At 50.1% G+C, this 67,841-nt stretch overlaps 1 protein-coding gene across 5 annotated transcripts; it reads right to left on the bottom strand.

The window, feature by feature from the left end:
* Positions 1-11,344: 11,344 nt before the first annotated feature.
* Positions 11,345-51,029, bottom strand: CMKLR1 (chemerin chemokine-like receptor 1). 5 transcript variants are annotated; one of them, XM_059894756.1, is made up of 3 exons: positions 50,729-51,029; positions 15,506-15,581; positions 11,345-14,889 (listed from the first exon to the last, which is right to left on the bottom strand). In XM_059894756.1, exon 3 carries the CDS (start codon positions 14,884-14,886, stop codon positions 13,789-13,791), a length of 1,098 nt encoding a protein of 365 aa, XP_059750739.1. In that variant the 5' UTR covers positions 14,887-14,889; positions 15,506-15,581; positions 50,729-51,029; the 3' UTR covers positions 11,345-13,788. The 5 variants fall into 5 exon arrangements, with proteins under 5 accessions (XP_059750739.1, XP_059750737.1, XP_059750740.1 ...); XM_059894754.1 differs by having other exon boundaries at positions 50,780-51,029; XM_059894757.1 differs by lacking the exon at positions 50,729-51,029 and adding an exon at positions 48,666-48,707.
* Positions 51,030-67,841: the final 16,812 nt, after the last annotated feature.

Below are 67,841 nucleotides of genomic sequence, written 5' to 3'. Positions count from 1 at the left end.
GATCCCTCCCCCTGCTATTAGTGGCTGCCATTTTGCTGGACCTATTCAGAAACAGGCAACTTCCCAGCATGTAATTCTCACACTAACCTTACAGTTTAGAGAACACCACTATCCCCTTTCACAGCAAACTGAGGCTTAGAGGATTAAATAAATTGCTCAAGAGAAGCATGGAATAGTCAGGACCAGGAATTGAACTTTGGTGGGTCTGAGACCAAAGGCAGAGGGTTGAACCACTTGTCACATGGCGCATAGCAGCAGGTGGGGAAGGATGGTGGGGGAAAGATGCTGCCATCTCATGTAGGAAGTAAGACATGGACACAAATACACCAGAACGCAGTTTATTAGAAAGAAACCAGAGCCTTGTGCAGAGTGCTTTGGAGGTCCGAGGAAGCAGAAAATCTGAAATCTCCAAGAGCCCTTTTTCCTCCAGCTCCTTTGTAGTTTGCAGTCCCCAAGCCAAGCTTTCCCTTAATCCAATTAAAACGCACTTGTTTATGCTTATCAGCTCTTTATTTGGTTTGTTAAAAATGTGCAAATTACCCAGAGGCCTCTTCGTCCTCTGAACAAAAAGGCATCAATAAAACTATTAAGTTAAATCCAATTAAGTGCAACTGCTGGAACTTGAGTGTGGTAGAGCAGAACAGAAGGGAAGGAGGGAGGGAAAGGATTTTGCTGGGGAGAGGAGAGATTCTTCCTATTTCTTTCAAACATTCCGTGAGTGTGGGCAGGAAAAGGGCAAAAAGATCTACATCTACCACATGCTGGATGGTGGACTTATATGTAGTGTACCGTTTAATTATGTCAGTAACTCCAACAGGTGGACACGATGGACCAATTTTGCAGATGAAGGAACTGAGACTCAGAGAGGTGAAGCTAGTAGTCCAGAATGTCCCACGACTGGGAAGTGGCAAAGGCAGGATTTGAGTCCTGATCTGTCTAAACCCTCTGCCTAGAATCTTGGAATGTCAGAGCTTAAAGGATCCTTAGAGGTTGTCTGGCCAAGAGCAAGCCTCTGGAAACACATAAACGTGAGTTTCCACATCCATGAAACGTGTATAGCCGTGCTAGCCTCTGTGGGTTTGGGGAGGATTTGATGAAGTGATGTGTGTCTTAAGTACCCGGTACATAGTAGGTACCTGTTATATGCTAACTTCTGATAACTGCATTCCTGTCAAAACCCATCTCCTTCCCCTTCCCTATTTTTTCAGAAAGAAAGGCTGAGATCCAGAAAGGGAACATGACCACCTCAAAGTTACACACAGACCCTGTGACAGAGGTAGGACTCAAACACAAGTCTCTTGCCTTCTGATTTAGCACCTCATTTCAGAACCTGCACTGCTTCTCCATTTTGCAGATGAAAAAAAGAAATTGAGGCACCAAGTGTAGAAGGCACTTGGTGGCCAGGTCATCAAGTTCAATACTGAGCCCAAGACCTTGGCAGCCGCCATGTCCTAAACTCTAGTCTTGGCACCACTATTCCTTAGCTGTGTTGCTTGGGCACATGTCTTGACCTCTCTGAGCACCTCATTAAAATTGGGGCTCATCCGCCTTGTCCCAGTGAACATTTAGGGTGCAGTGAGGTCAGGCGGGTGAAAGCCTCTTGTAAGCCAGAATGGCTGCAAACAGCACTGCACATGGAACATTTGGGGAATGGCTTGAGCATCTGTTCTTGTAGTCTCCAAAGATCCAGGATGGGTCTCTAATTCCCCGACCCAGGGGACTCAGAGAGCTCAGGAAGGGAGAGAAGATGCCTGGATTCCAGGCAACATTAATCCTATTACAGATGCATTAGGAGACTAAGGGGATCTCATAAAGCACCATCCTCTCCATGGAGCTTTTCCAACCCTGTCACTGGCTGAGTCCCAGGTCTCAGAAATCTGGGAAGCAGCTCACCTAAGTGGGCAGAAAATCACATATGGCTGTGCACAGGAGCCTGATTACAGCAACACCAAAACCTCCTGGGCTGCAATGATGCACTCTTCCTAGTGCAAGGATAAACAGCTTGAAGTCAGACAAAGGTGGGTTCAACTCCCATCGCCATACTATCTCCCCAACCCAGTCACCTTGGGCAAGAGACTTCACCTCTTCAAGCCTTCATTCCTCCTCCAAATGTGAAATGTAGAATAATTGTCAATAATTGTTGAAAGTTGTTAATAATGATCTTAATAGCGATCATTATGACTTTTTCATTCCACTTTTTAAGACTCAAACCCTGTTGGGAGCAGCAGAAAGTGAAGAAGTAATGGTAACAGGTGGCTCTTCTGGAAATGATAATAAAAGGAAGCTTTTCCTTATTAGTGTTCCAAATGGAAGATCTTTGTCCAATTGGCCCCAAGAGCCTGTGTGTGTGGGAGGAGAGTTGGACCTGTTGTATAAGAGGAAGAGTGATGGGATATTCTGCTCTGACACGCGCAATGGGATTTGCAGCAAAGCTATGGACTAAAGGTGGGCTGTTGTCTTGAGGAAGGATTTTCCAACTTCCTTTATTCTCTTTTTTTAACACACAAAAGAAAGCCTAGCTCCTGGATTCTGCCAGGGTACAGAGCAGACCCCCTTCCTGCTACAACTCCGAGGCTTACCACCAGATGATACGGGAATACAACATAGGGAGAGGAAAAGAAAAGCTGCTTCTTTTTCCAGAACCAGGAGTCATAGAAGGAGAAGGGGAGAAGGATTCAGGAGAGAGGACTGCCCAGGTATTTGCTTGGCCTTCTTTCTTGCAACTTTGACCCAGGTACAGTGAGGACAGGGGGGCTCTCTAGATCACAGCCTCATCTCACTGGCTTTCTCAGCACCCTCAGTTCTCACGTGGTATGGATGTGGGGCAGGACCAGGTGACCTTCACACAAGCTGGGATGCCTCACCTCAGTCCAAGCTGGGAGGAGGGCAGAGGAGGGGTGCTGGGGTTTATATTCAGGGGAGCCACTGGGAAGCTAACCAGCCAAGCCCAGGGCAAGATCCTCTTTCCATGGTCTTATACTCACACACGCAGGACCAGGGAGAATGGAGACATTTCTCCACACGCACTGGGTCAGGGAGCCCTCAGGAGCTCTGGACTCCTCCACACTCCCCTGGGACCATCAGACCAAGCCCCGCCCTCCACATGCCCAAAACCACCCCAGGAGAAAAGCAGGAGGACACTTAACCTCAGGAACCTGTATAACTATCATTTGGACTAAAATGTCAAAACGGGGTTAGACTTGTTTGCTAGAGCTGCTGTAACATATTACCACAGATTGGGTGGTTTAAACATCAGAAACACATTGTCTCACAACTGGAGGCTGGAAGTCCAGGATCAAGGTGTCAGCAGGGTTGGTTCCTGCTGAGAGCCTGGAGGGGAAGATCTTCTCCACGCCTCTCTCCTTGGCTTGTACATGGCTGTTTCCCCCTCTGTCTCTTTATGTCGTCTTTTCTCTGTATGTGTCTGTGTTCAAATTTCCCCTTTTCATAAGGACACCAGTCATATTGGATTAGGACCTACCCTAATGACTGATTTCAACTTTATTACCTCTGTGAAAACTCTATCTCCAAAGCAGGTCACATTTTGAGGTACTGGGGGTTAGGAGTTCAACACATGAACCTGGGGGACACACTTCAACCCACAACATGGGTAAAGCTTAACTGTTTGTTTTTTGTTTTGTTTTCTGCCAATGCAGCGGGGTGGGAGAAGTTGGGGCAGATGTCATAAGGAAGACCAGGTCAGCTGCAGACAAAGAAATTACATTTTCTTCACACACCAACATTGTAGCAAGCGTTCAAGGTACAACCCCAATAGGTAATTTAAGCAGATTTGTGCAGCCTCCTGAAACAATGGTCTGGATTAGGCACAGCCCCCAGAGATAACAAAGCAAGTGCAGTCTTGTAGCTCCAGTAAAAGGGAAAAAATGGAATAAAACATTACAACAGCGAGAGCTAGCAACTTTGGGGGGCATGTAATATTTTCCAGATGCTGTGATAAGCTCTTGACATGGATTATTTTATTGAATCCTCATGCAACCCTGCAAGACATTTCCCCCACATTCCGAATCGTATGGATGGGGAAACTGAGGCTCAGAGAGGAAAAGTTATTTGCCCAATCAACCTGGCCTGATTCCAGAGACTATGCGTGTGATCACTGCCTACTGCACCCGCCTCTCTTTCCTGAGCTGGCTGACCTCCTCTTAAGGCCTCCAAAGAGCGCGTCCCTCTCCTCCAAGGGAGAGGGTGGGGTCCAGACCCGAGGTGGGGATGGTGTGCGAAAAGCTCAGATTAGTCAGATCTGCAGATTTCCCGGGGCTTGAGGGTCAGGCTTCAGAAGCTCAGCTATACCTAGCTTCTCCGGGGAGAATCCATCAGGGAGTTACAAAAACAACAACGGCAACAATGACACTTCTAAAAAGGAAACAATCTACATGTCCCTCAATAGGGGGTTGCCTAAATAAGTTGTGGTTCTTCTACTAGGTTTGCTAGGAAATCAACTGAGCAATTAATGCTCTATCGAGGAATATGTGGTTGACACGGATTGATGTGTCTGAACCAAAATGTGAGAAAAAGGTGGAGCTGTTGAAGGGGATGGACAACCACACTGAAGATCAGGGAACGGTGGAGCTGGCTGTGGGGACATCTGGGTTCTTGCCCTGGCTCACCTCCGATGAACTCTGGAGTCCCATCAGGGATCCAGTGGAGTGGCTCCACTAGACTGACCATAAGGGTCTTGTCAGCTTTGACATGTTCAGCTTGAGCAAGCCGTTTCCATAGAACCATCTGCATCCTTGAAGATGCTGTGGCCAGGGAACCAGGATGAGGTTTATAAGCAGGTGACACACCTGGGAAATCCAGGAACCAGAAAGGGGTGACATTTAAGATTCCAACAAGCTGAAAACCCATTGTCCCTATGGTGAGCTTGCTAGGGGAGCAGGGAAGCCCCCGCTCCATTCCCAATTTCTTGTTCCTTCAACCTTCTCGGTTCCTGCAATTCCACCTTTAGCATGCCATTCGTCTGGGCTAAGCAATGCCAGCTCCCTGATGCTCTTTCAAAGGAGGGAAGGAATAATGGATCAGATCACTCTCCTATTTTGAGGAGTCAGAGATGGGGGAGCAGTCGCTGACAGATGCATCCTGGCCCCCAGAATCAATCCCAGTTCATCAACTCCCAGCCAAGATGTGAGTCTTCTCTCTCTAACTCCTGGGAGGTTCAAGGCTTTATAACAGAAAGCCTTTCTCTCCCTTCTGTACTAATTTCTTCGTACTTCATTTATTGAACACAAGAAGCAGCATATCTAGTGAAAGAGTATGAGCCACCAAGCAATACAAATGTGGGTTCAAATCTCAACTCTTCTCCATACTAATATGTTGTAAGATTCAGGAAAGTGAGGCTAGTGATTGCTGTCATATCCCCAGAGCCCAGCACGGTGTAGGTGCTCAATAAAAATCAATGAAACTTCCCAAGTTTCACCAATATAGAAAAAAAGGTGAAAACAAGTTGGAAACGGTGAATTGTAATAGCAGCCATTGTCATAAAACTCGATGATGATGATGATGATAAAAATAACATCAACTTGTGCTTATTTCTTCATTCACTCCACAAAAATACTGTGAGCGCTTTTTGTGTACTAAGCACAGCTCTGGGTGCTGGGGATACAGAGGTGGGCAAGATAAACACAATCCCTGCCTTTTTGAGCTCACCGCCCAGTAGGGGAACAGCCTTAAGGCAGTTAAACACAGAAATAAATGAAATTATTCCAGATGGCAATAAGTACCCTAATGGATATCTGTGTGGTTCTAGGAAGCTTGACCTCTTGAGTTTCAACTTCTTCATCTCCAAAGTTAAGACGCTTTTACGCTTCAGGCTTCTAATGAGGATGAAATGGGACGATGGATGTGGAATTGCCTAAAATCCCATCATGAGTCAAACCTTCCCAGTAAAGCGCTGGGCCCTGAGCATCGTAAACTGCCTGCCATGAACCAGGGGCTCATAGGCTGTTACCAGCCACAAGCCAAGGCTGAGAGCCCCCTTTCCCACCTCCCTGTGTGTGTCCCTGCTCTGTGGCACCAGCATCTGGGAGCCAACCGGAAACTCATTCTATTATCCAGATGTTTGCTCTATAGGTGTCAAACATCTGTATGATGGAAGTCAGGGAGAAGATAATCTGGAGCCACCTCTCCCAAAGCTAGGCATCTGGGCTCCAGGGACACTTGGGCATCAGGGAATAATTATCTGGCTGTGCTTCCTGCTGTAGTATCACCCAGTGCCCAACACAGACCTGCGGCCCAGTTGATTGCTCTATCCATGATTTCTAAGTGGAAGTTTGTGGTCATGGTTGTACCAGCCAAATCCTTAACAGAGTCCTTGTCCGGAAAAGAACAAAACAATAGGAGGAGGGGAAAGAGGAGGAGGGAGGCATCTGGTTCCTTTAGTTTCAGGCTGCAATTAATCAGACAAAAGGGAAGGGAAAAAACCAAGGGAGGTAGAAGCACTTAATGGAAGCCTCCTTCATTTGTGACCGCTCCTAATGGTACAAGGGAAAGGACCGTGGCTTCTCCACTTCCAAACTAGGTGAACTGGGGCCTCAGTTTCCATGTCTGTGAAATGGGGGATAGTCCTACCCTTTCCAAGTTCCATCAATATGGGAAAAAATGTGAAAATACTTTGGAAATGATGTATTGTAATAATGATTGTCATGAAATTAGATGATGATGATGATGATAAAAATAACATCAGCTTACGTTATTTTTTCATCCGTTCAACAAAATACTGTGAGCACTTTTTCTGTGCTAAGCACCACTCTGGGCGCTGGGGATACACAGGTGGGCAAGATGGGCACGGTCCTTGCCCTGATGGAGCTCGCTGCCCAGTAGGGGGACAGTCTTAAGGCAGCTAAACAAATAAATCAAATCATTCCGGATGGCAGGAGGTACCATGATGAAAATGAAACAAGAGATCTGATAGACAGTGAATGGGGACGGAGGCTACTCTAAGTGGGGGAAGGGGTCAGGAAGGACCTCTCTCAGGAGGTGACACTGAAGCTGAGACCTAAAGGAGGTGGAGGAACCAGTCATGCACACAGAGGTCCCAGGATAGCAGACACGAAGGCCAGAAGTGGGAACAGCCTTGGATGTGTTAGCTTTGTTGCCGTTGTTAACCTGCCTCTTTTGTTTTGGGGACGCAGAGAGGAATGCCTGACTGGGGAGCATCACGAGATAAAGATGGAGGAGGTGATGTCAGTCCTCTAGGGCCTTGTAAGCCACAGCGAAAGGTCTGGATTATTGTACTCTGTGACGGATGGATGCTAACTCTGGCTGCTTCGTGGTGAGTGGTTGTCGGGGGGCAAGGCTGGAAGTGGGGAGACCAGTGACGGGGTGGATGCATGTCTAGATGAAAGAGGGCAGTGAGTGTGAGCCCAACACCTGCTAAATGCTTACATGCCGCATCTCCTTTAATCCCCATGGCAACCCCGTGAGCTGCAAGTTCCTATTATACACCTTGTGCAGATGAGAAAACTGAGGCTTTGGAGATGTTGAGTAGCTTGCCCAAGGTCATAGAGCCTTAACCTTAGCCCTAACCCTAGCTGATGTAAATGGTGGAGCTGAGATTCCAACCCACTCATTCTGACTCCTGAGCCCATGTGATCCTGGATCTTAACCATCAGAAGCCCTCTGAGTCAGGGGACAGAGCTGGGCAGGGGGTGCTCAGTCTTTCCTAAGGTCCTGCCTCTTTGGATGGACCCTGCAGAGATTACCCCCCTCTGAGTTGCTCCCTTGAATCAGAGGGAAGCCCCCAAACCTGGGTCTGTCTATGCTGCCAATGCAAGTGGGAAGTCATTCCTGCAGACGCCATGAATTATTTTATTTTATTTTAAAAAATACTTTTAATTGAGGCATAACTTAATTACTTTGAAGTGCATTAGTCTTATATGTACAGAGAAATGGGTTTTTACATATGAAGGCAGCCATGGAACCACCATCTACATCAAGATAGAGATCATCTCTCACCCATACCCAGGACAATTTTGAAGGGTAGAGTTTATGCCCCAAACACAGCATGTCTCTGCCCTGTACCAGGTTTTTCCAAGATCTCCTGTTTCCCCTGGAAGGAAGACTCCACTGGAAACTCCCAGTGACTCCCAGACCTTAGGCAGGGGTCCTTCAGGGCAGACCAGCACCAAAGCCCTTGTCAACAAACTAAGAAGTGAAGAGGGTAGCTTGGTGAATGTCCAGGTCTCTAGAATAATGGTATTTAAAAATGATCCACATGAGCATTTCCACACACATCTCATTTCACAGCAGTCAGTGAGGTAGGAAGGAGGTCCCAATGTTATTACAAAAAAGCCTCAGTTTCACAATCTGCAAAATGGGGGGATGGGAAGGGATGAACTTGATGAAGCAGAGTTCCTTCCAAACTCAACAACCCTAAGATTCTCAGGCTCAGGAGGAAGTGACAAGCCCACCCAGACACCACTTCCTCCCTCCAAACAAAAAACCAATCTCTCAGATTCTCCCACTCTCACCACCTCAAAATCTGACACTGGAGAGAGAGCACATGCTTGCCATCCTTCTCCAGGGAGGAGTCTCTTCAGAGGACAGTTTATGTTTGCAAGTTGCTTTAGGGTCCAAAGAGACTGGGGTTTGAATTCTAGCTCTACCACTTACTAGCTGTGTGACACTGGGCAAGTCACTTCACCTCTCTGAACCTCAGTTTCCTCATCTGTACATGCAGATAGTAATGGTCCTTACCACAAAGATCGCTGTAAGGATTCAATGAGTTAATGACAGGAAAGTGCTTGGAGGGTGTCTGGAGGATCCCCCAGGGCAGAACCTGGTGACCTCCGAGGTTAAACCCCAAGTTCAAGCACTTGGAGTGTCGTCTGCTAAAATTCCCCTCAACCACCACCCACAATTGCTGCATTAATATGCTTCCATTCCTCTTAGGTTAATATATGTATTATTTACAGGGCTTTATTATATGCTCAGAGGGCTCCCCTGAGAAATATAAGTGTGCATTGGGAGGTACATTTGAATAATATTTACAGTTAATTTCCATCAATAAAGCAATGCACCGAGGTCTCTCTGCAGCTGAAACGAGCCCTGGGTTGGTTTCCCACTAACTGGTCCCTGGAGAAAGCTTGGGTAGCTTTTAACTATCTCTGGAATAGTCCACTTCTCTCAAGCTCCACCTTGGCTCCCAAAGTCCAGGCACCAGGGCATTCACCTGGATGCCGCAGCAGCCTCCCGCTTCCCCTCTCGCCCCTCTCTAGCTTGTGCCCCAGAGCAGCCCTGGGCATCGGGCATCCTTTTAATAGGCAGGTCTGAGCACGTTACTCCCTTAAACATGGCTTCCCCTTCACCCCCATCCCGCAGTCTGGCCCTGTCTCCTCTCCATCCTATCTGGTCCCTATTCATTCTACTGGCTCTGCTGCAGCCTCCACCCCCTTTCAGTCTCTCAGAGTCATTCTGCTCCCTCCCACATCAATGCCATTGCCCACGCTGTTTCCTCCACCTGAAACACCCTCTCCAGCACCTACCCACTGAATGAGTGCCTACCCATCCTTCACATCTCAGGTGTCTCTTCTCCCAGGAAATTTCCTTGGCCTTTGGACAGGGTCACATCCCTCTATAATATGTGGGTAGCATTTACTATGGTTGTTTTCCGTTTGGGGTATGTTTTTTTTAATAGGCTGTCACCACTGGCCAATGAATGTGCTCAGGAGGACAGAGATGGTGTATGTACTGATCATCCCCGCATTCCCAATGCCTGCAGGGCCTGGCAAAGAGGACGTATTAAATAGATGCTTGTGGAGTAGATGAATGGGTGGATTTATAAACAGATGGTTATGGAAATGGATGGGTGTGTGAAAGGATGGCTAGATGAATGTGTAAATGGGAGCATCTGTCCTTGGGTGGCCCGATGCACGGACTTAGGAGTAAGGAGTCCTGGGTTTCGGTCCCTTCTCTGCCATGGCTTGCTATTTTGTCTTGAGTAAGTCACTACTTGCCTCATATCCTTGGTTTCTAGGAAAATTACATGAGTGGAGGGAATTTTTTTCGAGATGTGGATTTCTTGAAGTTCAAAATTTGGGGAATGGGAGGTCGGGAATTTCAGGGCTTCTCCTGCTGTCTCACAACATAGCTGTGTGACTTTGGACAGGACATTTCACCTCTCTGAGCCTCAGCTGGTATTCCACGAGTTGGGCGGGGAAGGCAAGGGTCAGGACCCTCCAGCATGGAGCCCCACGCTTGCTTCAGTTTCTTTATTTAAGAGAAATGTTGTCCTCAAACAGGGGAAGCAAGCAAGCCCCCTACCTCAAGGTCTGACAAGCGGCTTCCTGATTCCCCTGGTCTTGGATACCAGCCCCAGTGGCAATTTTCCAAAGCCAGAGCATCACAGCATGTCAGGGAGGAACGGGAGAGGGAGGCCAGAGGCAGGAGTTGGGGAATCAATGACCATTCCATCCAAGCCAACACCACCTAATTTTGCAGATTTCTCGAAGGGCAGCTCTTGCGACCTCAGTTCCCTCATCTGTAAAATGGGAAAGACCTGGGTGGTTTGAGTTTGAATGGCCCTGTGGCTCTCATGATTGGATTCTCTTTTCTCCCACCCATCCTGGCCCCTAAGCTCTCCAAGCTCAAGGGCTTAAAGCAAACTCCTCCCCCAGCCAGCGCCTGGGTTGGTCTCCCCTTCTGAGCCCCTCCCTCTTGTCTTGCACCTCCTCCTTCTTCTCTCCCTTCCCCTCCCCCTCCCCCCTCCCTCTCCATCCTCCCAAGGGCTGAAGAAGCTGGGAATTCAGGCAGCAGACCCAGTTCCGTTTACTACTGTGTGACCCTGAACAAGTGAGGTCCACAATCTGAACCTCCCTTTCTGCACCCCACAAGGCGAGTCTGATGGTCCTCTTCTCACAGGACCGTTTTTGAGGGTTTGATGAGATTTTGTGCCTGACACATGGTAGATGCTTGATAAATGCCAGATCTCTTTTCTTCGTTGTCGTTCTCTGTTTCCTTTGTGCTTCCCTCCTCCCTCCCTCTCCCCGACCCTCAAACAGCATCTTCTCCTCTTGTCCCTCTGCCCACAGCCCCGTGCCCCCTCCACCCACCCACCAAACCCAGGAGGCAGCACTGAGGCTCCACTGGCGGGTCCTGGCCCTGGAGGGAGGGCTCTCGGGCACAAAGCGTGTTGGCTGCCTGTGGAGTCATTCAGGTGAACGTGCTTTGTGAACTGCAGGGCCTTTGTGTGTGTGACCTGTGGGGTCGTCAGAAGAAGCTGTAGGGACAAGGTTGAAAAGGGTGTTATGGTGGCACTTAAGCATTTGATGGGGAACTACAATCGGAACAGGAAGACTTGGTGGGGCAGCCAGAAAGAGCGAGCCCTGGCTCCGAGGAGGAAAACAGCTGGTTTTTATTTTGCTCCTGTTCATCAGCTTTTCCAATGACAAAATGATTTCTTGGCTTCCCCAGCCTGGCCTGACCTGCACACAGCCCGGAAGGAACAAGAAACTGAGCCCCAAGAAACAGCACGATCCTCCCCGAGTGGCTGGTGACTGTCTCTGGGGCCTGGAACACGTCCCACTCCATCTTGTGCCCTGGATGCTTCCCCTGTGAAGTTGGGAAGGGGGGTGACAGGGGCCGCTGGGCAATATTTAAAGCTCCCTTAGCTCAAGCTAAGTTCAGATTGCTCAAAACAATCGGAGGCCCCAGTGGGGTCAATTCAGAGCTGCCTCACAAACACAATGACCCAACAAGGGAAGGAACAGTTTGTCTCTTAATGAGGTGTGATTCCAAACAGCCCGTGGCCTCGGGAACTTGCCGTGCGGCTGTGTATACGTTACATCTGTTCACTGTATGTTGTTGAAGTGGCTTCGCAACAAAGAAACTTGGAAGAGAGCAGAATATGGACACTTGGAGGCCAAAGGGCCCTCCCGCCAGGCCTCTCTCCCCACTGCCCTCCCCCGGAGAGCTGGGGGGACACAGGAGGTGGGAGCCAGAGTGGGTGGCTGTGAATGGATGCCAAGGGAGCTGGGAGCCAAGTACATTTTCTTTGCCACGTTGGATCGTTTTTGAAAACTATTTGCAAAGCTGCCTTTAAAGCCCTTAAGATGTTTACATTAATCTGCTGAGGGATGCATATATATTTATGGTCAAAACCCCAAGCCTCTGCGGCCTTATTTGAGCCAGACAGACCTAGGTTCAAACCTAGCCAGACTCTAACAGAGACCTGCTGGGTGCCCTTGGACAAGTTACTTAAACTCTCTGAGCCCCAGATGCCTCATCCATAAAAGGGAAGTGATAATTGTACTTAACTCAGGGCTGCTGTGAGGGATAAATGAGATATACATGTAAAGTGCTTAACATAGAAATGCTAAATAAATGTAGGTTACCAGGATAGTCTAGAATATTCTCAGTAGATACATTCTCCATAAAAGAACAGAGTTTCTGGGACCAGACGGAGCTGGGTTCAGACAGGTAACTGTGCCCCTGGCTAGCTGTGTGACGTTGGGTGCGTAACTTCCCTTCTCTGAGCCTCAGCTTTGTCGTTTGTAAATGGGACAATGACACTGCAGCAGAGGGAGGTGTGGATCCCAGAAGAGACAGTGTGACTGCACATAGGAGGGGCCCTAGGCCTGTGGGCCCCCCTCGGCCCTGCATCTCAGGAGCACAGTCTAGTGAGCCAGGCTCCAGATTCTGCTTCGAGCTCGGGGACTGAGCCCTCGGACTCAGATTCAGCCCATGAGGTGCTCCCAGGTTGCTTCCTGCAGCTGATTTTGGACTAGCCTCCAGCCAGGCTTTGAGGAAGTTGAGAAGGAGCAGATGTCCCCCACCGTCCTCCCATCTGCCTCCTGCCCTGGAGTGTTTTCTTCTGAGCATCTCCAGCCAGAACCAGTGGATCAGGGAAGAGGGAGGAATCCCTGTGATGGGGTGGAGGCTGCTGGTGAAGCTGCCCACCTCGAACCAGCCCAGGGTGACAAATGCAAAGTGAGAACAGGGCTTGGGGCAAGGGGCTGGCATCACCCCCACCCCCAAAGTAGCTACGGCCCAAAGCACCATCGCCCTGGGTGGTTCGAGGGTGAGTTGATTCATGTCACGCACCCTTTGAAAGGTCTTTTCTTTCTTCATTCCTTCCCCAAAACCCCGAGTCCTCATCATAGCCCTGCTTCTCTTGCCCTCACAAAGAGCCCCATGGCTCCTCAGGACCTGTTGTCTGTCTTTTCAGCTGATCTGAAAGTCAAATGCATGGTCCCGGGAATTCCTGTGCTCATATGTCACCTTCTCTTCCCAGGGAACCTGGAGAAGGTGTGTGCATTTCCACACGCCCTAACCCAGAGGAATGGCTTGAGTGGCAGGATTTCTGGCCAGCTATTGATAGAGGGATATGAGCGAGGCGTGACCTACATCACACTGGGTTTGCTCTGACCTCCTCTGCTCACACCAGGAATGGACCTTGAAAAGTGTTTGTGTCATTCCTGGGAAGCACTCAGGTAGGTAACTGATCCCTCTGTCTCATGCCCATCCCAGTTCATGGCAGTGCTTTTGGGAATTCTCCCTTTTTTTGCTTTGCATCAGTCAAGGCTGGTCTCCCAGGACGCACGGGATGCTGGTCCAAGGCCGAGCCCCGTGGCGCGCTCTGTCTGCCGTGCCCCTGGAAGAAAGGAGTCCTGAGCCCTGGATTCCCAGTTCAAAACACAGTTCAGCCCCATGCAAAATACAGCGGGCATCTGTGGGTGCCCAAGATGTTCTTGCCGTGGTCTCGAGGAGGCGTAGCTTTGAGCCTCCAAGGTTGGGAGTATCCACGGGGGGGGGGGGGGGTGTTCCAGGCGAGGCTCAGAGCATGCTGGTCTCCCTCTCGTTCATGGATGACATCTTGGTGAAACTTCTGTGGCTGGGATAGGAGGAGTGGCCTGTGTCCTCACTCAGAGCATTGACCAGACGGGAGAAGAGGGCCACCTTGAACTTCTTGAAGTCCTGGCCCACGAAGACGTACAGAATGGGATTCATGCAGCTGTTGGCAATGGCGATGGCAGTGGCCAGGGGCACACCCAGGCTGAAGACGGAGCCAGGCATGGCGCTGTGATGGAGCTCCAGAAGGTACAGCGTGTGGTAGGGGCACCAGCAGAGGAAGAAGGTGATGATGATGGTCACGATGATCTTGAAGGGCTTCTTGGTCTTGGCCAGGCGGTTGCGCCGCAGCTTGTAGACGATGGTGAAGTAGCAGGCGGTGATGATGAGCACCGGCATCAGGAAGCCGCAGAGGAAGCGGGTGATGGTCACCGCCACGTGCCGGCCAAAGCCCACAGGGTCTGCCTGGGGATGAGTGGGCCACGAGGAAGAGCTGGTGGCGGACAGGCTGAAGTTGTTAAAGCAGGATATCTTCCCGTGCAGATGGGCTGTGTCCCGGAAGACGAGGGATGGGGAACTCAGGAAGAAAGCCAGGACCCAGATGACCATGCAGGCCATGTAAGCCAGCCGGACGCTGCGGTGGTTCTGGGACCAGACGGGGAGGAGCACAGAGATGCAGCGGTCGAAGCTGATGACAGTCAGCAGGAAGACGCTGGTGTACATGTTGTGGATGAGCAGGAAGTTGCTGATCTTGCACATGGCTGTCCCGAACACCCAGTGGTAGTCCATGGCGGCGTAGGTGATGTGGATTGGGAGGAAGACGTTGAACAGGAAATCCGCAACGGCCAGGTTGAGGAACCAGACGGTGTTCACCGTCTTCTTCATCTTGCAGGTGGCAATGATGATCACCAAGCCATTGCCCAGGATCCCGAGGAAACAGATGATGCTGTAGACCACCACCAGGAAGATCCTGACCACCCTGCCTTCCAGGGGAGATAACTCCTCCAAAACCACGATGGGGTCGAAATCATCAGAGTACACGTACTCGTAGGAGAGGGAGGTGTTGTTATCCTCGTCCTCCATGCTCTGCAAGTGGAGGCAGGGGTCATTAGGGGAACTTTGATTAGAACTGGCTTTAAGAGGTTGACCACTGCCAGCGCGACTGACAGTGCCCTCCCTGGCTGTGAGCAAGGCCAGTTGGGTGGCTTTGCTACTTTATTTACTTGACTAACACCTCTCAGGCACCTCCTATATATCGGGTACTATTCTAAAGGGTTGATGTATGTAAACTCTTTTCATCCTCGTAATAACTCAATGAGGCTGTTACAAATCCCATTTTACAGATGAGGAAACTGAGGCACAGAGGGCTTAAGTCACGAGCCCAAGTCATACAGCTGGGAAGAGGCAGAGCCAGGAGTCAGGCCCCAGCTTCAGAGTCTATGGTCCCTCTGGACCACCATGTTTTTGCTGCCTCTCTGGGACCCTCCCCTTTCCCTTACAGTCTAGTGGGAGACAGATATTCATCAAAAAACTCCTCAAATCATGGAAAAATCGCAACAAAGGAGAGGTGCGTAGTGCTGTGAACTTGGTTCCGACCACATTTCCAAAACCCAGGGACAGCTGCACTGACAGTGCACCCACCTCGTCCTCATCCCCCACTGATGCCCTTTGGAGAGATGAGTTCAGATCCCGTGTCCCTTACCGTTCACTGTTACGATGTCCAAAGCTCTCCAATGTGGGTCCTTGGCCAATCAGTCCCCAAACACAGCTGGAAACACCTGCAGGGAAGAATGAGGAACAGCAGTTGGCTCTGGATCTAAGAACCAGAGGTTTGGGAGGACCCAGAGCCAGAGGTTGAATGTATCGCTGTTACTCCCACTTTCCAGAGGAGGAAGCAGAGGCTCAGAGAAGCTAAGTGATGTGCCCGAGGTTACCCAGCTGGAAGGTGGTGGAGCCCCCTGAACCCAGATCAACAGCTGAACCCTTCATCCCAACCCCCATCTCCACCGACCCCCCACCCCAGCACATCCAGAGATGAGAGCCCGATTCAGGGGTGGGTGCAGGGGAAGGTGCAGGGGAGAGAGTATGGATGGCTCGATACAAATCCACTGCCAGGGCAGGACCCAGGAAACACCATTTCAGGCAGTGTTGGGGACACAGGAGACAAGAAGAGGAACTGCCCAGAGCACCTACTATGTGCCAAGAACTATAATTCCCTCATCACATTAAATCTTCCCAGAGGTTCTTCTAGGCAGGTGATACTACTCTTGTTTTGGAGCTGCGGAAACTGAGGCTCAGAGAGAAGCATCCTTCTCACTGGGCATCCTCTGGGCCCTTTGGTACCAAGAATTGGGCCCTGGTGTCACAACGGTACAATGAGACAGACACAAATACATTCCCTGAGCATCTACTGTATGCCAGACTGCCAGACAGCTGAACTGGTACTTCATACAATCCCCATAAAAACTTTGTTGGGTATTTTCCCAATTTATGGAAGAAAGAACAAAGATTGGAGAGTTCGCAAGCTTGGGAGGTCTTGGAGGAGGTGGTCTCATGCATCGTTCACACCCAACCTTGGCCACCTGCCAGCTCTGTGGCTTTAGACACATGATTTCTCCTCTCTGAGCCTCGGTTTCCTCATCAGTAAAATGGGAATACTCACTACTTCACAGAAAGGATGTAAGAATGACAGGCAATCAGGAATTTGGAGCATTTGGCTCAGTGCTGGCACACAGTTAACCCTCGATAAATATTAGTGATTACATTGCAACCCAAGGGTAAACAGCTGAATTCCAAGCTAGAATTCAAACCCAGGGCGCTGACAACCCAGAGCCCATGCGCTTTCCACCACCCATGTTTTCCCCATCTGACAAATGGGCTCTAAACCAGATGTCTCAGCCTGGCGAGACTGGCAATCGACACTTCATTATAAATAAGTCCAACCCTCCTCCATATAAATTCATCATTGGTGCTTGATGGGCTTGAGGTGGTATTTTATTGCATAGAAGTCATCTTTTGCTTTTTATTAAATAAAAGCCGCTTGGAAATTTCCATTGAGGACTCTGGTCTCAAAGGAGTGGGCACCATCCCACTCTGCAGCCTGGGAGAAGAATCCAGAGGTGTCCAACCAGGGGTCCCCAAGGACTTCCTGTGGGATGCGGAGAGAAGACGGGGAGGCAGCAGCTGCCCCCTCCCCCGACTCCCGCAACTGGGGGAAACGTGACAGGTGTTCACGATAATAATGTATGTGCTGAGCATGTAATTCAGATGGTCTCACTTTGACCCAGGAGGGGCCACAGCGAGGCTGAAGGAGATGAAGACCCTTGCCCAAGGCATCTGGGCAGGGGGTGGGAGAGCCTGGATTTGAACCAGGTCTGCAGAATGTGGGATCTTGCCCACCACTCCACGCTGCGAAATCGTGATCTCATGACAGCCACCGAGTGTGTCCTTGAGGAAGGAAGGAACATGTCCGCGTTCCCTATTCCGGGCTGTGCAGGATCCAGGGACAAGGACATGGCTTCCCAGGGTCCCTTCCCACAGGGGCTCACGGTCAGTCACAAGGGACAAGACAGAGGTGGTGCTGTGTCCTGAGCAAGGCCAGGCTGCCCCCAGGGAGCCCCGTGGAGGGACATCCCCTAACCTGGGCATTGGAGGCTTCCTGGAGCAGGGGGGCTATGGGCTGAGTTTTAAAGGACAGTTGTGAGTTAAGACGGGAAGGAGGGAGGAGGGAGGGCATGCCAGGCCGTCTCCCCCGCCCCCGCATCCCCCCCTCATTAGCGGGCGGGGGGCGGTGTCTGAGCCCCCAGAGGAGGGTGAAGAGTAGCAGGGTCTCAGGACCCAGCAATTGGCACTGAAGCAGCTGCAGAAATGCGACGTCACGTCTGGCTCTCCCGCTGGGCTGGAAGCAGCTCGGGGTCAGAGGTCACAGGTCTTTTCATCTTTGAGCAGGGTGGAGGCCAGGCTGGGCCTGCACGGGGTGGTGCTGACATCCCCCGGCATGTCTGTCCGACTACTCTTCACCCCTCATCCCCCCAGGAATGTCAGTGTCCCCCATAGATGTGTGCCCTTCCCCTCCACTCCCCCCTGCCTGAGCCCCTGGGATCTCCCTGCAGGGGGGCGCCAGTCACAGGTTTGCCCTCAGCCTCGGCCTCTGCTCTATCCCAACGTACATCCCTCCTGTCCTGTACTGCCCCCAGCCTGGGCAGTACAGCAGAGCAGTCAAGGACACAGACCCTGGGGCCCAGCCTAGCTACCAGCATCCAAATCCTCCTCCTTCATGAACTCCCTGTGACCTTGAACCACTCAGGTGTCTTCTCTGTGCCTCAGTTGTCTTACCTATAAAATGGGTATGATCGTAATAGTTCAAATGGTTGAGAGGATTAAATGTCACATGCAAAGTACTGAGAACAGGGCCTCGTATGGGGTAAGCACTATGTTTTTACTGTCATTATTACTGTTGTTATTATTATCATCATTTTTCCCCCTCAGTCTTCTACTCTTAACTCCCTCCTGAAATGGCCTTTGCCATTCTAAAACGGCGGGAGGGGCCAGGAAGGGCAGAGGACCTGTGCATCCTGCCCGCTTGTCTCCCCAGCTCTGGGTTCAAGGGCAGGTCAAGAGCGATACAGGCAAGAATTTGCTTCTCTAAGCTCCAGTCTCGTCATCTCTCCAGTGGGGTAAGAACCCTTCCCTCATTGCTGTTGGAAGGGTCATAAGAAATGACAATGACTCCCTTGCCAATTGTAAAGAGCTGTAAAATTCTCATTGTTCATATTCCTTAAACCCTCTATAACCAGGAAGCTTAGGAAAAAAGTGGGTATAAGTATATATACATAATATGTGTATACTAACATTGTATACATAATGTTAGTATACATTATGTGTATACTAACATTGCATACATAATATGTGTATGGCTAACATTTATTTGAGCCCTCCCTATATGCTATTGTGCTCTGCGATAGCCTTACAAGGATACATTAGCTTGCAGGTAAGAAAACTGAGGTTCAGAGAGGTGAGGCAACTTGCCCGAAGCCACACAGCTGGGAAATCTGACTCCAGAGTCTGACTTCCAAGGATCCCAAGTGAAAAGTCTCTTGTGTTCCCCCTGCTTCCCTGAGAGATTAGGAGTCCCAATCCCACCTCTCTGAGCTCTCTAAGCCTTAGCTTTGAACCCTGAGAGCCCAGACCTTCATCACATTCTTGATCCTCCCATGGAGCTGCCTTCCCCGGTTTCCCTTTGCCTTGCCTTCAAGGTCCCTACAAGCAGCTGCCACAGGGAAATCACCTCTATGATGCTGTATTAGTCCTGGACAATGATGCTACCCACTGCCTCTCTCAAGGTGCCCTTTACGAAGCTCCCTGCCCAGTGAGAAATGCCCTGGAGAATTCAAGGTAAGGAAAAACATTGTTTCCTCTGAGGAACTAGGCTGCTTCCTCAATCTTAATAAACAAAGTTCTACAAAGGATCACGTTTCCCTTTTTGATGTGGCCATAAGGAAGCTCAGAGTCACATCTGCAGGTCAAAGGCAGCAAGCCCATTCATCCTGCTGGTCTGCAGTTTCTGCGTTGGTTTGGGTTGGCTCTGATGTCTACATCTAGCTATACTTTATGTTGGTTTTAGTTCCTTGTGATAGATAAATCGGGGCACACTCTAGCCCAAACATTGTACCAAGCTTTTTAATGACATTCACTCATGCATCCCCAACAAACCCCAGCAGTAGTACTGCTATTACTCCCAATGTAAAGGTAAGGAAGTAAGGCTAAGGCACACAGTCAGCTAGCGGCCAGTTCACGCAGGTTGCTGTGACTCTGTGCCCTGCTCTTAACCATCTTGCTTTCCAGGAAGTGGAGCCCATCTTTCCATGTCTGTTCACACCCTTGCTGATGCCCCAGGATCCCCTGCTCCACCCTCCCGGGAAACCTCCTCTTTGCTCCCCTTTTTTAGCCCCTCAAGGAACCCATGTTCCCCAGTTTTCAGGACAATCTGGCTGAGGTCTGAGGCACAGATGGGAATCGTTTGCCAAAGCTGACATTGTCCGTCACAGCCCAGGCAGGCAAGCGAGCCTGTCCAGACTGTCCTTCTTTCTGCCCTGGGCTCCCCAGGGAGCCCAGGGGACAGATGAACTGTCCTGGCTCGGCTCCCAGATTCTTCCTGTGATCCCAAACTTATACCCATTTGGAACCGGGGCCTAGAGCTGGTCTGCTCTGAGGCTCCTGACACAGACTCCCCAAGCCCGTCTTGGCAGTCCTTTCTTTGGGACAGTTCCCATAGGTCCCCAGAAGGGGATGCCAGGGAGGAGGTGGTAGGGGAGGCAGGAGACCCGCTATGACAACGGAGCAAGTTGCTTCCCCATCTCTGAGCCTCAGTTGTGCCATCTGCAAAATGGGAATGATAATAACCCCTGCCCTGCTTACTTCTCAGGACCGCTGGGAGCACGTGTTAAGGCCCTTCAGCTTGTCCCAGGCTTGGTGAGGATGATGGAGAAAGACCCAGGCTGAGTCAAGGCCCTGGGAGGTCTAAGAGCTCCACTTTGTGGAGAGACAAAGCTTCCCGAAGTGAAGCAACACATTTGCTACGTGGCATCTGCCAAAACTCAAAAGCACTCTTTTTTTCAGAGCATCCCCGTATCTCAGGTCAGAGCAGAATGTGGGCACCAAGTGGGTCCTCAGGATATTGCTGTGTCCTCACGTGGTCTTCCCTGTGTGCGTGTGCGTGTCCTAATCAGCTCTTCATATATGGACATCAGGCAGGTTGGATTAGGGCCCACACTAATGACCTCACTTTTCCCTAATCACCACTTAAAAACCCTGTCTCCAAATACAGTCACATTCCCAAAGTACTGGGATTTAGGACGTCAACATATGAATTTGGGGGAGGGGATACAATTCAGCCCACAACACCTGCATAGTTGTCATTATTGTTAGAACTTAACATTGCTATTTGCTTTTCCTCCAGATCGCTCCCTCTGTACTGGGATTGCCATCTGGAATGCACAGGGAACGCCTTCCTGCAAATCCGAAAAGACAGCAACCCCAGCAGAAAAATGGGCTAAAGATATAAACAGGTAATTTACAGGAGGGAAACCTCCAAACCCAAGTATTAGACAAACTGATCATCAAAGACATGCGAATGAGAACTGTGGAAAGGTTCTAGAAAGCTGGGATGGAGACCCCCTGGGGCTGGCACAGGCTTCATGCCTTGCTGCGGGTACCCGTGAACCCCTGCGTGCCCCCCAGCCCATGTGCGGTGTTTGGAGGGGCATGCCTTAGCTTTGGTTCTCCAGAAGCAAACCTCACATAAGCCTTCCTGCAAAGGTGATTATTAAGGAAGTGTTCCAGGAAAAACCCAGTAAGGGAGTGGAGAAGTAGGATTAGGAAAGGGAGGAGGTCCGACAAGGGGGCAATGCCAGGCAAAATCCTGGGAAAGGCAGCCTTGGTTCACGCTGGGGTCAGGGAACAATGGAGGTTGAATTCCAGGAGGCTATTTATATCCTTCCATCCTGTCCTAGGAGGGGCGCATTCCCAGGCCCTCCCAGCGCCTGAGGGGCAGTCCTCTGACAAAGAGCCACAGGTGCGGGCTGTCAGTAGTGAGAGCCCACCGGGAAGCTGTGTGCCCAAAAACAGTCAAAGATCCAGGGGTCTCAGGTGGCGCAGAGGCATCTGCTGACGGCTGGAAGCTGGAAGCTGCTTATGTCCGGTGTGGGAGAGGCAAAAAGCTTCGCAGCTGTTAGAGGCAACAGATTAGCAAGTGTACACACAGCAAAAGAACACAGCAATTTAAAACCACCTACCCAAATAGCACGTAAGTACACTGAAAACAAGCATCCAAAAGCAGCAACACTGTAACACACGTTTTGCAAGAACAGGGCCAAATAATGAGATACACACTTAACAGATTAGAATGGCTCCTTGGGAGCGGGGGTGGGAGGGAGAGGGAGAAGGAAAAGGGGGAAAAGGAAATGAATGCAGAGAAGAATGAAAATAAGACAAATGCGGAGGCCTCTGAGACAGATGGGGATGGGTGGAGGGGTGTCATTATGTCAGCCTTCCCTCCCCTCCTGAGGTCCAGAAAAACCCAAAGCAAACAAATACACACCCCAAATTCCTGCCCGGGGCTCAGGCTTGGGCAGTGACCAGCCCATGCCTGGGTCACTGAATCCCTCATAAAGCCACATTGGGCAGGGGAAGGACCAAACAAGCAGCCTTGTCCCTGCCCAGGGCCTTGAGAGCCCTGCGCTGCCAGCCCCCTCCATCAGGCTGGGAATGAAGGTGGACGAGCCCACAAAAGGAACAGCATCAACCCAGTCAGAGGTGGCTGTGCGGTGGCCAAGGCCCGATTCCTCCTGCCGGAGACCAGATGGACCAGGCAGAAGATACTGCGCAGATGGTCCTGCCCTGTCCACCTGGCCAGGGCAGACAGACCTCTGCTGGGGAAGGGGCGGGAGAGCTCAAGGCCACATCTGGTTCCTCCCACCACAGAGAGCAGAAACCTCAGGCAGATGTTCTTTGCTTAGTTTTTATTAAGCAAACGTGTATAGAGCCCTCACCAAATTCCAGGCACGTTTCTAAGCACTATTACAGAAGAGGAAATTGTCCCAGAGAGGTTAAGTGCCCAAGGTCACACAGAGAGCTCAGGTACGCAAGATAGGCCAAATTCGTCATTCCAGACAGAGGAGGCAGCTCAGAGCCTGATGAGCTGCCAAACCCACTCTCCTTCCTTGTCCACTGCCTCGCCTCCTCGGGACGTTCCAGAATCCTCTAGTCATTGCCCCAGGGGAACCTCCCAAGAGTCCCCACGAGGTCAGGGTGTGCATTTTATAGGTGGGGCAAGACGAGGCTCCCCTGGGTTTCCCCCAAGCCTCCCTGCCTCTAGGTAATGGCCCTAAGGGGAGCATGTCACATCCCAGGTGCTGCAGGAAAAGCCCTTTGGAGGGCGGGCTCATTCATTCATCCATCCTTCAAGGATGTGTGGAGCCCGCTGACCCCTGGCCCTGGAGAGGAGGCTAGGGTGCCATGGGCATGGCTCTTCTCACCTGGACCTCCCCCTAACCCTGCAAGGTCACTGTCATCAGTCCTGATTTACCGAGGGGATGTCTGAGGCCAGGGATCAGTGGGAGAAGGGTCATTTGCCTGCAGTCACACACCTGGTTAGTGGCAGTGCAGGGATTTGAACACGGGTCCTTAGGAATCCAGGGCCCCACCTCCTCCAGCTGCCACCTGCTGGCCTATGTCCCCTGGGCTCAGGGGACAGCAGGGCTGAGAGCCATCTGGGCGGCAGACGTGGCCTTCAGCTTCCTCTCCGTGTCGTTGCCACGCCCCTCTGCCAGAGTCTGCAGAGGACTCGCTCCCTTTCTGTCCCTGCTTGCTTCTCCTTCAGCCTCTATCTTGGTCTCTCTCCCTTTGTCTCGTCTTGTATTCTCTGTCTGTCCCTGTCTCTGTGTCTCGCCCTGCCTCGCACCACTCTGTGCAGTCTCCTTGTCTTCTCTTTGTCTCCCTGTTCCCACCCTCCCCCCTGAGAGGCCAAGCCACCCCTCACCTTCCGGCATCACTCACCTATGTGCCTCGCGGGCCACACCGCAGGCTGCCACCCTCTCTCCCAGCCCGCTGCCTTCCGGCTGCTGCCTCTCCAGCCTATGGCTAACCGTCTCCTGGCTGCAGGCCCCAGGCCGAGGGCAGGGGCTTTATCAGGGCCCGTGGGCGTGGGAGCCCATCGGGGAAACTGGAAACTCTTCCCCCCATGTTTGGCCTGGCTCCTGTCGCCGTCTCCCACCCCCCCCCCCCCCCATGGCCCACCCTGACAGTCCGCCGGGCCGGGCGGCCCCGGAGCCCTCTCCGCCAGCTTTCTGAGCCTCCAACAGGCTCTCGGGAGCTGGGAGGCCCCTCAGAGGGCATTCTGTTTTGTAGCCGGGGAAACAGAGGTCCAGGAGAGGGACTGACCCTCCCTAAGCCTCAGAGAAGGGGGCCTCAGCCTGTCTTGCACGTGGTGTATCCCAGAGCCTAGAAGTTGGCCTGGCGCCTCACACACCTTATGCCTCACCACTCCGCGTCCCCCTCGTGGCATAGATTTGCAAACGAAGCCTCACTCAGAGAGGTGAAGGGACTCACCCCCGCTCACACAGCCTTTCAGCATCAGCCCAGGGTTTGAACCAAGGACTCTCTGACCCCCAAACCTTGGCTATTTCTACTTGCCCAAGATCACAGCCTCAGCCAGCAGGTGAAACGTAATGGGGCCTTCCAGGCATCACGGTCCCCATCACAAATGGCCCTCCTCAGCGGCGTCCCCACCTCCCCCAGGCCCTGCCAACCAGCTTTGGTCCTGATACCTTGGCCTCTGCCACAGTCCCCTGGCTGGTCCCATCCACCAGTCCCTCATCCTTCAGGGCAGAGAGAAGGGGCCTCCCAGCCCCACAGCCGGCTCCAAGAGATACTCAGGGGTTACCATCCCTGGATCCCTAGCCCTGAGAGACTCAGGAATCTCGAAACCACACAGCAGCAGCCGTTCCAGCCACAGCCCTGGCTGCCAGCGCTAGGACAGAATTAGCTCTGTGTTGGGAGAAAATTTCCTCCCTGGTCCCACGCCCACACCCGGGAGCTCTGGCTGAGTCACCGTAGTGGGGATCGAAGGCACTGGCTGCCTAAGAGCCTGGCCCATTTTCTCTGGGTTGGGATGGGGCTGCGCTTGGGCTTAGGACTCTGCAGCGGTGGGCAAAAGCAAGGAGCTTATGCCCTTCGACATGGGCAACCTGCTTGCTCAGAGGCCCCAGGAAACCTCCAGTGCCTGATGGGAGCACAGAAACAGGAGACCGCCTCCCCCCCCCCCAGATGTCCACTCCGCTGCCTGGATCCCCCCCATTAGAATGATCCATGCCTTCTCCCCAATGTGCTCTGTCCTCAAATTCACTGCTCCCTGCTCTGTGCCCTGCAGGCTGAGCTGTAGGAATAATATTATTAACTACCTGCCCTCTGACCTCCAGTTGAGTTAATCCATGAAGGCCCAGCGGGGGCTGCAGGACAGGAAGAAAGCAGGTCGGTGTTTATTGTCCCGGTGACCTCCCTGCAGGGTCTCCATGAGTCGGTCACAGCTACACAACCTGGGTCCCAGTAACCAGTCCCTCCCTGACCCCTCGGCCTAAGGGCAGGAAGGTCTCCTTGTATCTTAGACCTGGGGTCTAAGACCCTGACCCAGAATCCAGACTCTCCGTGTCTCCCCCTCCGACACCCACACGTCTGTTTCCTAAACAGCTCACAAATCTGTCCATCATTTCTGCCCGCCTGGGTGAGTGCTAGAGACCCCTAACCAGCATGTCACTTCCGCTATGATTTCATTTTCCACCTAGTAGCTGGAGAGACCGTTTCAAAATGCAAACCGCATCACAGCTCTGCCCGCTTAAAAGCCCCTGGCAGCTCCCCTTTGTTCTTAGAACAATGCTCACTCCTTACCAATGTCCCGGAGGCCCAAGCAGTCTGGCCCCTGCCTACCCTAGGACTGAGCCGAGGCTGGCCCCAGAGAGAATCCTGACTCGGAAGCAGATTCCTGGCCCAGGTAGAGTGCGGACTCTTCCTTGCAAACCCAGCCCCACTATTTTACTGCAGACCCAGCAGCTATTCCAGCCACATAAGACCCCCAAGATTATTTGGATGTACGTCTCTCTTTGGACATATGTCCAAGATTGTTTGGACATATGTTGTTTGGACGTATGTCTCTCTTTGTTTGGACGTTTGTCTCTCTTTCCAGGCCAAAAAGCTACTCTGGCCCCCACCGTGGGTCCAATGCACAAACACTACGAATTCTCCCGGCCACTCAGCTTACATCCAAAGCGGTCAGGGAAATAGCCTGGGTGTCTCCCCCATAAACAGTGCCCCAGCCCCTGGAGGTGGCCTGTAAACAGATTTTCTCCCATGCTTATAACCCACTGGACTGGGAGGACCGGCACCCCATTCGCTTAATCCCCTGAAGTCAGCCTTGAGTCCACTCACGCAAATAATCCCCGAGCTGTGTACACAGAGTATCTGGAAGGCAGCAGGCACAGGGGTTTTACGTGAGCCGCTCAGGATGTGGTCAGAGGAGGCTGCCAGTGGTGGTCGCCGTCTCCCCAATGCTGGCAATGCCCTCAGTGTTCTGCTCATGGCGTGGGCTTGGAACCCAGACTCTGAGTGGCTCCTGGGTGCCCTGCGAGTTGTCATAGTTCCAGCCCCTGTCCCCCTAAATCCAGGCCAGCACAGCCCACCTTCAGCCCTGAGGGCCAGGCTGCATCTGATACCGCCCCAGAGCATGGCTTCTCCTCCGGGTACCTTGGGACGTGTGGAAGGGAGCAGCCAAAGGAACTGTCCCCATCTTTAGTGCCCCAACCTGCTGTGGGAGAGAAGGGCAAGGAAGCTGAAGACTGGCCTCATCTGCTTCTGCAGCCCTTCTTTGCAGCCCCTCTCTCTCTCTCTGTTACTCTGAGAACCTTACCAGGCCCCTGAAAGTCACTCCTGGACATTCCGGTAAAGAGCTTTTGACCCTAGAATGCCAGGGTTAAATATTATAATAATCACCAAAATATCAATGTTTTATTGAGCACCTACTATATATGCCAGGACATTGAGAAACACCTTATGTGTATCATCTCACACAAACCCAGGGGGATTATTATGGCCATTTTAGAGTTGAGGAAGCCAAGGCCAGAAAGGTTAAGAGTCTTACCCAAAGTCACGTGGCTAGTGAGAGGCAGAGGTAGGATTTGAACCCAGATTAAGAATACAGTGCTGGGCTTCCCTGGTGGCACAGTGGTTGAGAATCTGCCTGCTAATGCAGAGGACACGGGTTCAAGCCCTGGTCTGGGAAGATCCCACATGCCGCGGAGCGACTAGGCCCGTGAGCCACAACTACTGAGCCTGCGCGTCTGGAGCCTGTGCTCCGCAACAAGAGAGGCCACGACAGTGAGAGGCCCGCGCACCGCGATGAAGAGTGGCCCCCGCTTGCCGCAACTAGAGAAAGCTCTCGCACAGAAACGAAGACCCAACACAGCCAAAATTAAATAGATAAATTAACTAAAAAAAAAAAAAAAAAAAAAAAAGAATACAGTGCTCTTTCTTTTATACCTTACAGAATCTACTTGGCAAATGTCTTTAGATAAATCCCTGACCATTTGGGGCCTTGGTTTCCCCAACTATAAAACAAGGAGGTTGGAGTTGATGGTGTCAAAGGCTCTCTTCCAGCTTTAAAATATGCCATAATTGAATGGGCCAAGTGTCTGTCTATTCCCAGCCTTGTGCCCATAAAAAGACAGCATGGCTCAGCTCCACGCTGTGTGACCCCAGACAAGTTGCTTTACTTCTCTGAGCTATAGTAGGGTTGCCTATAAAATGGCAATAATAAAACCTTCCTTTCAGAAAATCCAGGGATCTGGATGAAGCGATCTCTTGGGACCCCTTGCAGGTCTAAGATCTCTGGGATGGAAGTTCAAGGTTAATTTACAAGCCTCCCCACCACCAAGACCCCAAGTCTGGGGTCCTTACTGACTGTGACAGTGTTGTCTCAGACTCGCCCCCCCTCCCCCTTCCCAGCTGCACAGTGGCTAAAAGCCCATACTTGAAAGTCAGCCAGACCAGGTTTAAAGGCCCTTCCTCATTCAGTGACTGTGGACATATTACCTCTCTTCTCCAAGCCTCAGTGTGCTCATTGGTAAAATGGGGCTGATATTATTACCTCCCTCCTAGGGTTACAGTGAGCATATCACGAAATGATGATGTGAACGTGGTATCTGGTGCACAGCAGGTGCTCAGCAAACGTTTGTATAGAAAAATCAGATGGTGACGTGTCTGTGAGATCCAGTAGCATCCCTGTCTCATGGAGGGGAGAAAGCCAGGCCGGATATCCAGTTTGCAGATTCTGAACCAAAGCAAAGGGCTGTGTTACCAGGAAGCCCACGGAGCTCAAAGATGAGCCTGGATGGTGTCTGGAAGCAGAGGAGGGCTGGGAACCAGCCAGCGGTTGCTCTCAGCCTCCTCCTTCCAGACCAGATGCCGCCCGGGGCCGGATGAGGAAACGGTGGCTACTGCCATTCCCTCCCCCTCTCGGCCCCGTCTCCCTTCCTGGCATCCCCACATCCTCTGCCAGAGCTTCTGCAAAGCATTTTTCAACTTGACTATAGTCCCTCGGTTAAAACAAGCATTGTCCCACTTCTGTCTGCACAGGGCATTAAAGCTTAACAAGGAAGTGCCTGGGCTATGTGGCCTCGGGCCCATTCTCCACATCTCCAACCTTCCGTTTCCAACCTGGCGCATAGAGATGGCCCAACATACTGTGAAGATGAAGGAAAATGATCTACATGAAGCACCTAGCAAAACAGCCAGCCGCTCATAGGGCCTCAGATGATGCCAATTCCCCCTTATGCCCATTTAACAGGTAAGAAAACTGAGATTCAAACAAGTTTCATGATCTTTCCCAAAGTTACCCAGAAAGTGAGCAATGGGTATAATCAGGAGCTCTAGGCTAGACTTTGGGCTTCTCCTCTCCTGGTTTTCCCTGGGGTCATGTTCCATATCACTTAGAACTAGATTTCAATTCCAGCTCCAGCACTTAGAGGCTGTGTGACTTTGTACAGGTTGCTTCACCTCTCTGAGCCTCAGGCTCCTCATCCATAGCATCTTTCTCTAGGAGTTGTGAGAATACAATAAAACAAGGCTGGTAAAGTGCTTGGCATTCTGCCTGCCATGATCACAATTACCAATACTATTAATACCAGTAATTAGTAATATTACAGGAAAGGGGGGGGATTTATCTCACAGTGGTGAAACTGGAAAATATGTTTCCACCCTCTTGGTGAGGTCCTTTATTTTAGGATCCAAGGAGAACTTGGCAGGACACAGCCTTTTCTGGAATTCCCAGAATGTCAGGGAATGTTGGGTAAATTGCAGACACCAGGAGGCTGCAGCGTCAGGTCACGGACCCCTTTCCAGCCTTCTCCCGTGTCCCATCTGCTCGTCGCCTGAGCAGCCCTGAGGCCCCAGCACATCTAGACGAGAGCAGCCCTGCCCAGGCCCCTCACTGTCTGCCCAACAGCCCTGTTCACTCCAGGCCACTTTGTTTCGGAGACTTCCTGTCTCTGGCCTGGAACGTTCTCCTCCATGGCCCTGTCACAGGACGAAGTGTGCGCAGCGTGGGCCTGGGGTTCCAGGAGTGCGGTTTGGCACCTTTGCCTGGGAGAGGTCAGAAAACAGAAGCTGTCTTGGAGGGTGAGGGAGGGGAAGGGAGGGCGAGGTGGGGTCCCTTCCAGACAGGCTGACTCAAACCCTCCAGGAGGCTGAGAAACTTCCGACAAGATGGTCTTGACATTGGGCTAATGCAAAGCTTAGAAGGCCAAGGATTCTTCCCTCCAATTCTCCAATCCTCCTCTCTCCCTTCCTCCATCCTTCCAAGAAATATTTATTAAACACCTACTGTGTGCCAAGCCCAGATCCAGATCAAGATCCAGGGGCTACAGCAGGGAACAAAATGGACACATCGCTTCCCTGGAGGGGCTGGCATTCTCAAGGGTGAGGATTGGGTAACAAACAGATAAACAAATTTGTAATAAAGAAGACAAACACCTCTAGAGCCAAACTGCCTGGGTTTGAACCCCTGCCCTGCCACTCACCAGCTGTGTTACTGTGGGCAAGTCACCACACCTCTCTGTGCCTCAGTTTCCTCATCTGAAAAATGGGGGTGATAGCTCTTTCCTCACAGGGTTGTTACAAGGATTAAATGAGTTTATGTTGGTAATATTTAGAAGCATGCCTGGTTCACTGGAAGCACCATGTAAGTGCTGGAAAAATGAAACGAATATAACAGGTGGTGATATATGCTATGAACTAAAATATAAAGAGGAGTGGGGCATAGAGATGGGGGCGGGGTGCTATTTTAGGCAGAGTGTTCCGAGAAGGCCTCTCTGATACGGAGACCTTTGAGCAGACTTGAATACAGGGAGAGGGAGACATATCACTACCTGATGGAAGAGCACTCCAGGCAGTGCGAAGGGTAAGTGCAAAGGCCCTGAGGCAGGAGCAGGTTTAGCAGGTTCAAGAAACAGCATGGATCCATTCATTCAAACATCCATTCAGTAAGCAGCTAGTGAATACCTTCTAAGTGTCACACTCCTTGTTGGAGACTGTGGGAGTCTATGCCCCCAAGTAGGGGAGGTGGGTGCGGGAACATGGCATAGTCAGTGCTCTGAGATGTCACCTAAAATCCAGACTTCCAGCAAACCAGCCCTATTGGGCCTGCATCACAGACAGGATGGGGTTCTTGGCAGCCTCCCTATCAACCCCTTGACTCTGGGGCAATGAGTCTGCTGTGATTCACCATGGAGCCTGCCCTGGCTCCCTACTGTTGTCAAAACAAGAGCAAGATGAGAGAAAGATGAACAAAGTCATTCTCACTTTCAGCTTTAATGGGAGAGTGTGGATTTCTTTGTGGAAGTGGAGGATGTTCCGATGTTAGTCAATCGTGTCTCCTGCCTGACCTTGTTGCTGGCTGAGTTTGTGGCCCTGGCTCTGTACAAAGCGAAGGGAAGGTAGCCAGGGAAATCAGGGGAGGCTTCTGGGAGGAAGTGACATTTGAGCTGAGGCTTGAGGGGTACGAAGCCTTTGCTTAATGGAGCAGTGGAGGGAGAAGGCATCTCCGCAGAGGAAACTGTGTGCAAAGGTACAGAGGCTGGGTAACGTGAGGTTAGATTGTGTGTGGGTGTCTGTGCGTGTGTGTCTGTGTGTGTGTGGTGGGGATTTTGGGGGGATGGCAGGAGACGTGGCTGAGAAAAGAAGAGGGGTTCAGATTATGAGACCTCCTGCAATCTACCAAATTTATCCTGTGGGCAATAGGGAGCCATGGGTGGTTTTTAAGCAGAGGGATGTCCATTTTTCTAAACAACCCCAGCTCTAACCCAGATGGCTCATACAGAGACTGCATTGGAAGAGGGGAGACTGGAGGCAAGAGGCTAGCAAGAGACCTGATGAGCTGAGTGAGAATCCCCCACCAGCTCCAGGTCCACTCAGAAGTGGCAGTTTTTGGAGGCTTCAGAAATCAAGGGTCCCATCACAGAGCCGGGGAGTCTGGCAATCTCCCCATTTTCTTGAGGGAATTCTTCCTCAGCCGGCATGGGCACATTTGCCTCAAGAGCCGTTTCCATGGCAACTGCCAATGCTCCAAGAAAAATCTTGGATGAGCAGAGGAGTAGGGACAGGATACACCAAAATGAGTCTTCATGGAAGAAGCCAGGTCACACTGGCCAGTCCCAGGGGCTGAGACCCAACCCCAGCCCCAGAATCCCGGATGCCACAGACGAAATCTGGTCACCGTGGCAACACTGATTCCGCATCCTTGGGTATCACTGGGGATGGGGAGAGACAGGAGGGAGGAAATGCCAAGGGGCAGCCAGACCAGTAGCTTACAAGGTATGCTAATCCTAGGATGGGTGTGAGAGGCAGGTAAGTGAAGAACATGGGTGCAGATGAAAGAGCAGCCTCTGGGGTCTGATTTTTGGATTCAGAAAGGCATCCCCTACCCAAAAATGATGCCTGGTAAACCCTGTTGCTAAGCCTTGAATTCCACCATTAGAGTTCTACTTTTAACTCCCCCACAATTAACTGCAGTAAAAGTAATAATGGCCTGGGGGCCAACACCCCCCCCACCGCCATTCACTGGCTCAGGCTGGTTGGGGGCAAGGCTGGAGCAGTTGTGGGTGTGGAGAGAAGCGAGGGAGAGAATAGTTTATGCTAAATGATGGGGGTGGCGGGACATCTCAAGGATGCAACCTGATCCCCCCCTCCCCGTCTTCCACTCCAGCAAACCTGAGGAGTGCATGCATTGAGGGCTGAGCTTAGAGACCAAACTGACAGAACCTCCCATCGTGTCCCTGGTTTGCTGTGTGACTTTAGGCAAGCACTTTCCCTCTCTGATCAGGCCTCAGTTTCCACATCTCTAAAATGGACAGGTTGGACTGAGAGAGGAAGACTTTGGAGTGGAGGAAAGAGAGAGTAGGAAAGCAAAGAAAGTTGGGGTGCAGTGTGGAGGAATTATGGGGGTTGCAGAGCTATGAAAGACAAAAGGCAGAAATGTTGCTATTATGTAATCATTAGCTATTCCTTGAAATAGGATTTGGGGGGAAGGTTAGACATCCAGCCCATCAAACTCAGGCTCTCACTGAGGCCAGACGGTGGAGGGGCTGAGTGCCCAGCTGGGGAACCAGGCTGCCTGGGGTTAATCTCAGCAGTGGGACTAGGGGAGGATCATTTACCTGCCCTCTGCCTCAGTTTCCCTATTTGCAAAGTGGGGGAAATAGTAATACCTCTTGCACTGAACTATTCTGGGATTAAATAACTTGACATACGTAGAGCGCATAGCATAGGTCCTGGTTCTTGTTATCTCACTATTGATGAAACAAGGCTGAAAGGATCTACTTGTGTGCACGTGTGCCTGGTCCTGACGTTACCAAGTTCCAGGGAAGGGATGTTAAGGGGAAAAGGCAGCCCAGATCAGGAGGCTGGGTGGAGATAAGCTGTAAAAAGAGGAAGGGAGGGCCCCTGGCTGTGAGCACTGAACTCTGTTCCCCTTAGCCAGCCCGAGGGAGGTCAGCGACACGCACACACCCACCCAGGACAGGGCGGCAGGGTTCATGGGAAGCCGCCGGCTGGGTTCAGGGAGGGGCCACAGGGGGAACCTTGGACCCCAAGTCCTTCCAAGACGACCCACTCCCTTGTGCCCCCAGGAGCCCAGTGTCCCTTGAACGCGTGGCGGTCAAGGCCTCTGGGCATTTGCTCTTACAGGTTCCTCTGCTGGGGGTTAGAGGAACCTTTTCTTGTCCTCTTGCTCCTCCCAGCCTCACTACGCACTGGACAAAAAGACAGGCAGAACAGAGGGCAAATGGTAAGAAGACAGAGAATGATCCTGCTGGCATGTGCCAGACGTCCGGCTGGATGCTTTGCCTTCCTTATCCCCCCATCGCCTGACCAGCTCCCCACCCAAGGCGGGGATGGTTATTATCCCCACTTAACAGGTGTTGAAACTGAGGCTCTGAAAGGAACCTGGTCAGGATCACCAGACAGCCCTGGTGGAGCCAGGACTTGAACTTGGATCTGTGGTCTCCAGAGCCCGTGCTCCAGTGCACCCCAGCTGCAATCCACACAGCTGTTCACCATGTTCTCCTGTCCTTATCGCAGTGCTTCTAAGCATCCTGGGTGGGCTGCTAGCCTCTTTCACTGCTAGGCCGTGACAAGCCTTCAGGCCGCATCCCTTCCTCTCCCTCCTTCTTTCCCGGGTTCCCAGGTGCAGCCCTGGTGGGGGAGGAATCTAAACCACTGAGAGGCTGGGGGTGGGAGGTGGTGATAACAGTGGCCCTTACTTGTCAGGCGCCGACTGTGTACCCAGTGCCTCTACTCAGAACAAACCTTTCAGGTGGGTATTTTCATTGCCATTTTGCAGATGTGGAAACTGAGGCCCAGAAAAGCAAAGCCACTAGCCCAAGATCCCACACCTAGGAAGAGGCAGAGGTAAGATTTGAACCTGGGCTGTTCTGACACAGGGGCCCACATCTTCAATCACCGTGACTGCCCTCGATGTTCTGCGACTTGCCGGCTGGGGACTCCACTGTGTGCAAGGCCCTCTGTTTTTGCGCCCGCTGACTCCCCCGTGCACAGGGCAGGCAGAGGAGCCGTGTCGCACATAGCCACAACCCCACCTCAAAGAGCCCTCAGTGACCCGACTCACCCACCTCTGGCCAGTGCAGTCGCCACACGCCAGGCTCCAGGGCAGGCAGGGGGCTGCAGAGGCATGTCCAGCCAGGAGGACCCCGGAGAGATCCTGCAGGCCTGAGCCGCCCCAGCCGCGCCCCACCCAGGCTGCCAGCACCAGGCACAGGGCCCCTGGGGCACTCAGGCAGGCTCTGGCCCCTTGGAATTGCCTGGCTCCAGCCCAGGCAGCTGACGGAAGGGCTGGCATTGGTGGAGTATGTAGGAGATCCCCACCCTGTTCCCAGGCTTGGGGGGAGGAGGGACAGGCTGCCCTCCCCCTTGACCCTGTAACTGTGCTGTCACCTTTTCCCAAGGAGAAGCTCAGCCTTGCCCCAGAAAGGGTCTCGCTGGGAAAACTGCCCCCCACCCTCAGTGGAAAAAACAGACAGTTGAAGCCCAGAGGAAATGTCAGAATCCTTAAAAGCCACTGCTGGAGAGGCTATAGGATCGAGGGGTCTGCCACCCCCATGTTACAGAAAAAGGAAACTGGCTCAGAGCAGCGGAGGGCTTAAGCCTCACGTAGCTGCAGCAAAGCCAGGTGCCAAGGCCAGCCTGACCCCTGAGATCTTGGGCCATGACTCAGTCTCTTCATCTGCAAAGCGGGCCGGTGTAAAGCTTACATGAGATCACAAATGCAGGGTATATAGGTTGACCAGTCATCCCAGTTTGGGGGTGTCCTGAGAAATAGGACTTTTGGTGCTAAAACCAGAACGTTCCAGGCAAATCAGGACAGGTAGGTGGCCCTGCCTATATAAAAATCCCAGGTCCAAAAAACACACCCCGTGGCTGTGATGTTTAAAGGAAGCTACTTCTGGAGTCGCATAACACTGAGTTTGTATTCTAGCTCTGTCATCATTTAAAAAAAAGCAACAACTTTGTTTTATTTTTTCATTCCGTTAAATTCGACAGATCTCTGCCAGGCACTGTGCTAGGCGTGGGGATGCTGTAGAGAGCAGAATGGGAAAAACCGGTGCCTGGTAGAGCTTAGAAAGACACAAGACACCATCACACAGGCAGCAGGAAGGGGAGCCCTCCTGGTAAGCTGCTTGGTTTCTGAGGCTTGGTTTCACCTCGAAATGGGGGACCATCCACTTAGAACCTCCTGTCGGGCATCCCCTGGGCCCTCAAGTCATCACTCAGAAATAAAATCATCAGAAAAAAACCTCTCCCTGGGTTCTGCTATTTTCCAGAGAAGGTTGCCCTTCTCTCTCTTCCCCCATCCCCACAGCAGAACTTTTAGAAAAACCCATCAAGTCATTAGAAAGCTCTTCCTTTTTTTACTAAACGGAACTCCAGCAACCTGCCACATTCCCCTCAGCCTGGGTCAGCCCCCTGGAGTCACACAGGATAAGCCGGCCACCTCCTTCCCCTGGCAGCGGCCACTTCCTCACTTTAACCTTGGCCAGCACTTCCTCTGCATCATTCTTAACCCCTTACCTGCTGGTCCCTACAGCTGGGATCGCTCTTTCCCCAGGCAGGGAGAGGGGTGTTTGCAGGCTGCTTTTGCTTGCAGGTTTGTCAAATTTTTTGTTTGCTTATGTACCGGCTTGGTCCCAAGGGTGAGATAAAGCTCCAAAGAGGCTCATGTATCCAAGGGAACGTAAATTAAAAGTGAGAGTGGGGGCTTCCCTGGTGGCGCAGTGGTTGAGAATCTGCCTGCCAATGCAGGAGACACGGGTTCGAGCCCTGGTCTGGGAAGATCCCACATGCCGCGGAGCGACTAGGCCCGTGAGCCACAACTACTGAGCCTGCGCGTCTGGAGCCTGTGCTCCGCAACAAGAGAGGCCGCGATAGTGAGAGGCCCGCGCACCGCAATGAAGAGTGGCCCCCGCTTGCCACAACTAGAGAAAGCCCTCGCACAGAAACGAAGACCCAACACAGCCATAAATTAAAAAAAAAAAACAAAAGTGAGAGTGAAAGGAGGAAGGGAAACATGGGTGGAGACAGAAAACGGAGCCAGGGCTGAGGGGAAAAATGCAGACAATAAGTAATGTCCTAAATACTTAGCCTGGGTGGGCCACACAGTGGACTCACAGACTCCTGGTCTGGAAAAGAAAAACCAGTGACAGGAGTCACGTGCCCCTTGGCTCAAAACAAACCCACTTCGGGGAAGGCGAAACCTTCGGGGACCCGGAGCAGAAGGACCCTGCCCGGAGCTCCGTGTGGAGAGGACCCAGCGTGATGTGCAGGCCAGCATCCTCAGCGACGTGCTGACGGTAGATGCAGGCTTGAGGTTCCAGATGTTTCAGGAGAGGCTTCCAAACACTGGCTGCCTGAATACAATACCCCCTCCTGTAAGCTGGCAGCTCTGCCCCAAAAGACCATTCAGTAGGAGCTGCTTTCCCCAGACGTGCCAAGGAAGGAGTGACTATTTGCTTTGGTCTAGACATCAGGGTTATGCATTGCTGGCTTAATGGGAAGAAATTTCTAGAATGTCTGGGAAAGGGCCTGAAGTGTGTGGCCCTCAAGACATTCTCGCTGATGCCGTTTCTCTGAACTGATGTCTTGATACTATAAGCAGCGGAGAGCAGGACATTATTCTCTGTGACAAATGCTAGAACCCAGCCATGCTCTCCACCAGCCGGAGACGGGCCTGGGGTGTCATGACGCTCACTGCCCTGGGCTTGCTTGTCTGTTACCCTGTTCTATGGTGAAAGGATGCTGACAAGGACACTCACGACTCCTACAAGCATGGGTTTTCAGTCATTACCTTCTCCAGAGGATCTCTGTGTCCACTGAATATTAGCCCACGAGGACATATTTCTTTCCTACAAACACTTCATCGAGGGGTCAAGCATTCAAGGATTCTCTTGGAATGAGATGGCAAATCCACTGTGAGACATCAGCTGGACCGGCCGTGGCCACAGGGGCCACTGGGAGCACATGTCAGCCACCAGGATGACATGGATGCTGGAGGAAAGAGTGGGTCCTACATAAACCTCAAACAGGACCCTCTCAGGCCAGGTTCAAGGAGACCAGAAGGAACTTTCTCCTTGTGACATCGAGGAAGCTGGATTCAGGTAGAGTAGGCTTAAAATCCCAAATATGTTCTTGTGGTGGTCAAAGAGATAACGGTGATGAAAGCCACGGACATTAGCGTTTATAATATCTCTTCACAGTGGCACTTGCTTTAGCCTAATGGGCATCCATTCACAATTCTAAGTTGGCTTTTTAAATTTAAATTTTTGACTAAGCTACACAACTCCATCTACTTGGTGATGTTCAAAACTATCTAAAATTATAAAAAGGTTAGAATGCAAATCCTCATTCTATCCTGCCACCATCTACCCAGTCCCCACTGTACCCAAATCCTTTTCTTATGTCTCCTTCCAGAGTGTCTTTAAACAAATACAAATATATATCCAAGTTCTTCCCTCTTTTGCATAAAAGTTGGTCTATTACACACACTATTTTACAACTTGTCTTTCTTACCTAACAATATACCTTGGAGATAATTTCATATCAGTGTGTAAAAAGCACCCATCCTTTTTGATGGCTGCATAGTATTCCATTATTGGATTTGCCTTCATTTACTTAACCAGTCTCCCGGGCACGGGCACTTGGCTTGTTTCCAGTCTCTTACTGTTAGAGTTCATCATCGTGTATGTGTTACAGTATTACATGAAATCATTGTGTGTGTGTGTGTGTGTGTCATTCCCCACTTATTCTTAATAGTGTCTGGGGCTCTCAAACCCTGTCTTTTATGATGAGCAAACAAGTCTTAAGCCCTTCCTTTGCACTGGCTATGCTGTGATTTCATCCATCAAAAAAAAAAAAAAAAAGCTTCAGAGCCATGTAGACTGGGATCAGAAATGAATTCTGCAGTGTATGAAACTATCTGCAGAGTGTGGGAGACAGATTTAGGCCCGAGGCACCCTCAACAACCCCAAAGGGTAGATCTGGAGCCTGTAGGTTCCCAGAGAAGAAGGCACTCAGGCTAGAGGAGGCACAGAACAGGGTAGTGACAGACCAGTCAGCAGATTTCTGGGGTCGACCCCGAGCTCAGAGCCTGGAGCCTGAGCCCATGGGAAGCCCTTTTTTGGAGCTGGCTTGGCTGCCTTGAGCAGCCCCCAGCAGCTGCCGACTTGAAGCTGTTTTCTGCTTTCATTCTGTTTTAAAATAAGGCCGTGATCGCATTCCTGGAGTGTGGAGAAACCTCTCCCCTCCATGAACGGGCCCTGGCCATCCCCGCCCCTCAGGAAAGGATCCAAAATAATTTTCCACCCATTTCTCATGAAGAACAAATCTTGGCGGGCAACAGAGTGCCCACCCCACGCCCAGGCACTCCTTGTCTCTCCCTTATAGGACTCACATCTTCCCAACTTGGGACGGGCCCCAAGAGGCTGACAGAAGAGCCTTTGTCTCCCTCATCCCTCTTCCTCACCCTCCTGCCAAGAATCCTGGCAACGTCTCACTGGTGTAGGTTTCCAAGGGCCCCCGCAGTTTGTAGCCACAAGTGGGGACCCTTGAAACTGCCGTGATGCTGAGCCGTGGGAACCATCACCGTGAGCCCTCAGGATCCTTCCCATCCCTCACTTTGCTCCAGCCTCCCAAGGGCCCTGATACTACCCTCACCTCACAACTGAGGAAACTAAAAGCTCAGAGGGGGTCAAGCAACTTGCCCAAGGTCACACAGTTAAAAAATGGAGGAACCAGGACTTGAACCCAAAGCCATGCTCAACGTGTGATAGTGAAGAGGGCAGGCTCTGGAGCTGGGCCATCCAAGTTCAAATCCCAGTTCTGCCACTTACGACTTGTGAGACTTCTTTGTCGCCTAAATTCTCTGTGCCTCACTTTCCCGATCTGCAAGACTGCACAGTGATACTACATACCTCACAGAGTTGGTATTAGAATTAAATAAGAGAAGGAATACAGAGCGTCCAGAACAATGCCTGGTCCACGTTAAGTTCTCAGTAAATAATCTATCACTGTTTCTATTATTAGTGTTGTCAAGTATGATTACGATTCTTACGATTGCCTGGCATTGCCCCAGACCTGAATGTGGTACAGTCATAAGGGAGTGTGAGTATACAAAACCTCGTCTCAGAGCTTCTTTCACACTGAGGTGTAAATATCTGCTCACAGATTACATATTTCTCATTCATACATTCAGGAAACCTCACGGAGCCCATATTATCTGCCAGGTAGCAGGCAAGCAGCTAGGAATACAAAGATATAATTCCAAGTCCTAAGAAACCCAAAGCCAGGTTCCTCCTCCCTCTGCTCCTCTTTCCATGGCCAGAATCATAGATACTTACTCCACTTTGGCCTTCCTCTCCCCAGCTCCCACCTTCTAAGGAAATGAACGACCAACTTGAAATGAGCCCACCCCTCAGGTGAGGTCCACAGCCACACTAGCTCCGCCCACCATCCTGCTCCCCTCCCCCCAAGCCAGGACACCCTCCCTGCTGCGAGCATTCATTCATTCATCCATTCTATAACAGGAATAGAAGCTGCGCCCTGGAAGCTCTAGCACAGTCACATTCAAAGAAACAGTCCAGCAGCCATAAGCACTTCTAAATAATTCAACTTTTACTGCCATCTCTCAAAGAACCACAAAGAATATTGTAGTAGGTGTTGGTAGCCCAGATCCCCTTTACCAGAGGGGGGCACCCAACCCACAGCTGCAGAGAACGCTAGATATCACAGCTCACCGTTGCCCCCTTCTCCTGAGAACTGCCCTCAGCCAAGCAGGAGCTGCTTCTCCCCGACTGCCATGGGGTACAATTCAGGCTCCAGAGTCCACCCATCCCCCCGGGATCAGGCTGAGGCTAGTCTCCACCTGAGACCGTATTCTTGCTGACCTCCTCCCTGTGCCCGATCCTTGAATGCAAATTTAAGGGTGTGCCCTCCCAAAACCCACTAATCAGGATAAATAATACTTTCATGCAGTATTGAAAAATCAAAGCTAATGCATAAAAGGCACGATGAGCAAAATATCAAAATGTTCAATAAAGATGAGATCCAACCCTGAAATGGCATGACCCTGCCTCCCTTCCCTCACCAAATCCCAGCCCTGCCTGAGACACACCCTCACCACCTCCCCTTCACCAAATCCTCACCTCAGGCTCTGCGTCTGGGGGGCCCCCGCCTAAGACAGATATCCAGCTCAGAAGCCACAACAAGCCTCTTGGGACTGTCTTTTACTCATTCCTCTCCTGTGTATCCACCACCTCGACAGAGGCCCTACGACCCCCTCTCAACTCCTCCCAACTCAGCCCCCTTCCCACCAAAATCTCGCCCTCTGTCCCAGCCAGAGCAGGCTCCCTTCACCCCTTCCCAGCCCCCTCCTGTGTCCTTCTGACCCACGATCAGCATCCCCCCCTTTCATTCTCTCTCCCCCAGTCCTCTCCCTCCCCGCCCACTGCCTGGCCTCTGAGTCATGACAGAGGCCTCACATGGCAACCATTGCATCCTGTTGCCCCCGTAGGGAGCCCATGGTGTGCCAGGTACGTCCTCCTCTCTGAAGTCCAGCCCTGGCGCTGGCAGCCGGAGCCTTCATCTCCATGCCCAATTTCTCAGTTCTTTCTGGGCGCCCCACCTCAGCTGCACCCGTGCCCTCCCTCACCTCAAAGGAGCCCAAGAGACCCTCTGAGCTCAAGCGAACTCCTGAACCAGCTACGTTTCCCAAATGCTTCTGAGACTGTCCTAGACTTACCACTTTTCTAGGTTTGCCAAGTAAGGGCACGGCAGAATTAAAACTGTCTTTGACCATCTTCACCATTTCAGAAAACAAACAGTATGTTAATACTGACAAAAATCGATGGGACATGGACTCATCCTTCTCAGCTGAAAATATTTCACTTTGTGAAAAAAACAATCACCCAATTGTCTGTGTTCTCTCTTTTCGTTTCTCTGCAGGCTGGTAAAAAGTTGGCCACAGACAGGTTCCAGTGGGCCGGGGTTCTCAACCCCCCTTTCGACATCAGGGGAAACTGAGACCCACAGAGCAGCTCTGTCTTTCCCGTCCAAACCCACGTCCTTGAATCTTCCCCGGAGGGAAACCATGCTGAGGTAGGAGGCCTGGGTTCCAGGCCCAACTCTGCTCCTAATTTTCAAAGAATCTGCACAAATCTCTTCCCCTCTCTGAGCCTCGAACCTGTAGATATTTCAGATGACCCTGAAGATACCCTCTGGTCCAGCATTGAGGACATGGGACTCAGACCCTGCCCAAGCTCAGGAGCCAGCACGGCTGAAGAAATGGTCTGGACACCCAGGCTTCTTTCTCTGACATCACGTTTGGGCCTCAGTTTCCTCTTCTGGGAATGCAAGTGTTGTGGTTAATGCTGTCTGGGTTCAAACTCTGGCTCTGCCTTTACCAGCTGTGTGACCTTGGGCAAGTCACTTAACCTCTCTGTGCCTCTGTTTCCTCACCTACACAGCGGAGAAGCAAGGGAAGGGGACTCAGTTGTCTGTGAGTGTCCCCCCTCAGACCTGACGATCCATGCATTCTCTACCCCAAGTTTCTCCAAATGAACCACAGAGATAGGAATCAGGTGAGGGCCCTCTCCCTGGAGCTGAGCCAAAGATTTCCAAGGGACACAATTTTGGTCTTTAAACGGACGGGAATATTACGATGTTGAACACAAAAGTCTCATGCTTTTTTTTTTTTTTTACAAAGTGTATGTCCTCAAAAGAATTATGTGTGTTTTAAAAATAAGGCACACGACCTCAAAATAACTTTAGTCAGGGTTGGTTTTCCGTAAGGGAAAGAGGGGGCTTCAAGTGATGCCCCAGATCCTGTCCCCCAAAATATCAGGGGGTGGCCCTCTGCTGTTGGGGCTCATGTGTTCATTCCCTCACTAAGGGTTAATGAGGGCCCACGATTCAGGGTGCAGGTAAGTGCTTGGTTTTGCCCAAAGATGCTCCATCCGCTCCAGCTCTGGAAGATGTCGGTTGGCTCAGAGCACCGGCTGCCGAAGGAAGGAGGGGGGAGGGGACAGGAGTGGAGGGAGAGCCAGAAGGGCTGGAGGGGTCCCGGGGGCAGGAGGTGCACTGAGAAGGCAGGGGCCAGGCAGCCAGCCTTCTACTCCGTTCCCCACAGTGGCCCTGCTCTGCACCCCATGAGCTTCAGAGCCCCCTAAAGAACCTGAGTGTCTGGGGTGCCCCCAGCATTTCCATATGACATCCTAGGGGAGAAAGCAGCCAGCCACCGTCCCCCCACCCCGACCAGGGGAGCCAGATGACGCCCAAAGAGGCCTTTCAGATGCTTCCAGAACTGATGGCTGCCCCAGGGCCAGGGCCGTCTTTGACGTCAGCCCTGCATCCTTACAACCACCAGAGATGGAGCTGACGCAGCCCCAGTTTTCAAGAACACGGCTCTCAGCGAGGCACAGCAACTTGCCAAAGCGCCACAGCAAGAAAGCAGAGCTTCTCACTAAATCTGCCCCATCGCCAGGGACACGGACACCTAGAGACAAAGTCGTGAACGCCACATGCTTACTGAGCTCTGGGCCCCCAGCTAAGTGCGTCCCCCACATGAACGCCCAATTCCAACTTACCCAACCCCAGGTTCTTTCCTTTAAACAAATGGCACGGCAAATACCAAAATAACAAAGATAAAAAATAAAGTAAAATGTGCCCTCCCCTAGATCCATGTCCCCCCTACCAAAGGCCCTGTGAGGCAGTGTCGTTCCCATTTCACAGATGAGGAAACCAAGGCTGCAGAACTAGGAAGGCGAGGAATTTGAAGCCAAGCAGTCGGATTCCAGAAGCTCCAACCACCGTGCCATCCTGCCTCTCCAAAAACACCTTGACGAGCCGTGCTTCTCCCCCTGGTCTCCCGGCACCGGCTCCAATGCCCACACAGGGAAGGAAGGATGCCCGAGTGAGGGAACAGTTTTACCAGTTCAGCAGAAGGTGACAGGGACCCCAGTCTCTTCTTCCAGGTCACAGGACACAGCCTTAACCACCCTCAATCACCACGGCCCGTGGGCTCTGGCAGAAAGCCGCAGGCAGGCAGGCAGGCAGGCAGGCAAGCAGTGTAGACATGGGTGTGCCAAGATTGCAACACTTACCCTCATGGCCTCCCAGGCCTGCTAGGTTTCTCTGAGCTCTGATGATGTGCAGCTTTGTCACATTAAAAAAAAAAAAAAAAATGTCAACACAATTCTACAAGAAAAGGGAGGAACAGAGAGGTCCCAGTGGAGGTATGAGGAAGTGGTAACACAGACGTCTATGGAACTGACTCAGTCACTGCCTGTCATCAGGTCCTTGAAGCAGGGGAGGCTGCCGCTTACTAACCTCCAGGAAGATCCCGGGCCAAAGGCTCCCCTCACCTGTGTCCACAGAGCCTGAGGGTCCACCACTGTGGACACGCTGTGCTGGCTTAAGGCACCAGGCTCACAAACCCCTCTCCTGCAAGCTGTCATCAGCTGCAAACACCTCAGGGTGAAGGAGTGGATCCCTTTGGTTTTCAGTGGAACACCTGGATGAGAAGAGTCTTCTGAGGGATGGGGCATGAGATTCATAAGTTTTGATCGAGCTATCAAAGATAAATGAGATAACCCTGACTGGTGTAGGGAGAGTCTGTGGCATCAGTGGAAAGGCCTGGAAATCACAGAGGAGGAGGGTAGGTGAGCTCTGGAGAAGGGACCAGGAGAATAGGAACAGCCCTTGTGGTGTCCAGGTAAACGAAGGGCGAGGCATCAGGAGCCTGACTCCTTTCATTGTGAGCTGTGTGGCCTTAGGGAGTCAATTAACCTCTCTGAGCCTCAATCTCTGAGCCTTATCCTTCACAGGAAAAAAATAGCTGCCAACAGTCTGGGGTTTGGAGCAGAAAGGGGTGATTAAAGAATTCAATCTCATTTCAGGAAGTATTTACCAAGGACCTGCCACGCACCCCATTTTCAGGGCCCAGAAGTCTTTGCAGGGACCCACTAAGTGTGGGACCGAGTGCTAAGCCCTTTACATGGATTATCTCCTTTAATTCTCACCACACAACTCAGGGCAGAACCTGCCAACACTCTCATTTACAAGTGGGGAAACCGAGGCTGAGAGAGAGGAACCGACCCGAGATCACCCAGCTGGTCATCAAGCGACTCAGGATTCGAACGCAGGTCTGCCTTACTCCAAACTGAATCATTACTCTGAGGGCCCCATCAAAGCACAAAAAGCCAGGGCCACTGGAGACGGGACGTGTTCCCAAGGCAGAGAAGGAGGCTGTGAATTAGGGAATGGAGGAGGGGTGAGCACACATGTTTTCTCCAGGCCTCAGTTTCCTCGGCTGTAAAATGGGACCGTTTGCCCCATCTCCCACATTTCTGACGGGTCTGTGTGATACCAGGAGAGGAATGACTGGCCCCCGAAGAGGATCTTGGAGGCGGGAAGCAGGATTGGGCAGAAGTCCGGCGTGGTCTCGGCGAATGAAAGCTACCTGTCCCTTCAGACAGTGGAAACAATACAAAAACTCTTGGAAGGAGAAATTTGGGGGCGCTGCTGGCTTCCCAGCCCCCTGGAAAGCGTGAGCTGCCAGAGCTGGGAGAGGGCCGAGAATATGGAGCAGACAGGATGCGTGGAGCCAGGGCCAGCCCAGTGGGACGGGGAGGAGGCCCCGGGCCCCAGCCCGATGAATCCCCTCCCCCCAGGCCCGCTAGGAGTCAGTGATGGGGAGATGAGCAGCACCGCCCAGCCAGGCTCAGGGAAGCTGCCCTACCCTTCTCCAGGGCCCTGGTGCTGATTTCCCTCGCGTCTGAGGTTTTTCACAAGAGGGCAGGGAAACACAGAAAAACAAAGGCCCGTTTAAGCCAGTCAGGCCCCACTGGTCCCAGGAAAAGAGAGACCTGTGATCTGGGGTCTCTACCCAGACCCTGCCGTGTTTTCAGGCCAAGCCGGGAAGTGGAGGGGAAGCTTGGGGTGAAGCTCCGACCCTGACACCATCCACACCTGCCATTTCTAGCCTCTCACAGCTCAGGACTTCCGGCCCCCGCTGCTCCGCCCACCACCTGAGCCAGCCCCTCATGCTCAGGCCGCATTTGGTCTTCAGCCCCAACTCTGTGCCACTCTGCATCTCACGTAAGCCAGCCAACACCCCCCCACCCCATGAGGAAAACCCTTTAATCACCCCCAATTTACAGTGGAGGAAACAGGCTCAGAGAATTTAAGTGTCCTCTCCGAGGTCTCACAGCCAGCGAGGGCAGAAGTGGGTTTCAAAACAGGTCCGTGAGCTGGCAGAGTCCCGCTTCTACCCCGGGTGGCCGTTTCTTTCTTACTCAAGTGATGTCGTTTTTCTTCCTGACCCAAATCCCTGACCATTGAAGAAGGCCCCCTGTGAGTTGCATCTGTCATAGAAGAGACTGAAAATTGCCTGAACTCCCCGAAGACCTGCTCTTGACGTCAGTCAGCTCTACCCACCGGCGATGGCGGCGGCCAGCGGACCCTTCAATGCCCAGCCCGGTTCATCTGGCTCCGGCGGGCAGTGGCCAAGTCCCTCTCCCCGCAGTAAACATACCCCAGGCCGGCCACAGGTGCCACCCTAAGCCAACTCTCTTTAACCCTGAAGGAAACACCTCGTTTCTCCCAAGTTCCGTGCCTACAGCTGTCAGCAAGTCCTGGATGTGCTAGGAGAGGAGACCCAGCATTCAGCCAGGAAAGCCACCAATGCAAAGAAATATTCTCTCCTCCGAGCTGGTTTCTGGACCAGACAACCAAGGAGATGAAGCCACTAACCAACATGCCCTTCTGCCAAGTTGGAATTTCAAACTCAATTAACTTGAGATTGTCTGGAATCTTCACTCATCCAGATGTTCGAGTTTAAGCACCAAGTTTGGCGAGGGCAAGGTCTGGGGACAGCAAGATGCTGTTCCGGTGAGATGGGGCATACTGGACCACCCAGAAAGTTGCGTGGGACCTTCAAGGCCCTGCAGAACATCTGGGCTCCCTCCGGCTGTGCCCTGCTTCCATTCGCCTCATCAGATACTCCTCACTCGTCAAGCCTCCAAATCTCTGCTCACGTTGCTCTCCCAGCCAGAAATATCTTTTACTTCTGGCCAAGTTTTCCTCCAGGCACTCAAGGCCAACTCATCCTTGGAACCAGCTCAGATACATGCTCCCTTCTCCAGACACTATTTCCTGAGTTCCCCGATCAAAGCTACCCCCTCTTTGCTCCCGGGGTAGTTTGGGTGCTGAATGCACCAGGCAGGCATGGATGGGAGTGTCTTCAACAATCGAAAAGGCCTGGGTCGAAAAGGCCCAGGTGAAACTCCTTTGAGACTTCTGACCTCCAGAAAGGTATGATTATAAACGTGTATTGTTTTAAGCCACAGAGTTTGCAGCGGTTGTTATAGCAGCAGCGGGCTCATACACTGACTATCTGAGCAATTCGTTCATCCCACACCGCGGAATTCATAGATTCTGACAACTGTTCAAACAAATTCTGATGACAAGGGATGGGCGTATTTTGAATGTCCCCTGGCCCTAATTACCACCCCCAGATCACTGATTGAACACTGCGGAACTCAACAACTCTGAGACAAGCGGAAACTGAGGCTCAAAGAGGTCATGTGACTTGCTCACCTGGGTGGTTGGTTCCCAAGACCAGAACCCAGGTCTGCCTGGCTACGCCCCACCAGGCCTCCTGTGTCTCTGACCCCTGAGCTCCAGGAGGAAAAACTGAGCACGCTAGCGACTGTTTCTTGCACCAGTCGCCCCACCACCCACCCAACCCGCCTCCTTGCACAAGAGCTGCTCTCAGCGGGATCCCAGGGCCAAGATCAGAGGACCCAAGTCACGTACCCCAAGAAAGCAGAACCGATTCTGACATTCTGCCTGGATAGCAGCTGACCCTTCTGCTGAGTTAGCTGCTGATACTTCCAAGGTTGCCAGAGTGTCTATGGTGGGTGGGACACCCCCCACTGCCCACGGAGCCCAGGACTCCCCCATGGGGCAAGCCATGAAGCCAGGAGACTGACCGAAATGACCTTTTCTCTCCTGGGAACCTGAGGTCACAGGGCACAAGATGCCCACATCAGCCCCTGTGTACAAACGTGAATATCAGTGCCCACTTCCCCGGCAATAAAAATAGAAGCGCCTTCGTTGAGCTGGCCATGTGCTGTGCTCGTGTATATTTTTATGTATATTAACTCATTTAACCCCCAACAACCCTGTGAAGTAGTAGACCCTGAGAGTATCCCCCCCCCCCCGCTTAGAGATGAGGACTCGGAGGAGGAAGGAGGTTAAAGGGCAGAGACGGGGTCTGAACCCTAGAGCAGGTGGCTGTGGAGTTCATGCCATGTCACGCTGTCAGACAATGCCAGCCTGACATTAATGTTTCTTTCTTTGACAGCACCGTGTAGAATTAACATGGCCTCTGGCTTCCATCCAGCAGGGCAAGAAATTCTACTCTTCCTCTATCATGCTTGTGCCCAACGCTGCAAAAATATAGAGGTTCCAAAAGAGAAGTATTGTAAATTAACTGGTGTCCTAATTTTGCCTGAAAACAGCACGTCCTGGGAGCCAGAAGCCAACCCTGCATCCCAGGCCCAAGGCTAGGGCCTCACCCTCAGCCAGGGGCACATAAGGAGTCCTGACCTGGGAACCAGAGCCCCGGGTCTTAATCCTACCAACTGACCTTGGGAATGTCGCTCAACCAATCAGGGCCTCACTTTCCTCAGATCTAATATGGGGGCCAATGTAACTACCCTCACAGCCCCTCCACAGTCCCACGAGGGCAAGAATCCTGTCTTTTCCATCACCCTGCCTTGTGGAGTGCCAGACACAGAGCAGGTGGTAATAAATGTTTGTTGAGTGACTGAATAAAAGTCTATGTGACAAGTTTGCCTCCCCTCCCCCAAAGGCCTTAAAAGCAGGACTGGGCTGACCCATCTTAGGTTCTTGCACAGGTACAGCTTTCACTCCTCTGTGGGTTTATTCACACAGGAAATCATCCACAAGCACCTACTACGTGCCCGGCCCAGTCAAGGCCTCGGTGGCATCCAGGACCCACACACAACCTCAGCTGTGTCCTCACACGCCACCCCCTTCTCTTTTTTCTGGCCAGTGACTATGATACTTAGTCACAGTGGGCTTCCTCGGCCCAAGACAACGACCCGGCTGCCTTCTAAACAGCAAGCTTGGCCCATTCTGGGGACTTGGACAATGATTCCTTCACTTCCACTTCCTTATACCTCGCCCTGGGGAAATACAGCCCAAGGAAAACCGCTACCCTAACCCCATACATGCACTGACACACACATACACACGCATCCTTGTACACATGCACTCCAATGTGCAGTAGGACCCTAGGACAGAAGGTGGATTTTCTGAGTTCAAATCCCAGTTCTTTTGCTTATGAGCTGTGTGACTTTGGGCAAGTCCCTTTACCTCTCTGAGCCTCATTTTCTTCCTTTATAAAAAGGGAATGCTAATCATGAAGCCTTTCCATGTAGTGTTGTAGGGAGATTCAATGAGATAGTGGATACAAAAACCTTTGGTTCGTAAATGTGATTCGCTCAACAACATTATTTTTGTTTCCTTTTTCCAGGAGGGAAAGAGAATGGCAGTTGCCTAGGTTTCAAGGAAATCCATGTTTAGGGGCCTGGAATGTGGGAATTTACTCAGTCTATTTGATGGGGATTATTTTGAGGATAGGAAAGTATTTGTGGGTCCAACATCACCAAGTTATCTTTAAGATTAACTAATGAAAATTTAGAATTTAGAATCAGAGACTGGAAGAGACCCAAAGGTCACCGTATTTGTGGCAGAGACAGCTAGCTGTCCACAAAAATTCGTTCTCCCTTCCACAGTACACAGCCATAGATGGGAAAGAGCCACCCTTGCCAAGAGCTACATTTCACAGCCTCCTTTGCAACTAGATTGGTCACATGACTAGTTCTCATGTGTGGCAGAAAACAGTTAAGAAGCAAACACGCCCCCTCCATGCTTTCTTTCCTCGGTGATGATGTCCGAGGGATAGTCGGAATGTGAGATGGCTCACTGAATCACTGTGTGGAAGAGGACAACCCTCCACTCACAAGTACCTGCCTTACAACAAACGTCTGTTTTGTTTGAGCCATTATACACGCTTAGGTCTATTTGTTACTGCAGATACTACCCTAATACAACATTCAACCTCCTTATTTACAAATGAGACGATTAGGGCCAGAGAATGAGAGTACCTTGCCTAAGGTCACACAGCAAATTCAGCGGTGGTTAAGAACTTTGGTGTCTTAACAATTTGGAGTAGATTTTGCAGTTTTCAACTTGCCCCCGAGAGCCGTGAGGATTCCGAGAGGCCCTTCGGCAGTGAGAGTGAGGTTCAGTGAGCTGCCATCTGGCGTCCTCCACTTCCGTTTCTACTAGAAAAACATCACTTTTATCTGTCTTCAAATTGCACTTCTCCATATATTTTCATCGGAAGAAAGGGCTCTGTGGCTTAAACTAACGTCAAAGCCCGAATGCTGGATGATGTGGTCTGACTTTCTGTGGTACAAGACCAAGTTTTGCTTCTTCTCCACCATTGTCTCCTGGCCTCAGCTGCTGACACAGGGCGTGTAGACTCGCAGAAGGGCATAGATATTTGCTTAGAAAGGAAAAAAAGAAGCCTCAGTGTGCAACAAAGAACCCAGAAACTTGCACAAAGGGCAAAAAGAAAAGACACTTAGCTCAGTGGTTCTCACATTTTAGGGTGTGTCAAAATCACTGGGGGTGCTGGTTCAAAATGCAGACTCCTATACCCCATCCTCAGAGCTTCTGACTCAAAAAACTGATGCTCGTGGTCCCAGGATTGCCCTTTGAGAAGTCCTGAGTCTAATTCGACTCGGTGTAATTCGACAGCAAGAACTACAGGGAAGATTGGTCTTGAAAAGGAGGTCAGGGATGACAAAAAGGAAACTGGGGGCTGGGCCCTTGCACGGAGAGAGAAGGTAGACCCAAGGCTCAGCCACTTGCTCGCTGGCCTCTCTGAACCACATAGGTCTGAATGATCAGACTGACATCAAGTAACAGTTACTTGAGTATAATGATGTGCTATTTGCTCATAACTTTGCCAAACGCTGGTCCAAATGGCTCACCCATTTAAATTGTGCTAATTTGAAAGCAGAGAGGGGAGTGGAATATTTTCAACAGATACCACTGGCAAAGGGTTCATATCCTTCATATACAAAGAACTCTTAAATATCAATAAGAAAGGAGACAAACATGCCAGCAAGGAACAAATGGGAATAGACTTGAACAGGATAGTCATAAAATGAACAATAAGATTATAAAGGTTATTCAGCATGAATGAAGGAATGCAAAGTCAAGCAGCCAGATGTTATTCTCACCTTTCCCATCAGGGAAGTTTTAGGAGATGGGTAGTAACCAGTGTGTGTGAGGCTGTGAGAATATCACACCCCAATACTGTGCCAGGGGAGTGCAAGCCAGCACAACCTTCCAGGGCAATAGCCTCAAAAGACTTAAAAACACGCGAACATTTGAGCCAGCAATTTCACCTTAGGAAAGGTATCCATAGGCCCAAACACGCAAAGATGACGTACTAGGAGCAGCCTTTGCAGTGCTGTTTATAATAATAAAAAAAAAAAAGAGGAAGAAGAAGGAAGCAACCACATGGAGGAATGATTAATAAGTCCCAAGTCACCCTCTCTGTGCAGCCATTAAAATGTATATTGGAGGAACATAGAAAATACAGATGCAGGTTCATGATCCGTGGTTAAGGACAAGGTAAGGTACCAAACGAGATGTTGGAAAAGCATGTGTGTGTCCACATTTAGATACTCCTATGTGTCTGGTACATTGTAGGCACTCAACAAACATCATAGGTCAAGTAGTGAGAGGGTGAGTGAGAGTGCTACAGAGAGGCACCTGAAGGTTCACCTCTGGGTTAGGAACCCCTTCTTTCCTCTCCATAGCTGAGCGGTAGGACAGTCCAGCAGCTAAGAAGGTGGGCTATGCAGACTCTCATGTCATTTGGATCTCAGCACCCAGCCCCGCACCCCCCAATCTGACTCTCAGTTTCTTCACCTATAAGATGTGGACAATGAAAGCATCTCCCTCGTAGGGTTGTTGCGAGCATTAACCGAAGGGAAGCACTGAGCTTACTGCTTTTATAACTATGGTGACCTCGCTGTTTTTTTACAATGAGCATGCATTACTTTGGAAATCTGAAAATCATAATAAAGCTATTTCCATTTTGACAAAAATTACATTTTACCAAGAACCAAAGAACTTCTCTCTCTATTACCATTTCCCCTTTCCTGGCGCCTCTGGGTGATGTCAGAGCCGAGCGTGATACCTTGTGGCTGGTCTCCGCCCAGGTCTTCCCAAGGGTTCCGTGACTTCAGGCCACTCGAGGTTGTGCAGGAGACCCGTGTTTCCCGACTTCTCTCTTGAAATCGCACTGTCCTTTGGCTGTGGCCGTTTGCCCAGAAAGCGGTTCATCCATTCATTCAAGGGCCCCTCAAATAGCCCAGAGTTCAGCCCCCCCTAGAACATTCTCATTCCCCTGGAGGCTCCCAGGGAGACCCCGGTCTGTCCTGCGCTCTTTGCTCACCAGGGCTGCTGTCCTGAATGGGACAGACCTCTGCCAGAGAAACAGCTGGAGGGAGGAGAGAGGGAGGGGCAGGAAACCGGGCTGACCCGAGGGCGGGGGCGGCCAGCTGCGTGGAGCGGGGCTGTCAGGGGAGCCTGCCTGTCGTGGGTGGTGGCTGGCGGCGAGGTCTGCTGGGGACGACCCGCCCCTCTGGGAGCTGGGAGCTGTGCCCACCGTCTGAGCACAAACCAGGAGCACATGTGGGCCCCGGGCAGCTGTGGGAAGCACGTCTGCTCCCAGCAAGGGCCTCCGGAGCTCCAGACAGACTACGTACAAGCGAGACTAGCTGCCGGATATCCCACCACCTTGGGTCACCTCCTCACCCCAGGCGTTTGTGCGTGCTGTTCCTTCCACCTGGATGCCCTTCCTGCTTCCTGCCCCTATTCGTGGCCTGATGACCTCCTGCTTCCTTTTTTTGGGGGGTGAGGTGTTAAATTAAAAGAGCAATGTGTTTTTTTTTTTTAAGTATCAAATGAACAAAGATTAAAATGTTCTGTAATATTTGATTTTAGTAAATGTTACAGGGAAGCAAAAATCTTATCCATCATTGGAATATACATACATTCATGTACCACTTCTAGAAAGCTAACAAACTACATCAAACCTTTAACTAAGTTCAGAACTTGTGTTGTTTAAATATAAATTCGGTTTTCATCCTAAACCCAGCTCCCCAGAGATAAAGATCATTAACATGTTGGTATGAACACATGCACATATATATTTTATATATAAAAGTAAAATGGCTCAGTCATGCTCTGTGTACCATATTGTAACCTGCTTTTGCATTCAACGATTATATATATAAAATATATGTGTGTATATATATACCTTACCATATTTTATAATTTTTTTTAAATTTTTATTTATTTATTTATTTATTTATGGCTGTATTGGGTCTTCGTTTCTGTGCGAGGGCTTTCTCTAGTTGTGGCAAGTGGGGTCCTCTCATTATCGCGGTGCGCGGGCCTCTCATTATCGCGGCCTCTCTTGTTGCGGAGCACAGGCTCCAGACGCGCAGGCTCAGTAGTTGTGGCTCACGGGCCTAGTCGCTCCGCGGCATGTGGGATCTTCCCAGACCAGGGCTCGAACCCGTGTCTCCTGCATTGGCAGGCAGATTCTCAACCACTGCGCCACCAGGGAAGCCCCCTTACCATATTTTAAAAGTTGCTGATTACTTCATTTACTCAATGTACCGTAGTTTATTTAATCAATACAATAATTTGAGGGTGGATGATTAGGTTACTTTCAACTTTTCGACTATAGTGAGCACACCATTGCACACTTGTCCAATTACTTTATTATACAAATTTCCTACGAACATGTTTATTATTCAAAGAGTTGCCCACTCTCTCTTGATGTCTCAGCTTGGGGCCACCTCCCAGGTAAGACTTCCCTGCCCCTTGGGGGACTGCTCTGGGCTCCCCCCATCACAGCACTGATGCAGTGTTGTCCCAGCTTGTTAGGGTGTCTCTTTCCCTTGCACTAGGAGCTCCTTGGGGAAGGGTCTGTGTTTTGTCCCCTGCTCTATCCCCAGCGTTAAGCACGGTGCCTGGCAACATCACCATCATCAGTGAATAATCTAAATAGCTGACAGCCAGGCAGTGTGCTAGAAACTTGGTACTTAATCCTTATGAAGGAAGGAAGCAGGCACTATTTCTGCCCCCATTTTGCGATGAGAAAATTGGGACACAGAAAGGTTAAGTCGTTTGCCCAAGGCCACACAGCTAGTAGGTGTCAAAGCTGGGATTCCAACCAGGCCATCTGGCTCCAGAGCCCCGCCTTCAGCCCCCAAACTAAAGAACTAACAGAAGGGCCCACTGTGTGCATTGCCCTGTGCCAGGTGCTTTCCGTGGAGTAAGTAGTGAACCAACAACAATGCAGGAGGTGAAACTTGCCCATTTTACAGATGAGGATTCTGGGGCCACGGAGGGAAAGTCATTTTGCCAAAGGCGCCCAGATCATGCCAACAGGGGCATGACTGAACCCAGGTCTGTCTGATTCCAAAGCTGGGGCTGCTGAAAATAACCTGTGAAAAAAGGAAAAGAGAAGGGGAGGGGTGGGGGAGGGGATGGGAAAAGGTAACAGAGAAAAAGGGAAGGAGGGGGCATAGGAAAGAAGGAAAGGAAAAAAGGAAGGAAGGGAGGGGAGGGAGGGAAAAAAGAAAGAAGGAAGGGGGAGGAAGGAAAGGAGGGAGGGAGTGGGAAGAAGGGACATCTGCTCTTCTTGGGCCTCCAGAAGTTTGGCAAGTGGGGAAACATGTCCTTCACCATATGACCAGCCCGAAAACCTCATCTTCTCTCCCCACCATCCTCAACCCTTAATTCAGTGAGATTTACACTTAGAAACTATCTGGTTTAATGCTTTCATTTCAGAGATAATAACTGGAAGCACAGAGAGGTTAAGTCACTTGCCCAAAGTCACACAGCTTCCTAGGGTCGGAAGTCAGATCCAGCCTGACTCCAAACTCCTCTCCTCCCCACTCTGCCAGGCTTGCCCATGCAAATCCTTACTGTACAGATGGGAACACTGGATCCAGAGAAGGCAAGGGACTCACCCAAGGTCACCCAACAGTTAGCAGTAGAGCAGCAGCCCCAAGTCTCCTGGTTCAAAGGAGAGGAATTTCCACCATGCAAGGGGGATCCTATACATCACCATCTAAAGGTTTGTCACTAATACAGACCAGTGGTACTCAAAGCATGGATTCTGGACCAGCAGCAGCAGCCTTGCCTGGCAGCTTGTTAGAAATGCAGGCTCTTAACAAGTCACCAAGGGATTCTGATGCTGGCTCAAGTTTCAAAACCACTGATACAGACATTTCCATTAAGAACACATTCTGGATCCCAGGACAGGTCACCTTCTCAATCCACAGAATCGTAGTTAAGAACGGAGACCTTGGGATCAGACAGACCCGATTTGATTGAATCCCTGTCTCCACCACTGTTAGCTGTGTGGGCAAGTCCTTTCACCTCGCTGAGCCTCAGTTTCCTCATTTGCTCTGGATGAAGGAGCAGGGGACGGGGAGGGGGGCGCGGAGGAGGAAGGGGGAGGAAGTAAAGGATGGAGGGGAGAAGGAGAAGGAGGAAGCAGCCTTCCAGGAAGATGGAGCACACTGGGGGTGGGGGAGGGGAGATCCTGAAAGAGGAGCTGGGAGAATCCGGCCTCTGGATGGATTTATGGAAATTGCTTTTTCCTCCTTCCTTGAGTGCAGGCTACTGCAGGCCCCCAGGAGGCCTCTCGCCTCCGGAGCCAACCCAAGGCTATAATAATGAGGCTCAGGTGTTATCAGCTGGGAGCCACGCCAGGCTGAGGGACGACGCTGGGTTCCCAGCCAGCCGGGCCTCGGAGGCCGGAGGCCAGAGGTGGAGGTCGGAGCTCACAGCCCCACCCGGCCTAGCGAGGAACAGGCGGAGTCGCGCTGCTCCGGCCAATCAGAAGCCACAGTCTTGGGCCACCATTCTGAACATGGCGGGGAAGTTTGGCTTTTTCTTCCTTGGAGTGATAAGCCTTTCGGTGAGTTTTTTCACTTTTTGTGTTTTTTTTTTTTTAAGTAGGATTCTGAAATCTAAGGCCTGATATAGGGATACTGGGGCCTGAGAGAGACGTGGAGCTCTTCAAGGCCTGCAAAGACGCCTCTGTTTATTCCCATAGAAACTGGCGTTCCAAGGTGGCCGATCAGGCTTCATTCTTTTTTTTTTTTTTAATTTACTTTATTGAAGTATAGTTGATTTACAATATTGTGTTAATTTATGCTGTACAGCTAAGTGATTCAGTTATACATACATATGCATTCTTTTTCATATTCTTTTCCATTACGGTTTATCACAGGATATTGAATATAGTTCCCTGTGCTATACAGTGGAACCTTGTTGTTTATCCATTCTATATATAATAGTTTGTATCTGCTAACCCCAAACTCCCAACACTTCCTGCCCCCAGCCCCCTCTGAACAACCCACAAGTCTGTTCCCTATGTCTGTGAGTCTGTTTCTGTTTCATAGATAAGTTCATTTGTGTCATATTTTAGATTCGACATATAAGTGATATCATATGGTATTTGTCTTTCTCTTTCTGACTTACTTCACTTTAATCTCTAGGTCCATCCATGTTGCTGCAAATGGCATTATTTCATTCTTTTTTATGGCTGAGTACTATTCCCTTGTATATATACACCACATCTTCTTTATCCATTCATCTGTCAATGGACATTTAGGTTGTTTCTATGCCTTGACTATTGTGAATAGTGCTGCTGTGAACATAGGGGTGCATGTATCTTTTTGAACTATAGTTTTGTCAGATCAGGCTTCATCTTTTTTTTTTTTTTTTTTTTTTTAATAGGGAGCATTTTCTTTTTTCAAATTTTATTTATGGCTGTGTTGGGTCTTCGTTTCTGTGCGAGGGCTTTCTCCAGTTGCGGCGAGCGGGGGCCACTCTTCATAGTGGTGCACGGGCCTCTCACCATCGCGGCCTCTCTTGTTGCGGAGCACAGGCTCCAGACGCGCAGGCTCAGTAATTGTGGCTCACGGGCCCAGCTGCTCCGCGGCATGTGGGATCTTCCCAGACCAGGGCTCGAACCCGTGTCCCCTGCATTGGCAGGCAGATTCTCAACCACTGCGCCACCAGGGAAGCCCTCAGGCTTCATCTTGATGCCCAACTCCAGCTGGTTGGTTCTGGAATCCTGGAGCTCTCTGTTTAAGGGAATCTGAGGCCACATCCAGGCCTGGCTGGGAAGAGCACAGTGATTGATTAACAATGCCTGCCCTGGACGGGAGTGGGGTGAGGCCGTATTGGCTTTCTCATCCCACGCTGTCCTCCAACAAAAGTCCATCCCATTGGACCAGAAGGCTCAGGGGCTGGTTCCAGCTCTGCCCCATTTGTTCCAGGAACTGGCAGATCCTAGTGTATATCTAATCTGTATCTCAATTCCCACACTCCTTGGTATTTGTTTCTGATTGATCTTTACTGTTCATCTATCCCTAATATCCTAGTTAAAGCTAAATGATTCCTCTATCTTCCTGATCATCAGTTGCTAAAGCAGATTCACCAGAGAGGCTCTCAAACCAAAGGGAGCCTTCAAAGATGCTTTCTGTGACATGCAGGATTCTCTATAAAACCAAACTGTGTGCCTACTTTGGACTTTCTTTTAAGGCATAACAAGCCACACCGAATGAGAACTCCATTTCAGCCTTGGGCTGTGTAGCCTTGGGCAAGTCATTTATCCTCTCTGGTTCCTTCAGTGCTCGTGAGATTAAATTACGGATGTGATTAAGTTGTGAATCTGGAGATGGGAAGATTATTCTGGATTATCCAGGTGGGCCCAGTATAATCCAAGGGGCCTCAGAAGAGGAAGGCAGGAGATAAAAGGGAGGAGAAGGCAGTAGGGTGATGAAGGAAGCAGAGATCTGAGATCACAAGCCAAGGAATGCAGGCAGCCTCTGTGCTAGAAGAGACAAGGAATGGATTCTACCTTGGAGCCTCCAGGAGGAACCAGCCCTGCCAACATCCTGATTCTAACCCCTTAATACTCTTTTTTTTTTTTAATATATATATATTTTTTAATTAATTATTTATTTATTTGTTTTTATTTATGGCTGTGTTGGGTCTTCGTTTCTTTGCGAGGGCTTTCTCTAGTTGCGGCAAGCGGGGGCCACTCTTCATCGCGGTGCGCGGGCCTTTCACTATCGCGGCCTCTCTTGTTGCGGAGCACAGGCTCCAGACACGCAGGCTCAGTAATTGTGGCTCACGGGCCCAGTTGCTCCGTGGCATGTGGGATCTTCCCAGACCAGGGCTCGAACCCGTGTCCCCTGCATTGGCAGGCGGATTCTTAACCACTGCGCCACCAGGGAAGCCCTTAATACTCATTTTGAACTTCTGACCTCCAGAACTGTGGGAGAATATGTACTGTTTTAAACCCCTAAATTTGTGGTAATTTGTAAAGTGGCAATAGGAAATGAATACAAGGGCTGTTCCAGAGAAGACCAGAACACTGCCCTAGGTGGCAGGCAGGTCTGGGCTTGAGTCCCTCCTCCACTTGCTAGCTGTGTGGCCTTGTGCAATTCCTAACCTCTCTGAATGTCAGCTTTCTACTCTGCACACGAGAGTAGTAAAGAACCATCCTCAGACTGTAGGGAAAATGAAATCAGTTGATACATACCACATGCTTAGAACAGAGTCCGGCACACAGCACTCAATAAATGTTGGATTTTCCCCCTTCTTTTGGGCCTTAAGAGGCCTACATTCCCAAATACAGGCCCTCTAATCTCCCCTGGGATGCTGCTAGAGCCACCTTCCTGATGCTCCATTTCATTCAGTGTCCCTCCACTGCTCAACAACATTCCATGGCTCCCCAGTACAATGTCTTTAATCTGGTTGATCAAAATCCCCCATAACTGGGCTTCTGCCAGCCTCATCTCCCAGGAAGGAGAAAACAAAGGGATGGCAAAGCTGAAAAGAGTTTGAGGAGCCAAACCTTCAGATGTCAATTGAAACGTCACTTTCTCCAGACCCCCTGAGACAGGTCAGCACCCCTGTTGTCCATTCTTGTAGCATCCTGACCTCCACAGCAGTACCAACCTCAGTCATAATGTGACGATCATTTGTGCTGGGAATATACCACCCATCTCCCCCTCCACAGGTAAACTCCATGGCGGCAGAGACTGGTGCTAGGCATGTAGTCCCTTCTCAATAAGGATTTGTTAAATGAATGAAGAGATGGATGACCAGTTAGCAACCTCCCAGGCCAGCTGGGCTGAGGACCCAGAGTTTTTCCTGACAGCCAAGTTCTGGTTCTTAACCACTGAGAGGGCTGCAGAGTTATCAAGACAGGAGAGTTGAGCACTGGGCCAAGCATCACTAGACGCTTGTCACACCCTCAGCCAAAAATTGTATTGCAAACTTGATTTGGGTTCAAGTAACAGCGAGAGTTCATTCTTCTTGGGTGAAGGCGGGTCCCTCGAGCTGTCGGAGGTTGTCTGAGGTGAGATGTTGAATTGGGAGGGCTGAAAAGGAGGAAGAGATGGGAGGATGCTAGCAGCCCAGGTTTCTGTCCACTCAGCAAGCATCCAGGCCCTGGGCTTTCATCCGAGCCGGGAAGGGTTAACAGCGCTAAGCGGGGCCTGGGTGGGATAAGGAAGCCTCAACTCCGAGACCAGGGGAGGGGACTGTCCTGGTGAGGGGTCGATAAGGCCCACCGCTCCCCCGTGAGCCATGGAGATGCCACCCGCCCAGCTCCTCCTGCTGGAAGAGACAGTTTTCCTCTGGCAGTGGAGGGGGGGGACCACCCCGGATGCCTGGGAGGGCTGGGAGGGCCGGCAAGGTTGTTCCGGCCCATTTCTCCAGGATGGGGATGGGAGAAGCTTGGAACCCCCTTGCCTGCAGTTCCCCAGCTCTCAGGTCGTGCCTGACAGCATGTAGCTTGATTCTGGGAAAGCTTCCATTTTCCAGGGGGTAGAACAGAGGCCCAGAGAGGGTTAGCAGCTGCTCAGAGCCACACAGCAAGTCCTGAGCAGGCAAGCTTCCCAGTTCCCAGAGAACCCTCTCACCTCTGCTACACATGGCGCATGCGCACGCGCGCGCGCGCACACACACACACACACACACACACACACACACAGGTTTTCTATTACCTTGCCCCTGCCCATCTCCCCAGCCACATGGCCCACCTCTTCCCCTCCTTCTACTCTGACCCCATCATGCAGTTTCAAATCCTGGCACCTTTGCCTGAGCTGTCCCTTCTGCCAGTAATGCTCTCTCTCACTGCCCTGTGCCCAGCCACCTGGTAACCTGGTCATCTTTCAAAACCTAGCTCAATTGTCCCTTCCTTCAGTCAGCCTTCCAGGATTGTCCCTTCTCTTCCCACCTACCTGGGAAAGTTGATTACTCCTTCTGCCAGGTGGGTCTGTACTTGGCCAACACATCCATCCTTTCTCAAATCACACTGCTTTTTCATTCTGCCATGTGCACACCTGTCTCAGCCTCTGGACTTCTGTCGCTCCAGTTCCTGACAATAGACCTGACTCTTACTGGAAATGTTTGATGGATTGAGATAGCCCCCATGCCTGCCCATCCCTCCCCAAGGCCAGCTGTTATGTGAGCTACTAGAAATGGATCAGATACACCAAAGCCACTGCATATTAGGGCAGTTCAGCCTAGTGTTCAGGAACACAGCCTTTTATTTATTTTTTTAAATTGAAGTATAGTTGATGTACAATGTTGTAGGAACACAGCCTTTTGAGGTCAGAAAGATCTGGGTTTGAATCCCATCTCTGCTACTTTCTTGCTGTGTGACCTTGGGTAAGGCACTTGCCCTCTCTGGGCTTCCCTTGTCCTTTCTGTAAAATGGAGAACATAATCTCCACCTCATAGGGCTGGTTGGGAGAATTCTCCGAGATGATACATGTCATATATACGGCATGGGGCTCAGAGCAAGTACTTAATACATAGTGTTGCCATAACTCTGTGGGTTATTTCTGGAAGCCCATTTCCCCCCATCCTCCCTCCTTGCTCTGGCCTTGCATCATTCACCAAAGTCCCTGTTCTTGCTGTGTTCTTTTTTTTTTTTTTTAAAGGAACATTTATTTATTTTTTGGCTGTGTTGGGTCTTCGTTGCTGCCCGGGCTTTCTCTAGTTGCGGCGAGCGGGGGCTACTCTTTGTTGTGGTGTGTGGGCTTCTCATTGTGGTGGCTTCTTTTTTTTTTTTTTTTTAATTAATTAATTTATTTATTTATTTATTTATTTTTGGCTGTGTTGGGTCTTCGTTTCTGTGCGAGGGCTTTCTCTAGTTGCGGCAAGCGGGGGCCACTCCTCATCGCGGTGTGCGGGCCTCTCACTATCGTGGCCTCTCTTATTGCGGAGCACAGGCTCCAGACGCGCAGGCTCAGTAGCTGTGGCTCACGGGCCCAGTTGCTCTGCGGCATGTGGGATCTTCCCAGACCAGGGCTCGAACCCGTGTCCCCTGCATTAGCAGGCAGACTCTCAACCACTGCGCCACCAGGGAAGCCCCTGTGGTGGCTTCTTGTTGCAGAGCATGGGCTCTAGGTGCGTGAGCTTCAGTAGTTGTGGCTCATGGGCTCTAGAGCACAGGCTCATCAGTTGTGGCGCATGGGCTTAGTTGCTCCACCGCATGTGGGATCTTCCCGGACCAGGGCTCGAACCCGTGTCCCCTGCATTGGCAGGCAGATTCTTAACCGCTGTGCCACCAGGGAAGTCCCTCTTGGCTGTGTTCTTAACAGGGAAGAAGTAAAGCCACACTGGGTCTGCCACTGCCTGGCTGTGTGATCTTGAGGAAGTGACTTCACCTCTCTGAGCCTTAGTTTCCTCCTCTGTTACATAGGGATGGTAACAGTGCCTGCCTGGAAGGGTATTCTGAGAATCAAAGGGGTTAGTGCTTGTAAAGGACCTAGATTAGCACCTGGCATGTACTGAGCCCTGGCTGGTAAAGACTCAAACTCACCATCGTCTTCCGCCACTTCTTCCTCCACGTGTTTCTCCTCCCATTGCCCACCTCCTTCTCCTGCCTCACCCACAATCTACAGCCAGTGACTTGGCCTCTTTTTCCTTCACTGTTAGGAAAACCCAAGGCCTCCAAGATGGCTGGACAAGATCCTTCATGTCCTTAGACCTGCCTCCGTCCTCAAGCACTTCCACGGCCACTGGTATCTGGCTTTTTCTTTAGAGAACCCTCTTCTTCCAGAAGAATCTGGATCCCCAAAATATAAGGCACATGAAAATGGACGTGCTTGGCTAGAGGGGTCAGGGGACAGGGAGCCACACCCCTCAATTCCCTGGTTGTCCCCAGGCTCCATCTGAGCACAGACCCAAAGTTCCATTTAATCCATTGACCCTGCCCCCTCCCACCTTGGGTGGGGGGACGTCTTCATTTTTCATCTTGATATAATGTCGTTTCATTTTTCAAATTGAAGTATAGTTGATTTAGAATGTGTTAGTTTCAGGTATATAGCAAAGTGATTCAGTTACACATATATATATATTCTTTTTCAGATTCTTTTCCATTATAGGTTATTACAAGATATTGAATATAGTTCCCTGTGCTATACAGTAGGTCCTTGTTATTTATCTATTTTATATATAGTTGTTTGTTCCTGTTAATCCCAAACTCCTAATTTATCCCTACCTGCCCTTTCCCCTTTGGTAACCATACCTTTGTTTTCTATGTCTATGAGTCTATTTCTGTTTTATAAATAAGTTCATTTGTATCTTTTTAGATGCCATGTATAAGTGATATGGTATGATATTTATCTTTGTCTGACTTACTTCACTTAGTATGATAATCTCTAGGTTCATCCATGTTGCTGCAAATGGCATTATTTCATTCTTTTTTATGGCTGAATAATATTCCATTGTGTATACCACATCTTCTTTATGCATTCATCTATCAAGGGACATTTAGGTTGCTTCCATGTCTTGGCTACTGTAAATAGTGCTGCAGTGAACATTGGGGCGCATGTATCTTTTCGGACTAGAGTTTGTGTCTTTTCCAGATATGTGCCATCATTCTGATATCCTTTTAAACTTGCAGAAAAGTAGCAACAGTAGTGCAAGGAACTCCCTTATACCTTCACGCAGATTCTCCAATTATTTATATTTTGCCCCATCTGCTTTATCTTTCTCTCCCTCCCTCTCTCTCTCTCTCTCTCTCTCTCTCTCTCTGTGCACATCTTTTCCTGAACCACTCCCATTTTGCTTATGGGAAAACTGAGACCCAAGGAGTTGCTTCTGGCCTCTACCTCCATGGTCCCACATTAGAGGCCCAGAACCTTGAGATCTACAAACCTGTCAAGGGCCTACAGAGATATTTGAAACCTGAACTCACAAGCAAATCGACCCCAGAACACCAAAAGGCAACTGCAAACTCAAAATTAATAAATGTCTGATTAAATGTCTACAACATGTTAGTGAGTCAACTGCTATCCAACGGCACTTGTGTTTAGAAATAGAAAAGCACAAATCACAAGGACACGAAAAATAATTTATTCTTCATAAACCCCATATATATGAATTACTTTAACACCTTTTCAGATACTTTTGTCAAAAATGCGTATGTGTAATGGGATCTGTAGGGACATTTTGAGGTTTGCCATGGTGTGGGGTGTGGTCCCCATAACGTCAGAGGTCCCAGAACCTTCAAAGGCCTTAAAACAAGCTCTCTTGGTCCATAGTCCCTTGAGTCTCACTCAAATTGGGCATAAGATGAAGATTTTTCCATGTATTTTTACAAAGAGGCTGTATGTACCTTTTTATGTGGGTCATAAAAAAAAATTTTTTTTAATTTAAAAACATGGAGCAACACGAGAAATTCGTCATAGCAACGGGGCTGCCTCTCCTATTTTTAAAAAGTGAGCTGTTCCCTCCTCCTCTTAGTACAGAAAGTTTATTTCCCTGCTGGAGCCTCTGACTCAGAGGCAAGCCCAGAACTCAGTCTGCTGCCTCTGAGGGAGGGCTGGGGGTCCTGCTGACACTCAGGAGCCCCAGGCCACAGGTCCCCTTCGACTGGCATGTCCTCCAGGCACCCAGATGCCCCTGACATTCCTGGTCACCACTCGGGCTTCCCTCCCTGTGTTCATCCACATACTCCCACCTAGGAAGGCTTCTTCAGAACAGCCCACCTTGTAGGAGCACAGCTGGACGTCTTGAGCTGGTTCTGTAAATATCAGAATACTTCCTGGCCAGTTGGGAAACCCCAGCTGCACAGGACCCTCTCCTAGGACCACCCTCTGATCCAAGAACTAAAGGGGTAACAACAGGCAAGCGGTGGGCCCAGAATCTTGACTCAGGCCTGCCTTCTAATTGGTCAGAGCCCACGTCCTCTCAGATGAGAGAGGGGATAACCCCGTAGCCTAAGGACTTTGAGACAGCAACTGAAGGAGGTTGAGAGCACAGTGTGAGTTTGAATCCTGCCCTACCACTGATGAGCTGTGTGACCTAAGGCAAGTGGCTTAACCTCTTTGTGCCTCAGCTCCCTCTCACGGGTAATAATAGTGACAGTGAGTTGTGGTGGGGATGACTTATGTTAACCCAAATAAGGTACTTAGCATAGCACCTGGCACATAGCAGACTCTCAATAAATGTTTATTATTATTATCATCAACATCATCCTCATCTCCTACCTCCTATCCTTCATAACACTTTCTGTGACCATCTCTTAGGAACAAAGCAATAAAATCAGAATCTATCTCCATCAGTTACCAGCCGAGTGACCTTGGGCAACTTGCAACACTAATTTCTCATCTGTAAAATAGGGATAATAATAGCCCATAATATATTATATTATTATAATATAATAAAACATACTCAGATCTTGGCTTATGGTGAGTGTTCCTAAACACTGGCTGTTATTATTATCAGGGGTCAGAAAACTATTACCCATAAGCCAAATATGTAAATAAACATATTTTATTTTTGTTTATTTATAGAAACACTGCCTGTTTTTGTAAATAAACATTTAATGGAACACAGCCACACCCATTCATTTATAGATCATCTCTGGCTGCTTTGATGCTATAACCACAGGGCTGAGCAGTTGCAGCAGAGACTGAATGGCCCACAAAGCCTACAGTATTTACTATCTTGCCCTTTAAGAGAAAGTTTGCCTGATTTGTATCATTCATACCTTCTTCAACAGCAATAATTACAGTACATATACATTTTGCCTCCCTCAGTGGACGATGCATGTTAAGATTTGCTTTCCAGGGATCACATAGCAACCCACGGTTGGGTTCCAATGGTCCAAAACCCTCATCAAGTTATTCGCAGTAGTAACGTATGGAGAGAGGGTCCCATGGCTTTCATTGGCTACTCAAAGCCTGTGACCTGTGAGAAGGACACAATCACAGGATCATAAGCATTTGAGGAGCTGGCCCGGGTCTAAATCAACACCCTCCTTTATCTTCCCGGGTTTGCCTGTTCTCAGACAGTCCTGCTCCAGGGCACCAAGACATCGGGGCTTCGTTACTAAGGTTTCTCCCTGTGCTGCTTTATTGCCTGTTCTGAAGCAGCTGGCTGCCCCCTGGTTCAGAACCCTTCGTGTTCCTTTTGTGTGACGTTGGGGTGAAAGAAAGGGGGGCCCAGGATCTCATTTGGAATTTGACAAAGGAAACCTGTTAATTATTCACCCCAGAAAGATGTCTTCCTATGTCTGACTGGATTCACTCCTTTGGAGGCAGATGGGAGAACCTGCCATTCTCATCAGTTTAACTGGATTTTGGTGATGTGGTATGGAAAACCGCACACAAAGTAATTTGTGGACCTCCCAGATCTGGAGGATCTTGGTGGCCACGCTCCTTGGCTTTGTTTCATGCCCACAGATGTAACGCATTGGTTTTGGTTTCCACTGTTTGAGGCGTGTTGGTTCCCAAAACCCTAACTGGGCTCTGATGTCCATCTAAAACACCAGGCAGGACTCAGCAACCCGCAGCCCCTGCCTTGACTGGAGGTCATCATACCTGGTGAAATCCAGGCACCCTGACACCACCGCCACCTGCATGTCCCCTCTTCAGTTCTGTCACCCTTGTTTCTTCCTGACATGCCATCAGTGAGAGCCAGAGGACAAACACCCTGCTGAGATTCAGCAAATGTCCCCAGGGTAGCCCAGGTCAAGTAAGGACAGAAGTTCCTCCCCCAGATTGCAGGCTCCATGAGGGCTGGGACCATGTCTGTCAAACTTTCTGCTAAAGCTGGAGCATCTCAAACAACCCCAGCAGAGAACCTAGGAACCGATGTTCAGATGGCAAAGTCTACAAATCCTGCAGTATGGGGAAGGAAATCCTTGATCCGGAGTCAAGCTTCAGGGTGTTACATAATTATAATAACACAAATATGACATGGCGTCTTTTTTTTCTCATTTACTGGAATATAACAATAACTCTGAACTTGGGATCCATGGCCCCCCTAGGAAATCCATTGGTGGTCTCTGAGGTGGACATAAACACATAAAATCACATGTGTGTGGGCACAGGTTTTTCTGGGGCGGGGTGGTGGTTGTCCAACATTTTCATCAGATTTTCAAAAGAGTTCCAGAACCTGAAATGGTTGTAAATATGAGATCACAAATCTGATGCATAGCTCCGTCCCTACTGTCTCGTACTGTAGCCAGTGCATGATAGGTGCTCAAGACATGTTTGCTGAATGAATCATTCACTGAATGACCATTTCAAACCACGGGTTGCCGAACTGTCTGATAATCAGATTTTTCCAATTTTCCAATCTGGAATTTGGGAATCACTTGAATGGATTCTTTTTCTGTCCCAGGAAGGGAGAGGTACGTTAATGATGCAAAGAAGAATGAACAGCGAGTGACATTAAAGGGTACCCACCGCCGGCCAGGAAAGCGTTCTCAGAGCTGCCATTTCCTGCTCCAAGCGCTGAAGCAGCTCCCCAAGGAACTTTACAAAGAAGATGCTTTCTCATCCCAGACAGGTGTCTGCACACAAAAGTAATGAAACTGCATCTCTTTTTTTTTTTTTTTTTAGAGGAAGGCTTGCCTTTTTTTTTTTTTTTTTTTAAGTATTTGTTTATTTATTTATTTATGGCTGTGTTGGGTCTTAGTTTCTGTGCTAGGGCTTTCTCTAGTTGCGGCAAGCGGGAGCCACTCTTCATCGCGGTGCGCGGGCCTCTCACTATCGTGGCCTCTCTTGTTGCGGAGCACAGGCTCCAGACGCGCAGGCTCAGTAACTGTGGCTCACGGGCCCAGCTGCTCCGCGGCACGTGGGATCTTCCCAGGCCAGGGCTCGAACCCGTGTCCCCTGCATTGGCAGGCAGATTCTCAACCACTGCGCCACCAGGGAAGCCCGAAACTGCATCTCTTAAAAGACAGTCTGGGATCTAATTAGCCATCTCTTCTACCTAGACTTGCCTCTGATCAACCCCAAAATTTTTTCTCCAGACCAGCTAGAAAATACACATCTTAAAATTCAGTGAATTCGGTAAAGAAGTCTTCCTTTGTAAGTAATAGTACCAGAGGCTGCATTGACTAGGCACTCGTATGCCCTACAGGGATGGGTGGTGGACAGAGGAAGGTACACGGGACCATGAGTTTTTTGGAAAGCAATCTTGTAAGAGGCGTCAAAGCATTCACAATCTTAGGCAGAATAGTTGCCCTTCCAGGACGTTGTCCTAAGAAGAGCATCAGAATTGTGGCAAAGATTTCTTCACAGAGACACACAGCTTAACATGATTAAGAACAGCAAAGAAACTGAAAACAATGCAAGTCTTCAGCAGCAGGTGTTGGTTAAACAAATTGTAGCATACTAATATGAAACATTAAATCAAGTAAAGTCATGTCTTGAAAATACTCTTGAAACTTCATAAAAATTTAAAAATTTTTGTTCTTCAAAGGATATCATCAAGAAAGTGAAGACAACCCACAGAATAGAAGAAAATATTTGCAAGTCATATCTGGTAAGGGACTTGTATCTAGAATATTAAAAGAACTTTTATAACTCAATATAAGAAGACAAATAACCCAATAACCCAAATTAAAGATGGGCAAGTGATTTAAATAGACATGTCTCCAAAGAAGATATACAAATGGCTAATAAGCACATGAAAAGATGTTCAATATCATTAGTCATTAGGGAAACGCAAATCAAAACCACAGTGAAATACCACTTCACACCCACTAGGATGACTGTAATAACAAGTGTTGCAGAGGATGTGGAGAAAAAGGAACCTTCACACACTGCTGATGGGAACATAAAATGATGCAACTACTTTGGGAAAATAGTCTAGCAGTTCCTCAAAAGGAGAAACAGAGTTACCATAGAACCCAGCAATTCCACGCCTAGGGATACACCCAAGAGAAATGAAAATGTATGTCCACACAAAAACTTAGACACAGATGTTCATAGCAGCACTATTCATAATAGCCGAAAAGTAGAATAAAAAAAATATGGTCTCTCCATACAATGGACTATTGTTTAACCGTAAAAAGGAAATGAAGTACTGATAACTGCTACAGTGAGGGTGAACTTTGAAGGTATTATACTGAGTTAAAGACACCAGACACAAAGAGCCACATAGTGTAGGATTCCATTGATATGAAATATCAAGAAAAGGCAAATCTAGAGACAGAAAGTAGATTAGTGGTTGTCAGGGGTTGGAGGAAAACGGAGAATGACAGCAAATGCATACAATGTTTCTTTTTGAGGTAATGAACATGTTCTAGAATTGCCTCTGGTGATAGTTGCACCAAAATAGTATGTTTTGTGAACATACTAAAAACCAGTGAAATAAACATTTTGGGCGAATTGTATGTGAATTATATCTCAACAAAGCTATTTTATTTGTATTATTACACAATGAATATCATTTATTAAGTGTATTACATATAACTGTATATTGATAATATAAATATATATAAGTATAGATTAAGTTTATATATGTAATATGTAAATATATATTAAGTAAATGATGCTTGGTGAATATTATATAAAAACACTCTCTTGAAATAGCAGACTGATACTTCTCAGACCTACCCATCAAATGGTAAAGAAGAATGAATGCACAGCTCTGAGGGTCTGGGGTAGAGCTTAAGCCACTGGAACATTTTTCTCGGAAGCTTCATATTTTAGTTACAAAATTCCAGCATATTTTGCCTTCCACTTCAAAATATGGCCATGTTAATTTTAATATAAAAAATTATTTTCTCCAAATCCATGATAAAAGCAGATATAAAGCTGTGTGTACAGGGTGGGAGTACACAAGGGGGTGGAGGAAACAGAAATGCATAGGTCTGGAGAGAAAAAAGACTAGAA

The sequence above is a fragment of the Balaenoptera ricei genome, chromosome 14 (genome assembly GCF_028023285.1).
Source record: "Balaenoptera ricei isolate mBalRic1 chromosome 14, mBalRic1.hap2, whole genome shotgun sequence".
Lineage (NCBI taxonomy): Eukaryota > Metazoa > Chordata > Mammalia > Artiodactyla > Balaenopteridae > Balaenoptera > Balaenoptera ricei.
The sequence above is the reverse complement of the archived record's forward strand: the minus strand, read 5'-3'. Positions and strand labels throughout refer to the sequence as shown.

Excerpts from the sequence above, each read along its gene's own strand:
- CMKLR1 (XM_059894756.1), bottom strand. The coding sequence starts at position 14,886 with ATGGAGGACGAGGATAACAACACCTCCCTCTCCTACGAGTACGTGTAC.